Below are 51,214 nucleotides of genomic sequence, written 5' to 3'. Positions count from 1 at the left end.
TCACATGCCAGGCTGATGGATTTCCAAAACCCTCCTACTCATGGACGTTTAATGGAGGAGCAATTGGAGACTCACAAAACACTTTGCAACTTGCAAGTGCCCAAGTGTTAAATGCAGGGAACTATACATGTGTGGCAACAAATACGTTTGGTAGTGCTCAGGAAACAAGGCTGGTGAATGTGAGATGTAAGTTCAGTACCATGAAGAACTTTTGAAGTTTGAAACAGACTTTCATATGATGCAGGTTAAATTTATTTCAAACTAGTGTGGTACAGTGAAAAATTTTAAAATCATGTTGACCTGAAAGTCATTTGAGATGACAATTTATAAATTCACATTTTACACCCTGTTAACATCAGTATATATATTCTCCATACTGTTCTATATACATTTCTTAAGGTTTTGATAAGGAGAGTTTGTCAAACAATCAAGAGGTTCTTTAGTTGGTGATCATTTCCTTTCTTCTTGAGACCTTAATGTTTGACTCAGGAGTGATATAAGAGCTAGTCACTCTTTAGGGGTGAAAGGGTGAAGGTTACTCATTGCTTCTGTTGGTAATTCATTAACTAGATGATATCTTTCATAGGCATCACTCTAGCGGAAATATCTTTCATTTTGGTTGAAGCATACACATTCTAGAAAAAGTTAAAATGTATCAAGTTGGTCAGGTGATAAAGTGGCTTAACAGGTGTCTGATTACAACATGCAATTTAAGAATGATTCTGAGCTTCTCTTACTAATTGACAGATAAACCAACTGTTACAACCTTTACAACTGGGAATCCTGACAATAATGCTGTGCAAGGAACAAGTGTAACTCTTACTTGCACTGCAAATGGCTATCCTGCTCCAACTTACACCATCCAACGTACAACACCATCAGGTACAACAATACTGACTGGCACCTCAGGGGGAAGATACACAATTCCTAATGTACAGCTTACTGAGGAGGATAACTCATACAACTGTGTGCCAAGAAATGCACTTGGAGATGGGCCATCAAAATCATTGACAGTCAAAGTAATAGGTGAGAAATACATGTAGTTCTAGCAAAACACACAACCACCATGGATAAGTGAAGTAAAACCACAGTTTTTTAGAAGGAAAAAAACAGTTTTCAGAAATCAGAATAAATGCAAAATTCCTGATTTGTTCAAAAATAGTGGCACATCAGATTTCTGTGAACTGTTAAGTCAAAAAGTGCAAAACTGGTGTCAGTGAAAAACAGGAAAATGTAAAGGTTACTTGTGTATATCCAGGGTCTTCCTTGACAACACTCACTGTGTTATGAAGTGAAAGCAAAATGTTTACTAGGTCTGTAGAAAAAATGAAAGATAAATAGAAAGGTCAGGCCACAGAAATTTAGCCAGACTATTCTGGGTATAATGTGTAGCATTCTGTGATTATATCCATTGCCAAATGAACACCCCATGCACATTTCCCTGGCAATTGATCTTTGTTTCCAGTATAACTTATGAAGTGAGGCCTTGATTTAATCTTGTGCAAAATTAATTTTTTTTTTTGCAATTGATCTCCCATGTTAAAGCTGTTGTTCACCTAATTCCACAGCCAGAAATATATGTAGCTTTGTATTTAAAGTTCTTTTACTTTTTTTTTATTACAAATCTATGAAGTGAGGCCATGATTTTATCTTGTGCAAAATTAATTTAATTAACACATTTTGCCTGTCTTTATTTTACAGTGCCACCATCATTCCAGAGTAATTTGCCAAACAAACAAACAAAGACTGAAAATGAAACAGTGAACTACGCATGCACAGTTCAAGCCAAACCATATGCTCAAATTGTTTGGAAGCTGGGTGAAAAAAATCTGACTGGCACGCCATACAATATCACAACTGAAGTCGCACCAGTTCAAAATTCCAAACTTTTGAGAACTCTTTCTTATCTTACTATTGATAAAGTAACCTGGCAGCAGAATGGGACTTTCTCTTGTGTGGCTTTCAACAGTGCTGGTCAGAGGAGGCAAACCACAGATCTTGAAGTGCGCTGTAAGTATTTGATCAAATGAATAGGGAATTTTGTTAGGATAGCAACCATCCTTTTTTTTCTTGCAAGATCATGGAAAATGCTGAGTTTGGTCTTAATGCAATGCTATGTATGGCCTCAGAACCCAATTCCAACTTGGCAATCTCTGTTACAGTTGTTGCAGACAAAGGTGGACAGGACTTAGTCCTGTCTCTTCTATCTGTTTTCTTGTGGTTTTTTTTGTTTTTTGTTTTTTTTTTTTTGTTTTTTTCAGTTTGCGCCTTATTCGTATAATTGAGGGCAATTAGCACAGTAAAATCACTGTATGTGTACATTACATGGCAGTGTTAATATAAAACTCTTATAGACCGGTTGCAAAATTGTTGATTCTTCAAGGGTTGTTCGGATATGTTTTTTTAATGTGATTGACTTGTGATCATGTTGATGTTCAACTGAGACACTGATACTGTACTTCATTTTCTTAAATTATTTAACAATACCTTTTTTTAATTAACAGCTTTGCTATCACTCTGTGAATTATGCTTTTAGAAGTCAGAGTATTTCCCAATTCTTTTTAATACTGTTAGTACATGCTCACCCTTATAGAAGTAGGTGACATGTGCAATGGCCTTACAGTCAACTCTCTGGAATCTGCCTCAAAAGCTCCTGGCTTGAGCCTGACATGGGTCACTATGTTGTGTTCTTAGGCAGGACACTTTACTCTTGCAGATCCTCTTTCTACCCAAGAGTATAAATGAGTATCAGTGGGAAGCCCAATGAAATGCAGGGGGTGATCTTGAGTTGGAATAGCATCTCAATTAGGGGGAGGGACAATTTTGTGAGCTGCGTCATGTTACAGAACTGGGAGAAGCTCTAACTAAATGGGCCACATGACTCAATCACATTCCAGGGTCTAACTTGTAATGCTGGTATTGACAGAGTGCTAAATCCAAATTTTATGCCCCTGCTTTGTGTAGCTGTCTAATTTTCGTTTGAATTTGAAAGTGATTTGTGCTAGATCCACTTTGATTATTACTCATTGCCAATTTAATTTGGGTCACTGATGTGTGAAATTAAGTAACCTCGGCATTTTTCTTTGCGTATCAGACTATTTCATCAATTTACTTTTGAGATAGAGTTTCAATTATGTTTTTTAAATCTTCAGATCGACCAGTTGTTCAGTCTGATGCTGATCATCCGAAAAACCTCACACTGTCTGAGGGACAAGAAGCAACCTTCTCTTGTAAAACCATCGGCAATCCGCCCACCCTTTCACAAAAGTGGCAGTTCAATGGAGTTGACATACCTGGAGAAAGTTGCAGTGCCTGCGTAACAACAACTTTCACAAAGGCTTCAGTGACTCAGGCTGATGCAGGATGGTATTCCTGTACTGGAACCAACTCTCTAGGAGAAGGACCTCCTGCCAGAGCACAATTACTTATTAAGCGTAAGTTGTATTTATTTTTTTAGAGTGCTTTTCAATTGCGTGTTGCAAAACCTAAACCATAGTAATTTCAATGGCCAATCAGAAGTAAGGAAAATACCTTTCACCGTTTTAATCCCATGAGTGATCAAGACAGAATATCTCCTTACAATATCAATACAATATCAAGCAGACAAATGATGAGAATAGAGAAAAATATCAATCAGGGGAGTTTTAGTTGATCCAGTACCGAATTCTCTCAACTGAGATCATAAGAATTGCACAGCAGACAGTAAGGAGAATTACTAATGAGAACTTTTAATAAGAGTTCATGGGTTGAGTGCCAATAAGAACTAAAAATAACCAAACCGCCTAAAGCGCGGGAAAACGTGGGTGACCAATTCGTGATTGGTTTTGGTGTTGTATCTGATTGGTTTAGAGAGTGGCACGAGTTTTTCTGTACCAATCACAAAGCAAGTTAAAGCAAAAGCAAAGCAATCTCTGATTTGTTGCGCACTTCATGGAAAATTGTTTTAATAGCCCCATCACCAGTGGTAATTTTTATTTGTCACTTATCTTTCTTATTTTGTTGTTGTTTTACAAAAGATCCACCAACAATCACTTCCTATCAAAGTGCATTCACAGTCAATGAAACAAACAATGTTACAATGACATGTCGTGCAAAGGGAGTGCCACAGCCAACAATTACCTGGAAAAAGATAGGAGGTGATAACTTAGATTGCTCGGGTGAGCAATGCATCATACGCAACACAAGTGGCAAAAATGATGGAACCTACAGATGTGTGGCTAAAAATGAACTTGGCGAGGATTGGAAAGAAATCACTCTTAATGTTCAGAGTAAGTTCTCTTGCTCGTTAGATGTTTTGATGGTGTTTCCATGTAGAACTTGGGTATGTGATCTTTGGCAGCAGTTGATGTATCATTTAATCCGGTTAACAGTGTCTTGTGTTTGAAACTAGGGAAACCAATTTCAGTGAAATTATTAGCCGGCGAGCAGGCTTATAATTGGTTCTGCAGTAGGAGCCGGTTTTTCGCCTGCAAATAAGTTTGATGCTTTGGGCAACGCTAGCCGGTAACAGGCCTGTAAGTGGTTTGCCAGATGCCTTGCAGACCGCTGGCCTTCTTGCGTTGCTCAACGCTTCTAACTTACTTTCGGCAAAGAAGCGAGTGTGCAGGCTAAAATATTGTTTGTCCAAAAAACCCTCAAAGGTCGCATAGTTGCGAAAATTGATTGTAAATCACCAGAAAGCAGAAAAAATTGATCAGTCAGAAAAATGCTTTACACAGTTTAAATAAACTAGAGAATAACTTCTTTCTAACAGCACGTCCGATCATTGTCACATCCACCCCTACAAGCACCCAAATACCTGGTGATGAAGGCGAGCAAGTCGATTTAACTTGTATCGTCAGCGGCAAACCTCCACCGTCGTTGTCATGGAAACGTCAACTTAATGGACAAGATCTGAGCTCATTGAACGATGAAAAAGTGAAAAGCATCACAAAGGAGAGAGACACCAGTGTATTGAAGGTTGCAGTCAGTGCAATAGGGGAACATTTCTATTGCGTCGCTGTAAATCTTCTGGGAAGTGACAACCAGCAATACACCATAAGGAAAAGAGGTCAGTAGGACTCTAAGCTTAACTTTTTTTTCTAATAATCTGTGTGATCATCAGATTGTAGTCTCAAGAAGGAAAAGAAAATTGGCGACTATCAATCTTTGAGGTTTGCGTAACGTTTCATGGTGTGATACCAGGAAAACTAGGAAGAAATTGGCCGAAGTATACAAAATGTCTGTGTTTACAAATGTGAATCCCACCTTTAGATTATCAGCAGCAAGTATTTAAAAAAAAACATATCGTTAGTTAATTAAAAAAAAAAATTGTAAAAAATTGAAAAATTAATTTGAGGATCCTTAGAGGTCTTAGTCTGCAAGGGTCTTTGGCAGGTGTTAAACAATCGTCGGACATTGGTTAAGATCCTGAGAGGTTTTTCACTAGAGTGTGATGCAGCACTTTGAAGACAGGAAATCACCACCCCAGCCATCCATCGCCAGTGAAGGAGAATTTCAAGTGTAAACTAAGTGGGACTCTTGCTTACAAGCGGTCTAATGAATAGATTTTCACTACCCTAAAATATCTTTTAAAACTGAAACAGAGTCACTTTCTTGGCAGGGATTCCAGATAAACCAATTAATGTGGACGTGAAGTCGTTTCAAGACCAAAATTCGAAAACTGTAAGCGTTAATGTGAGCTGGACACCTGGATACAGTGGAGGATATGATCAAGAGTTCACAATCCATTATCGCGTCAAACAAAGCAACCGAGACTTTGTGGAACAGTTTGTTGGTCACCCAGATAACAACATGCACACTATACCAGGACTTTACCCGGAAACAGTGTATGAATTCACCGTTCAAGCTTCTAATAAACTTGGCCAAAGCCAACCGTCAGACCCTAAGGAGTATAAAACAGCAGGTAACAAAAAAAATATATGAAAAAAGTAAATCACAGAATGTTTGGCAATGTTATGAAATATTACGTGATGGCAATGACTGCTGTTCTTATCGTTTTTCGTTTGTTCGTTTTTAGAGTCCCAGATACCTCCGGACAGAGGAACTGGTATGTTTGGAAAATATTTTAGCATTAGCGATTGTAATCTGTGAAATTGTACGTCTAAAGGTTTAAAAATTTGGTCGTTTTATGGCTAACTGTTGACGCCATTGACACCTTCCTGCTACAGCTAGCAGGGAAACTTGGCTTGCATGCAGACTATTTACGCCTTCATAGCTCGTAGTAGAATTTTCCTTACCTTCCAGGGGGGGAGGGAGGATATAGCTACACGTCAGCTAAATTATCCTTCTTTTGTCCTTTCTTTCAGTCAAAGCTTTGAGAGCATCAGACGACGCCTCTGTCATACTGGTGGAATGGACGATAGCAGATGACCAAGTAACAATTGCGACTCTTGAGATTCAGCAGGGAGGAGAGGGCTCGTGGGAGCTTGTCAAGGGAGCCTCTCAGCTGAACAGATCTGTATCAGAGTTTAAAGTGAGCGATCTGAAAGCTGACAGTTCATACAGATTTAGAATGGATATGAGACGACCAGGGGAGTCTTCTCCGGCGTATGTGTATAGTGATATAGGTACGTGGTATAATTTGATTAACGTGCGAGCAGGTCCTCATTATGAGAGCTGCAGAACGCGCGTTTCTCCGCCCTCGGGAAGACTGGAAACGAGTCGGGGAGAGGTAACACCAGCTCTGACTCGGAGGCTTCTTTTGAATTAGAAGCCGGCTTAAAATATCAGTCATGCCAGCCCGTAAATCACAATGTTCCTATGGGTTCTGGAAAACCTGTCCTTAAATTTTATTGTGACATTTTCCAGGGCTAGAAGGTCTTGGAAAAAGACTACAGATCCTAGAAAGTCCTGGAAATCTGCTTAACTCAGGCAATAAAGTTTTTAGAATTCACGTTGTAGGGAATATGTAAAGACCGTAAGGGTAATTGATTCGGAAATCTTGGGAATGAAAGAGATAAAGGTGAAATTTGGAATAAAAAATAAATCTGAGTTCTGGAAAAGTCGTTGAAGTTTGTTTCTCAAAAAGGTACAAACCGTAAGTTACTCTTTGCGCGAGGATTGCATGCGATTTACTATACACGTTCTGTCCTCAAGGAAGATTTTTTATGCGTTTTTCAATGTTTTTTTAGTACCGACTGGCCCTCTTCCAGAACCAAGAAGTGATGGTGAACCGTTAAAGGACTGGATGATTGCTGTTATTGTTTTAGTTGCTGGTCTTCTTCTCCTGGCCATTGTCGTCCTTGCATTGTGTTGCTTTAAGCGTCGGAAGAAGGAACACGGGGGTAAGTATAAGACTGTGTGGACAGTGGTTATACAAGAAAAAAAATTGGATACAAGTGGGTATTTTGAATGGTAGGCGGGTAGTTTTGAGCGCCTGGAGGGCTTCCTCTTCCGAGGGAGATCTGGGCTCCCTTGGGAAATTTTGAAGGTTAAGACTGTTTCAGTGGTATTTTCCTGCATTATAAGGTTTATTCTAGTTTGTTACTTCGTATTTCGTAAATGTCAACCAATTTGACGAGAATTTACAATTACCTTAAGCTCGCGGTAGAATGACGCTTATTAAAAGGCCACTAGCGGGTAGCCAACGAGTAGATGTACCCGCTACCCAGCTGTTATTGCAACTCCTTAACAAGCTTTATGTACGAATTTTTATCCAAAAGCAACTACGCGGTCTGTTTGTAGCATCAGAAGGTTTATGGGACCACACTCTGTGAGGCTCCATTTACAAGTTATTTACTCTAATATTTTCGAGAACGTATATGAAACTCTCTATTGAAATGATAAAATGTAATTTGATTAATTTTTCCTTTCTCTCTTTCTGTTACAGCTAATAATGTTCCCATGTCTCAAACTACAAAGTAAGAGGGCTCTTCCAATATTTATGTATTTGAATATTTGATTGATAAATCTTAAAGTTTTTTTTCCGTCGGAGGAACGCTTGATCAGTTCTATTACACGCGTTTAATTTTGCGACCGCACACGTGGTACTATATGCACTTGAAAGGCGTGTTATTCCCACGCACGAAGTACACGCGCTTTACAGGTATATAGGTGCTGTAGTACACATGGAGGATGGAATAAGCCACTGATGAGGGTTCGAATCGCCGTCAGTTACTTTACGCAGGCTGACAAATGCTCTCCCTACATTGAACTGAGCTCGTGAACCAGATTCATATGAGGCGGGTGTTGTGTCTATTGTTAGGATCAGCTATCTCCATGAGCGTTCTGTGTCGAAAACGATATTGAATTTGCTCTTTTGCAAGCTTTGAACAAAAGGCTTTGTTTAATCATAAAGTTTTAAAGCAAAACACACACATACGTGCCTGATTACTTATACCGAAAAAGTTGACACAAGTTAGAACTGTTGCGGCAATGTTCTCACGCCAAGTGTGTCATCTTTACCTTACTCAGCTATGTTGTGGGTGGCCCCGATGTGACACGTGTCCTGGAAAACAGGCGTAGCTACGGTATGGAGTCGGTGGAAGATGATCCGTTCCTCGCAGCTGCGTCAATGCAGTCTGTGAACTCGACCGAGGCAAAAAAGAAAAAACCAGACTCCAGTCAGGGTGTAAACTTTGGATACCTGTCACAAGGTAAAGGCTTTTAATAGCTTGAGTGCTTTCGACTTTGTGTGCACAGATGTGCAGCTATTTTCTTTTTTCATTCGTACATAAGAAACATATTTACAGTAAACTGACGATCAGTCCTTTCTGTTCGGAAAAGTCGGTCGCCAAAAAAAAGGAAAGAAGTGAAAAGAACCTCCATGAAAGAAAAATTGATGGAAAGAAAATTGATGGTAACGCGCTGTACCTTGTGCGACGAACTTCGCTGACTATCCACAGCTAAGCTGCTCGGGAAAAGTACACGATTCATGCAACCAAACAACGAAAAAAAAGTTTTGAATAAAAGTTCTTTTCTTCTGTTAGATTCTGTTCGACAGCAGCCTGAAATGTTACTCAATCCAGGCTCCCGCATGGTGAGAAACGGCCGTTTGGCGCAAAGCACTGGTGAACTGGATGCGAACTCAGCATACTCGGCTAGGGGACCCCAGAGAGATTTCAGCACACTGCCTCCCTACCATGAACCACCTTCGTTTGAAGAGGCAATGCGGCAGTCAGGAAGGAAACCCAAAACCAGGAAGTCAACAGGGGACCTCACAGGGCCAGGGCAGGGAAGACATTCAGGCCGCCGACCAAGACAAGCTCGACCAGCTGATGAGCCCACAGACTCGAGTGATGGAGAACAACGGTTTACGCCTCAGAGGTCTGCACCCCCTCCCCCGAGAGTAAGGTTAGTGCTTGATTCAAGTCAATTTTTTTCAGTTATTCGTTGGAATCGCAAAACGTGTTGAGTAAATTTGTGTATGTGGTTTTTCTTGGCGGAGGTAAAAATTTGTCCTTTTTTTTTTTTTTGAAGCGTAGTTCTTCGTTAGGTTGACTTGAAAGTGCTCTGTATTTTTCGGAACCAAAAGGAATGAACAGGGATGAATTCAGGAATTTTTTGTAGGGCTGGTCTAAACTTTGATTCAACGAATACAGGAATTTCTTTTTTTTACACCAGAGCCTAAAAATGCCACACGAGACTAGAAAGTTTTTAAATACTTTAGGTTCGGTACGTAGTAATATACAGCCTTGTCATTGTCTAAAGTTTGATGTTAGAGAATTGCTCAGGGTTTAGCTTAGGATTAGGATCCGTGAAAGGGTCTGGGTCTTAGGTGAACCGATGTCGATTGGTAAGGTTCTTTATACATGGTTAAGAAGCCGCAGAAAATTTATTTTAGGTATATGCCCTCACCTTTCAGAATTACTCAATGAAATGTTACCCCTTTTGTTCGTAAAATATTTTGCATCATTTTAATTTTTGTTCTTTACTATTTGATTTGGTTTGGTCAACAGACATGTAGAATCCATTGAAGAGCCAGGTTACGCCGCAGTGGACCGGGACGGACGTGTTATGGGGCCGAGAGTGTTGCCAATGGGGGCTAACCCGAGTGGTCGTCCTGCAAATGGGCCCCTTGATCCTACGGTGCCATATGCTTTGCCACAGAAGAGACCCAAACCTAAGAGACCTCGCCGTGAACCAAATGAGCCAGCGATTGGTAGGAGGTTTTTTTTTAACACAATAACATGATTATCAAACTTATCAGCTTGCGGAATAACAATATCATTAAAAAAGCGACCTAATATCGTGGGTTTACAGAAATATTATTTCAAAAGTTTTGTGAAAAATAATCTGGTGATTAACACTTAAACGTTTTGCATGTGATGAATGTATAAATGACTCACCTTAATTCAGTTGGGCGGATAACTACTCTTTTGATTGAAAAACAAACTTATTGGGGGAAGCCTTTAACCATGTTTCATTAATGTACTACAATTCAATTAACACGAAACGACTCTGTGATTATCATTAATAGTAATTCGCTTAACTCTAAGGTTTAATTTTTTCCACTTGCACTTCTGGGACAAAAACATTTCTTTAAAATTGTAATAGCCGTAATAACAATTTGCTCGCACGTTTCACCACCTTAAAGTAGAGTGTAAGATGCTAAACTAACGCTGTTAAAGTAAATCGAAAATTTTTGTTGACGATTGGCACCTTCGTTGTAAAACTCAAGAAAAGCATATTACGTGATACAGCTCCTTCGGAATGTGACATCATCGGTCTATCTTCATGAAATACTCGGACAGTTTCCGAGTGTTATGAGCCAATTAGAGATTAGTGCCAGCTCTTCGATGATGGTACTTTTAATCAGCGTAATATAACGTTTTAACACTCACTTAAACCTTAAGTAAAACTATTTAAAAATGTAAAACTAAATTTGAAAACATGCTGTCGTTCAACAGAGAGGCTTCGCCCACCGCCACAGATGTATGGGCCTCCATACTGGAAAGACTCTTATAAAGGATGTTAGTACAAACTTAAAACAATAACTTAACTTCTTAGTTACTCGTATTTGATGAGATTCATAAATTCCTGAAATCTTCAAGAAAATGAAGGCAACTAAATTCTTAATTTTTTGTTTCAAGATTTCTGGAAACTACGGGTAGACACACACCCAAAAAAAATTAAACTGATCTTTTTAGTTTTCGAGATGAACTGTCATTCGTGATAAAGAAATTTTTGCTTATGACAGAAGTGTTTGTATTAATATTCAAACCTTGGTTTCTAGCTTTTACCCAGGTAGCGAAGAGCAGCATAGAAAAACTGCGACAAAATTCTCGAACATGAGTACTGAGTATTTCTCGTCAGACTGCATTCTTCGTTCAATTCTGAACAGATGGTCTTGCCCTTGCCTTCATGTGAGCCAGTTTCAAGCACGCGCTGAAAGTAATCTTGGAGTGTTTAGTTACAGTACTAGTCACAGCAGCGGAAACATTTCCCTCTCCTCCCTGACAAGAACTCAATATGGGGGGGGGGGGGGGGTGACAGGATGTTTTGAAAAAGTTCACCCTCCTCAATCAACAAGATCTAAGACTGCTTCAGATCACGATTTGGTTGCTCGCGTTTGTCTCTTTTTAAAGTGCTTTCACTTTAAGATGTTACAGGGTCTTGCGATGTTTTTCTTCGTTCTGATTGGCCACTACTATTGAAGGTAATCGAAATACGCTCTCAAGCTGATATAGTTTTCTTTTGTTCCAACCACACAGGGCCTCCCCCACAGTACACCCCTGAGGACAGATCATTCGAGGACCTCCCAGTGCATGATGGTGACGACTTAGATTTGGATGATCCGTCCAATCTTCCACCGAATGAGGGGCCCCCGGACCTACCACCCCCTATGGCTATGTTGCCTAGCAACCGACCGATTTCTAATAATTATCAAAACTATCCAGGTAAGGTTGTCGTCTCACAGCCGACTTTGAACGAGTGGGAATGGTACAGTGTATTATTTTATAGGTATTACAAAATTGTTATGAATGAAGGAGAATGATACTGTGTATTATCTTATAGGTATTACAAAATTGTTCTGAATGAGTGGGAATGATACTGTGTATTATTTTATAGGTATTACAAAATTGTTATGACATGGATGATATCTTCCAATACTGATTTGAATTAAATATGTAACTAACAGCAGCCAAGAAAACAAAAACAAAACAAAACAGTGCAGGAAAATTTAGATTGTAAAGTTAAAAATGGATTTAGAATGTAACATACTTCATAGCTTATAGATCTTGTGAAACTTTTCTCAAGTTTGTTTAATATTTTCCATATTTTAACCCTTTGACCCCTGAAAGTGACCAGCCTTGTAATAATAATAATGATAGTAATAATAATAATAATAATAATAATAATAATAATAACAATAATTATAATAACAATAATAATAATAATCGCCACAGCGGTTTTCAGAGGGGCCCCTGGACCCTGGACCCTTGTCTCCATTTGGAGATAAACGTTGCACGATGTAAAGCGTTTCAATCTTGAATTGACTCGTCATCGTTCACTCGGCCTGTTAATTTCTATTCTTGTTAGTCATTTGGTTGTTGTTGTTTTACTGCTTTGTTTCTTTCCTAATGGTGGTTTTTTTTTCAATGTAGATGATGGCCTTCCAGAGCCGCCTATGTTTTTACGCGACATTGTTTATCCACCAGACGGCCAGGATCCTCGCTATGACTCGGACGGACCTGCGCCTTACCATCCACCTTCTTCACCGGGACGACAGAGACAGGTACATACCGGGAGGGTCTGTGCAGGGTGATATTCTGCAGTTCTTAAAAAAACAACAACAACAACAATTAACGAAGTTATTTTAAAGATCCTCTAAAACGAGAGTATGAAATGATACCTCCACTACCCTTGAGTCTCAAGGGGTTTCTGCTTTGGTAAAACCGAACATCGATAGATGTGGCCAGCGTGTGCATTTCTTGGTTTTCACCTTATTCGGGTCATTTTCGAGCAGGTTATTACTTGAGTGTAGACTAAGCAAGTTGGAATTGGTCAGTTTTTCATTTGATTGGTTGAGACGGCGGCTCGACTTTTTTTGGACCAATCACAGAGCGAAGTAAGGCAAAACCAAAGCAGTGTAGGTTCACTTTCGATACTCAATCGAAAACTGCTCTATTCGTGTGGTTAAGCGTGTGTTGTTTTGTTGCTTTATTCTCTCAGGAACTCTGCTTTGCGTGACAAATAATGTAATGGGAATCTAAAGGAAAAAAAAAAGCAAAATCAGTTATGAGACTCTGCTTCATAGAAGGCAGAAAATTCACTCTTCTCACAAACATTTTACGAGAGTTTTCTAATACTTCCGTTACTTTTTCTTCTATGTTATAGCCGTACATCAATATTCATGGACAACTCGTTAGGCCTCCGTCGCAGGACTCAGACGGTTTCCGGAGACCCGAATCTTTACGATCGTCACGAAACACACTCACCCCGGAGCCCGAACTACCTCCAAATCAATGGCAACCGCGGGGATCTGAGCCCGAGGAAAAAGCACCTGAGATAAATTACGTCAGTTATTTGGTTTGATGAAAATGGGGTCGTCATTGAATACGCGCACACCCTCAAGGACTTCTGAGAGTGGATTACGAAGAAGCCAAATAGCGATATTCGCGTTGTATTTTTGACAAGAGAAGATTACCAATATGTAAAAATTTGCTACAGAATTTTCAATAAGGAAAGACTTTTCCGGTCGAGCGAGAAATGAAACGCGCGTTCGTCGGTGAGTTCACCAAAGGTTGGTGCTTCTTGCTGAGTTGTTCACTTTAGATAGAAAATGAATTACATTGAGGAAAAAAAAAGAATAAGCCCGGTAGTATATGTGCGACTGACAAGAAGTGAAACAAACGTTCTCGTGATTGAACCATGTCGAAAAAATAGGGCATAGAAGTTCCAAACCTTTTTTAACCTCGAAGGTTATGCCTACACGAAACGAAGTAACGTTAAGTTTGGTACAGTTTAATTCTGTTGGCCGAAAATAGTTAAAAACAGAAAGATAGCCTGCGATCAGGCCCCTATTATTAGTGCTGCAGGACACACGTTTCTCCTCCCGCGAGAAGATTTGTGACCACTCGGGGAGAGGTTTGCTGGAGGTCTGGTGATTATCAGCACCAGACCCCTGGCAGACTTTTTGCCGACTCGTGAAGCTCGAGACCTCATAATTTAACGCGGGCTCGTGCTAAAACGTCAATAATAAGGGGCCCACTTATAGGAGCCTGCTCGCAGACTAACATAAAGACGATGGTACTTCACGTACGTTGAGATAAATCCAGTGGTCGCCCATCTGAATCTCATCCATAGTCGAACAAGAGAGCCACGCAACTTATTTAAAACTGGAAATTCAGTCATCGTCATCCAGGTTTCATAAGTCTTCCTAGTTTGCTAGATATGTTAATGTAAATAAATTTTAAGAATTCCTTGGCTGTTTCCATTAACCAGTTAAGTCAGTGTTTCGCCTATCAAATATAGATTTTACTTAAAGCAGTTCATCTTTTATAGGTAGTTAACATTGTCACATTTGTTCGTTCATGTGCTCGCTGTTGAATTCAGCGTTACGCATAGTTTCAGTTCCAGTGTACTCCTGTCAATAGTAACGGAGTCTGGGAACTGGACCAGTCTAAGACTCGTGTATCTAGTGACAAAAATTATGGAGAAACTAGTTTCAGCTTTTGAATTATTTTGTAAAACATGCGAAACAAATAAAAGCTAAGTTTGGTTTAATGGGTTTGTGAATGGTTTTGTAGTAAAGCTAGCCCTCTAATTCAATAGTGTAGTATGAATTTGAAGTTCCAGAATAAACATAAAATATTTTTCGAGTAGTTTTCAATTGTGTCGAAAGTGATCCTCGGTTGCTTTGGTTTTGCTTTACCTCGCTCCGTAATTGGTCTAGAAAACTCACGTGACCTTCTTAACCCTTTAAACCCTGAGAGTGATTAGCATCTAATTTCTCCCTACAATATCACTCCTGAATCACACACAAAGGTCACGAGAATTTCCAAGAGAAAGAAGCTTTTGATCAGTAGACAAATTCTCCTTGTCAGCACTTCAGGAAATGTATAAAGAACAGTATGGAGAATATGCATAATGATATTAGGGTGTAAAGGGTCAACCGTTACATTCAGAACAATAACTAATCCCAACTTGGCCACCCTCGTTTTCCAGCTCTCCCAGCAGGTTACCTGTGTTACTTTGAGTTATCGTTGGTCAGTGAAAATATCCTTTGTTCTAATTGGTAGTTGTGATTACTTTGGGTTTTCGACACTATTGAAAGCTGCTCAGAGGCAAAACCAAAGTAAGCCCGGATTTTCACTAAATTGTTTTTCACCCGCGCGACTGACTTTGCTGAAAGGGAGCGACTGCGCGTAGAGTAGGGGAATGGTAATCTACTCTATTAGAAATAAGTAGCTATAAGAACAAAAAGATACGTGAACAGTTAAAGTACAGCAAAAGTGCCCTTGACAAACTTAAACGGGCATCAATCGTGTACTTAATTTGTATCAATTTTAAAGAAGGGCACGTCCACCCCGCGTGTATATTCAATAGGTCTCCTGGAATACGCCCACAAGCGAGGTTGAACGCAGCACCAGACTCGATATCATGCATACCGAACTTGGAAACATCGTCCGCGATGTTTCCATTAGGTTCTATGCGCCTTTTAAATTCATCTCCTTCAAGCGCAGTTAAAGAAACCCCTTTCAGTAGAGTGGAAATGCTCGCGAGACTTCGCCTTAGTGATACGACGAACAAACGGATATTCGAAACCGGTTGACTACGGCAAGAACTTAATGAGTTTTTGGGTTATGGCAACCGGACAAGTAGACCTCGCTGATCTAGCAAGATAGTGACTGAGTATAACCTTAATTCTTGGTATTGGTCATTCTTGCGCTTAGCAACATAAGTTGCCATATGATTACACCTGATAGCAACGTCGTTAAGAATTAAGCTGTTGATTTCGTCAACACGAAAAAATCTATAAAATCCATAAAATCCAACCAGAAAAATAAATAACAAAAGAATCCCCCGTAACGTCATCAGCAACTCCTTGCTTGCACTATATCGGCGGACTAAGGCTCTTAGGGCTGGACTGGACGAGCTTTCTTTCTTTTCGCTCCTTCGACAGATGACCTCATGAGTGGATGAGGACTAAGGGAGGCACGACTCCACCCCGGCCATTGTATGCCCCCTTGTAATACCATAAAGCACAGCTTCAATTGGTGGCACACCCATATTGTTCTCCGCACAAATTTCCGTAAGCGATAAACAAGGCGATGCGCAAGGACTTAGTGGGAATTACAGGCATACCAACCTTCGTCATCTTAGCCAGCCCGACGTGCCTTCGATCATAGCTGCAAATGCAGGAGAACTGGTACCAAACGACGGAGTGAGTGGTCCTGCAAATCGCACGCTTCATGTCAAATCCCTGAGAGAAGAATGTCTAAAAAAAAAAAAAAAAGGTCTCAAAACCGTCAAATTTGAACAGGCGATTGATAAAAGAACCGAATTACAATAAATAATAAATAAAGCAGATCAAACATTTAGGAAAGAACAACACTTAATCAAAAGAAAATGATGTCACAGAATGCAATGCAAGGAAAAAATTCCCGAAGCAACATTCAAGAAACATGTTAGCCAAGCCACGCCAGCTCGATCTTCTAAACCAAGCAAAAAACATGGGCCAAATCAGGCCAAAATCAAGGGGCCAAATCAGGCCAAAATCAAGGGGCCAAATCAGGCCAAAATCAAGGGGCCAGATAAGGCCAAAATCAAAGGGCCAAATCAGGCCAAAAACATGTGCCAAATCAGGCCAAAAGCACGGGCCGAATCAGGTCACAACACATTGGCCAAAACGGGCCAAAATCACGGGCCAAGTTAGGCCACCACACATGGGCTAAATCAGGCCAAAAACACGGGTCAAAAAAATTAAAATAAGCACCGTTAATCAAGAGACCTGCGGAATTTAGCTCTTTCTTTTGAATAATTGCAGCCACGATATCAGAACACTCATTCGGTCGGATTCCAAAACTTCCTTCAAGGTAAATAAAACTAGTTTGCCCTATGAAATAAAACCTGCGGCAGAAATTAAACGGCCTTTAACATCATTGCTTTGGTTCCGAATATTGAACTAACTATTGTTTTCCAAAAAACAAACAAGAAAAGTCGAAATCAAACGTGAACCGATGAATATCATCAGACACCGATGCCACAGCTGATTACTCCCGACGAAAGGTGCTTCTCGAAAAATCGGCAGACGTTGAGTCTCAGCAGAAGGCGCTTAAATGACCGAACTCTCCACCCTCTAACACGAACAAATGAAAATTAACTGTCTTTGCAAATGTGTGCGTTCACAGGGTCGAAGAACGAACACTCAATTACTCAACAGAGAGATACCGCTATTATTAAAATAACATCGCCAACTATTATGGCCAAGCGCCCGCGTAGCGTAAGCGGTCTCTTAGAAATGTAACTCTAAAAATGGCGTCAAATTTTGCAAAAATATGTATGGAGAGATTTTTAATATTTTAAAAGAGTCGGTTTAAAATTACAGATGGAAGATTTGCTGGAGCGGGATGCCCTTATAACGACTGCTGTCTGTGCACTGCTGTAAATAATAGGACTTAAGTTAAAAAAAAAAAAAAACATTTTTCCTTTGCTTTGTATCGAGATGAGCAATCCATTGAAGCCTTTATAGCTAGCAATGAAAAGCTGAAAAGCCTAAAATTAGAGACAGATACCAAGCAGTGTTCCTGTGCCTGGTACTTCACTTGCCAGAGCGGAAACCCATGGTTGACTTTGTTCTTAACCCTACCCTAAAATTTCAAGTCCACAGCGAAATGTTTGGTCCGTCCTTTTCCCTTGCAAGGAATGCAAAAAATCCTGAGCCTTACCAGAAAGAAAAACAAGCTTCTACCTGCGATATCGACTTACTTCCCGAGATCCGGCACTCGTTCGGAGCATAATTTTTCCAGAGAAACTTCGCAAGGTATGTCATGTTTGGTATCAAAATTTTCAACGCGAGTTCACCTTTCTAAAGCTGCTAGTCTTTCTGGGATAGGTGTTACGGCGCGCTTTTGGCCAGCAGTTAAACGTGTGAGCAAGTTTGCGCGGCAGATTTCGCGCTAATATATGAAAAGTAAGGATAAAATTTTTTGTTCGTATCGCGTGGGCTAGTATTTCTGAGGCCTCTGAGATTTCTGATTTAATCCACAAATCTGCTTTATCTCGGTTTAAAGAGTCTGTGAGTGTTTCCATCAATGATAGCCTAACATATGTAAAATATCAGTGTGTTAGTAAAATATAGACAGAATTCGTATTGTTATTTCTTTCTTCGAAGGTCTGTTAATACTCACATTACGAACCTTTCGCCGGTATATAATTCTTTCAACGTTGTACGTTGAAGGGTAAGTTTTCGGCCTCTTCCGAGTCGTATCGCACAACACCACAGATGATAATCCGTGGAGTTGTACCTAATCAATTTCCCAGACACTTCTCTTCCTACGCACGGCCACCATGTTGGATTCACTGGAAGCACCCCTGACGCCGCGGGGATTCGTCGTGACCGTAATTGCTGGCGATGCTTAACACTTAAGAGACATACCGATAAACTCACTAATGAACACAAAATGCCATTCAGAACATGCAGTAAACAAATATCTGCTCAACTGTGTGACGCAGATATTTTGATATTTAGCACTGACTTAAATATGACTGCAAGATACTAGAAAGCATGGAGAAAACTGGAATATGGCCTCTGTGATAAACGCCTTATATCCAAAGCAAAACCAAAGATGGTAAAGATGTGGTGAACGATTCAAATAGATCTCAACAAGGACTTAAACCCCGGAAGTTGCCAAAAGCCCTACACATTGAGCGATAGCCTGCCAACAAATTGGAAGAACTTGGAGGTATAGAAGCACTTTAATGATAACTGGATGGCCTTCGAGAAGAAATGGCTCGTTGCTGCCGACGACTTGTATCCTTAACCACTCTCCTCTCGGCTCACCTCTCTGCTCGGAAACATTTTCTCTTCGTCATCAGGATTTGATGCGAGCTCGTCAGATAGATACTTGTTGACTGTAGGTCAACCAAATTCGCTCTTGTCAGCGAACTTTATGGCGTTTACTCTTTTCGATACCGAGAGAGTACCTTCTTCCAGTACCTTCTTTTTCAAAGGAGCAACTTTTCACTTTTCGAAGCGTCATCCAACTTATCGAGGACATGAAATTCATGACCGAGTTGCCATTGGTTTTCCTTCCGAACACATGTGTAGTTCTCACGACGAACTTTCTTCACGGCTTGCTCTACTGAGGCACAATTACTTTCAGAAAAACTTTGAGCAAAACTGGTTAACCTAGATTCGACTATTTGCGTTAGGTTTTCAGTTAAATAACCAGTCGACGTTGAAAAGCATATCTGATTGCTTGATTAGTAGATTGATCCAAGACGGGTCATTATCTTAAGTGGTTCTTCCTTCCCCTCTTCCTCGTCATGTCCATGAGCACATAATGGGTCATCTTGACTTCAGCTTATCTCTTTCCCAGGATCGGATCCATGAGGTCCTTCTTCTTCAAGTCAGAGCAGTACCTCAGACCAGCTTTTGCTGCCATGATTCGCAGTTCAACCAACGTCAAAGCCTTCCTTTCGGCTTCGCGCAAGCTTCTCATTTTAGTAGGCGTAGGAAAACGGAGTAAATTTTGTAAGAGGACCACCAAACGACTAACCTAGAGACTGCGGTCTTGAGTTAAGGTTAGAGAGAAACCACTCTGTCTCTTGACGAGGTCGATCTTAACTCTTTCCAAGTGTTAAAAGGGAGACTAGTTTTTTCGAGTACTATTTCTCTATTTTCTCTCTGAAAGCTTCGACGGTGATCTTCTCTTCACCCCCAGTAGAGCGTTGTCTGAGTTCGGCATTCAATGAGTAGTACTGCTAGACATCACTTTAGATGAACTCGGCATCCGAGATTGATCCATCACTAATAGCCTTTGAGAAGCGACTGCTGATCATGGAGCGATACTTCGCCTCAGCTAGTGAGATGGTCTTCTCATGCTTCGAAATCTTCTTTGAGAGCTTCCTGTCACCAACAGCGAATTCACTTGAGACAAGGAGAGCAAGGCAGTCACACCAGTGAGTGGCATACCGATCAGCAAGCCGACACCATTCAAAGAAACCGCTAGAGCACTTGATGACAGGAGGGTGGATATGACTCCTCTCGTGACTGGTGTCGTGTTAGCAATGAACCTGGCTCTCTTTTACTTCTTGGCAGCCTGTTTGTAGCGATCAATTTCACTCTCAGGCTCCTTCTCGTAGTCACGAATCCTCTTCAACCTGAAGTTCCCTGCATCTCCAGGCAGATAAGGGTAAAATGGTGGAGCGCTCGGGATGACATCTTCTGGTGACATTTTATCACATGAAGGCATTAAATCGCTTCAACTTTAAACCTCAATGGGTGACCATTGAAATTGTTGATGCTGCCCGTCTCGTCAATGACGAATATCCGCATGGCTGAGGTGTAGTTCTTTGAAGCTATCCTTCTCATCATGGAATCAAGTGGGGAGTACTTCACCCGTTCAAAAGGTCTTCCGCTCACGTCAAAATATCCAAGAACCATTGAGGGATCACTGTTGAACAAGTTTTCATCCTCAGTCAAGAGATCGCAGTTGATGATGTAATCGTTGAATAAACTCAAGCGATTACTAAAGGTTGGGGCTTTCGGACGTTGTTTGGCAAGGCCGAGAGGAGAAGGAAGATCACACCCTGTGCGTTATCAAGTGGGCTTGAAATGCTCTTTTGAGGCCTTCTCCGATGGTTTTGGGTGTGTAATGACCCGAGATTTTTTTCAGTCCTTGCATTGCCTTGATCATCATAGATTGAAATCTCTCCGTCTTTTTTAAAATTGTACCAGGAGCTGTAGAACGAGCAGCTCAGCAGCCTGATGTACTAAAACTTGCCGAGAGGTTCCCTGAAGCGAACTGTGCATTCATTTGAATCTGTAATTACCGTAGACACAACCATTTTATATCTTCCCAGCAATAAAAATGTTTGCTTGGCTGAGATCAGATTATGCACGTAGAGAATTGTTGACAGAGCAAGAACAAAAACCTAAGCTGACTTCAGAGCACAATATCCCAATGCAGAACTGGGAAAGTTCGAGGTGCAAGTCAGTTTCGATGAGAAGAGACGGGCAACAGCTGCGGTTTATTTCAATCAGTCTTATGGAGTTCAGTTGAGCGTCTCAGGATCAGACAAAAGATGCCGCGGTGATGATATCAAGTGGGCATTGGCGGAGTTGGAGGGTTCCTGACACATCTCACTCTGAACCAGGGTGTGAAGAGGGAAGGGCCGGCAGTTCCATTTCATGGAGGTGACAAACCCATCGGGAGCTCCTTGAATGATGAGGTTAAGATCTTCGTCACTCCATCTCAGCACTCTAGAGCCAAGTTCAGAGAGATATTCACGGACATGAAGGGCACACTTACTTCAGGTGAAGAAGCGAAGAAATCGCTTGCAAGACGAAATATGAACTACTGGCCTCAACAGCTCAACTTCGTATTCTGGTGGACGAAGAGTGGGTGTGGAATACCTCGCGAGACACTCGATTAAGCTCCTGATCGGATCAGATTGTTTCTGATGTTCCACATCTACTGGAAGGATCCTCTTCGAGATGGGAGGAATCTAGAGTGAATCATCTCTCCCAGGTGGCTCAACGTTCAGTCAGACCAACAACAACTACGACAAACCATTGTTCAAAAGGATCTTTGCAGAGTTTGGACTTGATCCGAGCAGAGACTTTCGTTTCACGGTTCTGTGGTCATCATAGCAGAAGGCTTGACGCAAGCCGGGATGGCAATTGAATCAGTCGCTTGAGGCTTTCAATTACTGCATTCTCGGAGCCCAAGTGAATGCCAGATTATCCATCTTGGCCTCATCAGGGAGTGTGAAGGAAGTTCAGCGCGAGTTCCTCGTGTTGGTCAAGGATACTATCAGATAGACAGACATCTCAATGAGCCTTCAATGGTTTCAACTCGCCATCAGTGATGCCCGAGTCAGACTCGATCTCGAAATCTCACCAGGATAATGGCTCATGCCTTCAGACCTTCTTCTCAGCACCCAGACCACGGCTGGATATAATAGAGGCCTGGAGGAAGCAACTGCTGGCATGAAACTGAGAGTGAACAAATCAATGAACCTGGGGATGAAACCAATTGGAGTTAGGCACGTGGACGAGGGTCCCTTGAAGATCAATATATTGACTTCTCATTCCTCAAATCCAGTTCACAAGAGACTTCAGATTGGAAAGGAAGGCGAAAGGTAAACTTCCACTGAAGTTCAGGTGAATGTAACACCAGGTGAATCTAATTATGAAACGGTGAGAGTAGGGTTGATCTTAGTGCTCACAGTTTCTCATCCACGAAGACGGCAACTCCCATTATCAGAAGCCATGGATTCTCACCGAGGAAGCTGATCACCGATCTAGCAGTCTTGAAGACGAAGCGTGCTATTGATCCGAAAAGACCTGGGAGGATTCCGGCGATCTTGCCTCCAAGAGTCTTAGACCCGCATCCAACTTATTTGACAACAGACTTTAGGTTTCTTGTCAGTGAGTTGACATTCATTTCAATAGTGGTGCCGACTGCAAAGACGAAAGCCGATACCGTGAAGCCATACTTCTAGAGGATGTTTTTCAATCTCTCTCTAAGTGGAGAGCCAGCCTTAAGCTCTCCTCTCTCATTCTCGAGAACGCCAATTTTCTCTTGATTTTCTCTCACATGCTCACTCGCTCTTCCTCTTGTTGCTGAGTCTTGGTTCTCATCATCAGCGATCCTCTCATCTACTTGAATGGACTTGTGCAGTTCCTCGATCTCCTTGTCTTTCTGAGCGATCAACTCCTCACGCTCTGAGCCAAGAGAATTTCTTATTATGGAGCTTTGGATTCAACCTTTGCTTGTTCGTGCCCCTTACTTCGGTATAAAAGTCGTATGCCTTCTTGTCTTGGCCGAGCATCTTCACCTGCAACCTTCTTGTTTTGCTATGACGCATTAAGTTCTGTAGCCTTTGCCTCAGGAAAATTTCCGGTAAGCGAGTCCCATGACGCTATGACACTTTCAATGAAAGAAGTTCCAACCATCTTAGGACCTTCTTCTTCCTCCTCTCCGTTCGTGGTCGTCATTTCATGTTATACACCCTATGGTTCTGGAGTTGAACTATAATCAGGTTGAAAAAGCCTTGTTGTACCTCCATCATCTTCATCATTGGCGTCATCATTGTGTTCCACGAGAGGGTCTCTTTCTCCAGAGTTAGCCATGGTATCCACCTAGTAACATGGAAGCAGTCAGTGGTCAGATCAGTCCAGACTTCGAGACGAAGAGGTCCAAAGGACATCGCATAGTCCACAGAGTCACATTCAATCCGAACAGTGCATTTCCAGGTGATGTCTCGATGGTTCCAGTTCCAAAGCTTCACGAAGGAGTAGTCCTTGTGCCGGGGTCTTTTGCACCCAAATTCAACCTCATAGTGAGTGGGCATGCAAATAATAATCTCGTGAACAACATGGCAAGACCTCTGGTTGACAGATTGACTGTCAAGTCCCTGTAGGATACAGACCACTACGACCTGTTTAAGCTCTAAGAAGACCTCTTCTTGACTGAGAGTGAGAGAGCAAGCATGCTGAGAGAGGGGATCCAGACTGTGGATCTTTCGAAGATCAGATGCAATGCTGGAAACAAGAAGACTTTAGGAGTCACGAAAGAGAGCAAACTCAGCACGGAAAATACATGGTAGTAGCTAGTGCTGCTCTTATTACTGCAAAGAACGTCGAGTTTGATCAGGCTGTTGTCTAGAAGGAGCCGGATACCAGTCTCTGTAAGGGCGACAGGCCAGGGGGCTTGGTGACTGTTGAGTGAAAAAGCTAAGGATTTTTATGTCTCTTACAATGGACAACATGTAACTACCTGGACTGCTTGCAGAAGCGGTACGACTCGAACTCAGAGGCTTCTCGGGACTTAGAAAGCGGGAGCTTTTTGAGGTGATACAAGGGGCTTCTAACCAAGTAACAAACCTCCTTGACCAGCCAGTTCCAAACATTAACATCCAGTACTATGGCCGAGCAGGTACGTCAGGCCAAGGATTGAAAGAGGTGAAGGAGATGAGCGAAGGAGAGTGATCACAGCTATCGAAGAGATGCTTGGTCTGAGAAAGCCCTCTCTGACAGAATCAAAGACAGGAGACGAGTGGAAGGATTTCGTATGGAGTCACAGACAACTTCCTCGATTTGCAGCTCATGAGTCAGCTAGCGCGTTGAAGGTGTTTACAAGGCCACTTCGAATCGAGGGTGCTCAACCCCAACGAGTCACACCCTGAGAGAATTTCAGACTTGAGAGATAAGGCTGAGCAGCTGCGCTTCACAGGGATTGAATTCCTAATGAAGTTGAACGAGACCAGTTCGAGGAGCAGAACGAGGGGATTTTCATTAACGTCCTTGGCTATGAAAATGGTATGCTTTTCCCAAGTCATAGATTACAACGGACTAGTTCGCTTCTGCAAGAGGAGCCTGAATTCATTCAATACCCTTGATGCGAGATCTAAACACATCAAGATCTGCAAGGAACAGAAGCAGGGGGATGGCAAATAGACTTGCTTCAAAAGTGAGCTACAAGCACACCACTTTCTTCGACGAGAGCCTGAGAGCGGTTCACATGCGGAAGATTCACTTGAAATTCGACAAGCAAGTCTACCTCGGCATCACCATCCTCGACTTGAGCAAGATTATCATGTACGACTTCTATTACAACTACATCTAGAGGAAGTATGGTGACCGTGCGAGGCTCTGGTTCACAGACACTGACTCACTGATGTATGAGATCAGGACTGACGACTTCTTCTCCGACATCTCTGGTGATCTTGCTTCGAAGTTCGACACTTCAAACTATCCAAAAGACCACCAGATGCACTCTTCAAAGAACAAAAAGGTGATGGGATGATGAAAGACGAGATTGGAGGAAAGCAGACCACGGAGTTTGTCGGTTTGAGAGCGAGGCTGCACAGCTACAAGACTAATGAGTATGAGGAGAAGAAGTGCGAAGGGGTCGCAAAGAGTGTGATCTAGAAGAGCATCAGCTTTGAAGACTACATGAGGACTCTCCTGACAAGAGTTAGGCATTACAGAAGGATGAACTGCATCAATTCAATCAAGAATGAACTCTTCACTAAAACGATCCACACGATAGCCCTCTCAATGCTCTTATGGGCATTGTATACTGAGAGGCAAGCGGGATAGATGAGTTCTCTGGTTCATCTTTTCTGGTTCATCTCCTTTGAAAATTCTACAGTCTTCCAGTAATCCTTCTATTTCACCCATTGCTTGATCAGTTGTAACATCAATGTATTCATCTTGAGGAAACAGCCAAAAACGATTACAAAACTGTTTGATTTAATTTTCCCAGTGGGGCATGCGCTTTATCACGTCACGCAGACTTTATTTTGACCTGTCAACATTTCTAATTTTAATCAAAACATGTTAAGTTTTTACTCCTACTTTTCATGTATAATTATGTCGTGAATGATTTAGTTTTATTTATTTTTTAAAACTCATTTTGTTTTGATTTGTGATCCGATCCGTGATCCAGTCCGTGATGCAATCGGTCCAGAAACATGGCCGACAATTAAGTAAAATGGCCAACAAACAAGTAACATGGCTGCGCGTGTAGCGGACACTTGCGACTAAATACAGGAATGGCTCCGATCTATGATTGGATGATAAAAATAGTAAAAACCAAATAGGTTATATCTTAACTCCTTTCTCGTGAATCTCGTCTCGAAGCGGAACAATGAAATATCAATGTGAAAACGCCGATGTGTCAAACAAGAAATGGCTACTTACATAACGAAGAGAAGGCAGACTCTATCTTGTTCAGCGAGGTCGTTCAGCGATATTCCGGCGATGAAAAAGTCATCCGCTGCCAAGTTCCGCTGACAAAACTAATTTAGTCAGTTTAGGCGGACGGATCAGAGACTGGAGCCATTCCTGTATTTCACCGTTGACGGGAATACATCCAACTCATGCGTATATTAATTTCTTTTCGTTCTGGCTAAATGATTTATACACGTCATAACTAGATTGCATAACAACTACACTCCGAAATCATTTCCTCCATTTTTGCTAGAGGTGCTGCATTTGTATCTTGCATTTTGAATGCGAGCTTAAAATGTTCGCATATGTCTCTTAGCATCTTGACTTTGAGACTAGACAACCTTGCTTCTCTTGTCAACGAGCACACATCATAGATATCAAACATGACTGGATGTTTCAATCTATCTCATCCATTACTGTGTTCCTCGCCTCTCTCAAACACCCTTCGTCTACATCAGACGCGGATGCTTCTATCAAGTGGTCGTCTGCGTCGGTGGCATCATCCGATTCTTGTTGTAATTTAGATCGCTGTTTAAGGCACAATCTCGAGAAGAAACCCTGAATCTGTATGTTGGATAACCACTCTGTTCTATCGAACATTCTCTCTCCATCTATTGTGCAAGCAGTTCGCATATCCTTTGCTACTTTCTCTGGGTTTGGTTTCTGCCAGTGTCTCATCCGATATTAAATTTCTGTTTCAAGTACTGCCTGACGTTTTGCGAAAGTTAAACAAACCGGAAACTCCTCGTGAGTCTTCGAGCGAAGTTTCTGAAGAACGCGACTGAAAACAGGACTTCTTTTGGCGAATACCGCTTCAAGAATTTAGTGTTATTAATCCCAAGCAAACCAGTACCGAAAGAGACATATGAATTACAGCTAATACAATTACGCACTTTACAGTATAGATATAGCTAATTGTTGGAAAAATGCGGTCACAAGTAATGTAATAATTTATTTCCTCAAAAATCGCGGGGTCCTTTTCCACAAGAACTCCCTAGAGTTCTGAATAGAAACTTTCATAAAGACAGGTGTGCAGACAAAATTTCTCTTATTCTTGCCGACCAGAATTTGGATCCAAAAGGCGATGTTATCGCTGCTTTATTAAGAAGGGAGAAGCAATTGAGGATAATTACAAATGTACAATTGAATTATGTGACAGTGGTCACGGTGTATTTCAGTGTGTGCTTTTATCGCCGCTTACACTAAATAGAATGCTGTAGTTTGGTTATGAAATGTTCATACAGGTTTGAATAGCGTAAGCCATCAGAACTCAGATATGAAATAACAGAAGCCAAATTTTTAAAAAGAGGTTTGCGAGCGCTAATCAAATTATGATATTCGATACGTTGTTGTTGACGTCTTTCGTCACGAGATAATAAAATTTGTCAAATTTTGGCCTTTTAAAATGTTTAAGGTATTAATCGGTGTGGTCTTAAAGCTCTGTCCACTATATTTTCTACTATATTTTCTACTTCTAAGATTTATTGAGCTACTCACATAAAACGGTCGGAGTTTGCTCAATGAACTAATTTGCATAATCGGCTGTCACGCTTGCAATATCGCTAAAAGTTCGAAGTCACCTCGGCGAAGAAAATCAATAAGTGCAAGATTATTAGCAGAAATCAAGCGGAGTTTTTAATGGTCTGGTCTGGACTTGAGCAATATCAATCGAGAAAGAAAGAGTACTTTTAACCAATTTCAGAAAGCTGTCCAACGAGTGTTTTTAAATAAATTATGACGAGCCTCTGAATAAACGAATATCAAAATTGAAATGCATTTTATACACCTTATATATCACACACTTTAAGAGTACAAAATATTTTTTGCTGCATGTGGTGTGATACGAGGAACGGGCTATTCAACTTTTGAAATTTTCGATGTCGCAAGAGGTCAAAAAAGGGCCTTTTGCAGCTTTGACTTTTGAGAGCTCTAAAAATTTTATTTTGAGGTATTTCCAAAAACTAATGTGGTTTTATTTACTTGTTACCAAAGATAGTTTATTGGGTAAAGTTTGAGGGAAAACTTTTTTCCGATGCGAAATGCCCTGGACCTCTCTTACAAAGATCGCCTCTTAAACACGAAGGCGCGCTATAAATAGCTTGGCTCCTCCCCTTTGTTTCAGCTCAAATGCAAAACTCATCCAATATGGCGACCAACGGTCCCACCATGAGTGAAACGGTCTGCATAAAAGACACACTTTTAGTGTTTTTTTGTGTCAATAAACTAGAAGATATTGCGTCTTGTTGACTCTAATTCCCATAATTGAGCTCATTTTGATATTAATTGGCATTAAGTTATCGTTCGGCCGCTCAAAGCGCGATCTGCGGTCGACGAGACACTCGTACAGTTGTCTTTTCAAAATTCGCGCCGTGTAACTTCGGCTTATGTCCCAAGCCCCTAATAAACATTGGTTCTCCGAGCCTTCAGATTATTCTCATTGAAACTAGCGGTTTCATGAAACATTCTATGCGCAATGCTCAGACTATTATTATTTGTGACAATATTCTGTGACAAAACCTCTAAAGTATGGATGATTTCGCAAGTAAGTGCGATTTTGAGACAGAATTTCACAACTCTAGTTCAGTTTGGGGAAAAGTCTTGGCTGTCGCTGCTCGAAAGATATTTTTATTGGGAAATTTATTCGTTATGGCTGAGGGAAATAACCCATCTGTACCCAAAAAAAGCGTCCAACGGATCGAGGTCCTCAGTTCTCGTTCAACATAGAAGTTCCTCGAACTCAGGAGAGCAGACTTCTCGGCATCAAAGACCGCATAAAGATGGCCAGAGGCTCGTTGAATCTCACAAAAGCGACTACAAGCACACAGAATGCAGATTTAACGGAAGCTCTTCTGTTAGCTTTTGAGGAGAAAATTGAGAGGAAACGACTGACATCGAGCGATCTGAGCTTACCATCAACGGGAAGTCCGAACCCCTCTCTTCTCTCTACACCATCCACAACTGCACGGTTTTCAATTCCTTCAGCTTCTTCTACTCCATCTTCGCGTATTTCTTTGCCTTTCAGTGATCCTTTTTCTCCAATTTCTCTTCCACAAGCAGAACGTACGCCACAAAGAATGCAAATCACTGCATCTTCAGCAGAGAACGACTCCATATATCTCTGCAGCGAAGAATCTCTGTGAACTCTGTTTTCTTTTTTCTGTAATACGCTATCGACATCATGTTGTTATTGTGGAAAACCCCTCGATTGCAAATCACTTGTCTTCAATCGACAGAGTCATGTCGTGTCAGTGACAATTTCATGCGTTGGTGGAGATTCTTTCAAGTTGCTCTCCTCCCCCATCATGGGAGGATCTCCTCCAAAGTACTATGTAAATTTGAGGTGAGCACTCTTTCATTTTTTGCTCGAAATTTACTGAAATTTATTATCTCGGTATTTTAGAGTTTTTGTTTTTTGTAACTGGTCACTTATCTGTCTCTCTTTTTCATAGATTGATTCATGGAGTATTTTCCTGTGGCTTGACAGAGACACAATACACAAGTTTCTGTCAAGCAGCCAACATCGGGTCAGAGGGAGAAAAGACCTTCGACACAGGTTAGCAATGCACATTCTCAGATGCTCTGAAAATCATGTAGTCTTTCTCCTTGCAAGGAGAAGGCAGTCAACAGCAGTTTGCAGGTTGTTAAATCATGAATGTTCTATCAAGATAGCTCAAACTGACTGAACTGTTCCTTCTTTGGTTTCTGCCCTACCAGATGCATTCTAAAATACTTCTATTTTTAATCACTTCAACAGTCTTGAAAAAGCTTGGTTACTTGACAGTCGTGAAGAGGGTTTCCAATGAGTCGATGTTGGCTGCTCAAGAACAAGTGAAGAGTAACCCTGCATATGCTGTGAATGGAGAGGTACAAGTAGTCATTTTAACTTCATTTTGTCTTTGGCCACATACTTATACACCTGCCATACTCGGAGTATATTATGTAGACTGGCAGGTACAAAGATATAAAATCTTATATCAGATTGTAAACCTTGAAAATATCTGTGAGTAGAGAAATGTGACCATTTTTATGTTTTGATTTCTACCATTTTCCTGCAGTGTGTTATAACAGATGCAAGGCATGATTCCAGTCGATCAGCAGCACACACAACAGTGTCAGCCCTTTCTTTCTCATGAGATGCTTTCTACTCGATTTCTTTGTATGATATGTTGAACCTCTATTATGTTCAACACCATTCCTAAAATCATTTCATTTGCACTGATTATCTTTAGGACCAAAAAGGTGTTAGCAGTTGTCAACTGGAGTAAGGCCAATGAAACTTCAGCAGTAAGCCGTGAGGTCCCTATGACATAAGAGCTGTTGACTTATCTCTGTGAGACACAAGGTATGATAAGTTTGCATCCTCAATAATATCATATCACATATGTAAATACAAATATGGAGATCAGAAGTATATTTTATAATGCAACTAAAGTAATTCTTTTTTCAGGGTTCCATGTTGCAGAGGTGGCACATGACTTTGTATTACAGCTAAAAACATGGATCTTGTCAAAAGGAATGCTTAATTCCTTTGACTCTTGGCATGGTACTCAATATACACTTGTATTTTTTGGCTCATTTTGTCTTGATGATTATGACTATTTCTTGAAAATTAGCCTTTTATTGGTATTAAAATTTTTTGTTTATTTTCAGGTGCAAAGTCTGTGACTAAAGCAATGAAGAAAGTTGCCTCAGGACCACAGAGGGATGAGGGCTCAAAGTGGTTTTTTGAATTGTCCGACAAAGGTAAGATATCTCTCTTATGAGAGTCATCGGAAGCTATATTCTCTCTACAATGATCTGCAGATGTCAAATTCCTTCTTGATATGAGATGAATACAATGGAATATAATAATTGTGAATATTTTACAGTGAAAAGTACAAGGACTCATGTGTACTTCTGCATGAAGAACAGTCCACCCACTGAAGAAGAATTTCAGGGTACACTGTTGAATGTAGTTGACCATTACCAGGTAATTTGAATGACTGTTTATTGAGAGAACATAATATTTTGTTTTCATTTTTGTAAGTACCTTTTGTTGTGTTATTCTAGCAAGATATGACATGATCATTACCTCAAAGATTGCACATATTTCTTTAATAATAGTGAACAAGAGACATTATATTTACTATAATTATTACTACTGATTTATTAATCTATTTTTCCATAACTTGGTGTATTTATTACTCAGGGTAATCATGTCAGATGCCATGCGGAGTCACGGTGCAAGCAGAATGGCTATGTGATGAGCAAAAGACTGTTAACTAAACCTGAAGCAGTAGCTGCCTACAGGAAAGCCATTATGAGCACTTCAATTTATAGGCATGCATCAGACTACATGCAGGTAAATAATTGACACATGCTGTATGTTTATGTTTCTTTGCATGAAGAAGTTTATCTCTTCTTCCAAATTAATGATGTTGAGGTAAGGGCCATAAATGAGTTGAACAAAATAATTCATTTTCCAGTTAAAGAAAAATCACCCATAATTTGTTGCCTTCTTTAGTGCAGGGAAACATATTGGATTGAGTCTCTCCATTCAGTGATGCTCATTTATGCTGCAAAGCGGATTCATTATGGGGATGACTCATACAACATGCGCATGGAGTTAGCTATTCTTGATTGGGTAAGAAACTTATCTAAATAACTTTGGCACTTTTTGGATTCACTGCTTTCTCATGTTTATTGACTCATTTGTCTTACAGAATGAAAATGTGAATCGAGAAGCATCGTCTCTACAGATGTACCAACATGCCAGGAATCCAAATCGCTTGGCAGAGACCAGGGTGCTTACTTCAAAGACATTTCATTTCAGAGAAACTATCTGGTCTACCTTTTTTTAATTTAAACAAATGATGTCTCATCTGTTTTCCATTGCACCACAGTTTCTGTGATAATTACAACTAGGAGCCCAAATGTCCTGTAAAATATGTGAGGTCAATTAGGGAGGACCAATTCTACCAACTGCTGGTACTAAGTGATGAAAACATGAGTATGAGGTTTGACACTAGGTATTTTCCAAGCAGACTCATTATCTGTTACTTTTCTCTGCACTGTATATCTTTTCCTAACTTATAGGAAAGTCACTATAATTTGCTGTGTGGACATTATAAAATGGACCGTAAACAATTTGGTACTTGGGCTCTCTTTGACGTGGGCATTTGAATGAGAATTTTATTATTCCCTTCTATGCCCCATATAGGGAATACCAGGAGGGTTAGGAAACCTTGACCTCACATCTTTTATAACATATAGGGAATACCAGGAAGGTTAGGAAACCTTGACCTCACATCTTTTATAACACAATTGGGCATCCTTTCCCGCACAGCATTAACGTGGTCCCCCAGTTCGACTTGCTGATAAATAGGGTCTTTCCAGAGCCCACATTTGTTCAATGCTCTCCAGTACGTCTTGTAATCTTTTCTTCGTCGCACATGATTTTGAATATGTGCTTCGCGATAGCCAAGGTATTTGCGACTGTCGGTCGTTACACATGGCGTTTGCCGACAGTAAATACACATTTCGAACTCGTCCTCTCTTGCATCAGCTATTGTGGAGACAAAGTAAAACAACTGTTAGAGCGAAAGCGTAACTGAACAGTCATGAAGTCTGATATGATCGTACAACTGGTCTTCCCGCCTGCATTTTATTTTGGACAATTTTTATGTACATTTTTCATGTTTCATTGACAAGTTTGCCCAAGGTGTAGTATAAAATATTGCAATAAATAAAACCTGTAGTTCTAAAGAAATAACTCTTTTCAAAACATTCTTAGGCAGGACAAAACGTTTTGTAGGTGTCACGCAAGGCTGCATTTCGGAAAATGAAGGCATCAAAAGGAAGCAGTCTAAGACATGAACTGTCGCATCATACGAAAAAATCTGTGGTTTGCAAGTATATTCTAACTAGTATTTCCTAGTTTGTAAAAACTCTGCAATTAGTTACTTCTGAGAAATTATAGTGTTACGCGAGTGTTTCAATCTTGGTGATACATTATCACAGTGATTGTTAGTGTCGAACAGTAGTCCTAAGTTACCTTTCTAATGTATTGTTCCAAAGGTCAAGGATCATCCAGTATTGTTGTAATCATATTATACTAAGATTAAAAAAAAGAAAAAGAAAAAGAAATCGCACCATTTGTGGAGGAAGCCCGTACAGATGATTCGTTTGGCGACATCGACGCCTGGACATGTTGAAGTGAATCGGTGGTCGGCGACGGTTCACTCGCGCGCTCCAGAACTTCGCCTGCAACAGTCGCTCTGCTTCTATTTTTCTTCCGCTGGATTGACAGCACTTCCCCTTCGCATTGTTGAAGAAATACCTTGAACATTTCTTCATCTTTTCTTTTTATTCTTACAGTTATCTACATCCAGTATTGAAACAGACATGAAATTACGCCATGGCAATTTTGGGCGATGGCGAAGCGAATCATTTCGAATTTCAAATTTACCGCCAAAAACGAATACAAACCTCAACAAATTCTTCCATTTTGATGAAAACATAGAAATTTACCGAGAAATGCACCTCTGGTCAGTGCCTTGCATTGACTGCAGCTCAAGCCGTTTTGGAGTTCTGTATGCCACGACGGTTGATTGACAAATGATCCAGAGGTACCTAAGGCACCTCTCGTTTTATAGCGCGCCTTCGTGTTTAAATTTGTTTACCCGCTGACCACTCGTACTTCGGTCATTTCTTCCTGCCCCGCTCGTCGCCCGTGATGTAGTAACTATCGGAGCTAATCAGCAGATGACTTTGTCATCGCTGGAATGTCGCTGTATGACCTCGCTGAACAAGAAAGGCTGCCTTCCTTTCGCTACGTAAGTAACCATTTCTTGTTTGACACATCGGTGTTTTCACTCGCATTGATATTTCGTTGTTCCACTTCGAGACACGCGGTTAACAATACTCACGAGCAAGGAGTTAAGATATAACTTATTAACTTTTAATATTTTTGTCATCCAATCACAGATCGGAGCCATCCCTGTATTTAGTCGCTAGTGTAGCGGACAGTTTTTTCCAAGGTAAATTCATTCAACTACCATATACTTCTCAACTTGATTCTTGTATTACTCACAAAGGAAATAGTGTCTTCAGAGCCAAATATTGTCTCTGTGCTCTGCACTTCCTGACTGCGGTGACATGATCGTTTTTACGAACCATTGTACTTAATATCTATATGTATTTAGCAGACTTTGAAGTTGATTCGCTTATTCCTCACCATTTTGCAGAATTTAGCCGGGTTGCTACGAGATGTGTGTTAAAGTTAATATGCTTTCATCAGTACTTTGTTAATATTAGTAACATCGAACTATTTGTTTATAAACCCTTTAAACCCTGAGAATGACAGCATTTAATTTCTCCATAGAGTAATATGGCTTAATCATTCATTAAGATCACGAGAATAAAGGAAATGATCACCACCTATAGAAGCTTTGATTGTCAAACGAATTCTCCTTGTCAGTACGAGAGGAAATGTATGGAGAAAAGTATGGAGAATATGGATGTTGATGTTAGGGTGCGAAGGGTTAATGCACAGAGCAACTACAGTTTTGTGATAGCATGTGAAGTTAATTTGGATTCTTTGTCACTAACATTCACTAATTTTTGATGTTGATTCTCAGTGCACCTTCTATCAAAGCCTGAGTTTTTTCAGGCTTCATATTTATCTTTACTCAAATAGCAGCTAACCCACCAGGATCATAACTACACTTGAATTTTATCCAAAGGTTCAGATGAAATTATGAGATCAGATTCCTCTATGAGAACATAAAACCCACTCAAATTTATCTTGCTCCCAGTGGGTAGTGGTCCTAAACTAGCTTCTGGGAGATCTAGGTTTAAACCCTATCAATTCCTGAATTTTTCAGGCTTCTGCTTTGCAATTGCTTAATTGTAGCTTACTTGCAAATATCATTTCTTCCCACGAACGACTGTATTAACCTGTGTATAGGTTGCATCCCAATATTTTGATTTACTTTGGTGGAAAAAAAGACAAGTGAATTGTGATTAGAAATCATTAGCAACCATTAGCAACAAAATGCCGTAAAATTTATAAAGCTGGCTCAGCATGAAATAAATAGGAGGCTGCAATGGCCTTTACTTGGGCTTCCCTCTTTGATAGGATTATTGCTAAAAAGAGTAGCAAGTAATGGAGTAACAAGAAAACAAGTAACAGCAGTTAGTGGTTCTGTGAATTATTGGAAACTTTCAGAGCAGTCTCATTAAAAGAGAGCAAAAAGATCTCTGCATTTATGTTAGTTCTTTTAATCATTTCTCACCTTTAACACACAAATTTTCATCTTAAGACTTTTTTTAGCATAATTTGTCATACAAAGAATACTTTGAGTTTATATTAAAAAAAAACCAAGCCCATTGTGAATTGGCTCTATTATTTATGTTCTGATGTAAAACACAAGTGGTAGCAACACTTAAAGGTGATAGGTTGATTGATTTATTTCCATTATCTTATGGCAAAATTAGCTGTGGGATTGGTTGTATATTAAAGCTTTTTCTGACTCTTAAACAGACCTGAATAATCATGTGTTTTTCAAAATTTACTGCTACAAATCTTTAATTTCACTTAATAAAAATGAAAATTTTAAATACAAAACTGGGGCCTATCCAAGGGAAAATACAGTGTGTACAATAATATATTTTCTTCATTTCTATCACAGTGAAGTTCCTTCAGAAACAATTAAAACACAACATCATTCCAGTGGCTCCTTGTTTTGTCTTCAAAACAAAAATGTTTGATTATGCATTGCAAACCATCAATTGCAACATGTGTGGGTACACAACTTTTCTTTGTGGCCATGACTGCACTAGGCAATGGAGTTGGCCTTGTTACTTCTGTGTTTTGGACAAGGTTGACAAAGTTGTTTGTAGCATTCGATTTTAAAAAAATGTGCATTAAGAGAGGAATTGACCTAAAAGAATTAAAATTATGCAAAGGTCTATGACCATACTGTGCAACTGGCACACCTCTACCCCACCTAAGCAAGGTTCAAATTCCCCAATCCACAGGCTCCAATGGCGGTCAAATACCCATGGGTTGCCCAGGACTGGGGGAGGGGATGAAACTTTGAACCAGCTGGCACATCAGAGTTTTATTAAGTTTTCTCTAATAATGATAAGTATTTATTTATAGAAGACATGTCCTCATGGATTCTGCAACCCCATTGTGTTCTTCTAACAAAGAAAAAGACAATTTTGCCAGGCTCTGTCGCCTTCTTATTACAGTTGGACCATCTGTGCTAACAGAGATCTTTAACAAGGTTTGTTCACCAAAAGACCTTGACTCAATTCTCAACACAAATCGTAGCAAACTAGAAAGTCTTCGAAAGAAGAGGATCCTGAGTATAGGGCAGTGGTTACAACTGTATCCTCCTGTCAAATCATCATCATTTTCCTCAAGAGACTTTGAACCTTCTCTACAGCTACTTCTTCTGAGAAGTATCTTTGGTCTACATCTCCCTGCCAGTTGCCAGGACAACTTTCCTTCGGCGACAGATACTTCCCCACTTGCTGGCTTTACTCTCATCAAAGTCCTTAGGGACAAAATTTACCGTCATGATACCAGTGGATCAGTGGATGATCCAACCTTCAGTTCCTACTGGTCTGAGATTGAAAAAACCTTCCTGTGTTTTGGTGGGAGCCACCATCTTGAAACTATCAATAATCTTAAAGTTAAATTTTTGGATGAAGATCTTAGAGAAGGGTACCAAAAGCTATTCAGAAAGTGGATGAGGGATGATGCCTCCCCTGAAGACAAATTAGGAGAAGTTAGAATAGTGAAAAAGGCCAGGAAGGAAGAGGAAATGGAGGGTGCAATTGACATTTCTGAGCAAATTTCAGGAAGGGAAGGTCTGTGTAACATTTTAGTTGATACTGAGTCTTTAAGTTGCTTTAGTGGGTCAACAATGTTTGACAATTTCAGTCATGGCTCATTAGAGGCAAAATATGCTCCAGAGACCTTAAGAATTTTTTCCCTTGCTATTTAAAAAGTATTCATTTGAGAATCAAAACAGCAACCTGGTGTTTTGTAAAATTGTCTACAAATGTGCTAAAAACCAGCAATTGGAGATCCCACCATTTGGAATCTTGCTTCTTAATATGGCTGCTCATTCATACTTGAGTTTTAGCAAAGTCTTCCCCCCTTTTATTTTTAACCAATCTGTTTCCACTTTGAGGAGCTACACACAGAAAATGTATTCTCAACTAAAATCAAATTTTGAGGTTTAGTAAGCAACCTCCAGAGTCAAATTTTCAGCAAATCTGAAGAAACTTATCTGAATCGTTTTGTTACTCATTGGAATCCTAAACAATTGTTAGAGGTAAATTTTTTACATCATTTTATTAAGTGGAGGTTCCTGAAGCACATTTCTTTGTTAAAGTGAAGGAATTTTCTCAAATTTTTTCGTGTGAAGAAGTCACAGTTTAAAGTTGTTTGTCAGACCAGTGTTGTTGCTGAAAACAGTTTTCATACTGTACTTAAGAAAAACTCCTTCACAAATAATGTTACATTATGTACACTTGTGGTCAGTATGTAGTATTTTGTCATTTAAAATCACATTGTTCCTTTACAGAGCCAAAACTTTTTCAGCATGCACATGGTGGAGCAGCGGAGAATACCAAGAGCAGCCCACCAAAGCTTAGTATTAACATTCCAAAGATTTCTGAGCTTCCTGAAAAATGTTCTGAATGGGTAAATGTTGAGTTTCCTGTTGATATTGTGTTATTCACAGTGGAAGAAGTTGAGTTTTTATCCTGTTTTGCCATTTTGAAGAATCCTGTCAAGATATATTACATTGGTACTGGTGTGGTATACTTTAGTTCTATGGAGGATGAACAGGGATACAAAATTAAAATTGCTTTAATGCGTTGTTCCAATGATCATGATGGTCCTGGAGGAGCTTTGTCTGCTGCAAAAGATGCTATTTTGCATTTGCAGCCCAAGGCTTTAATTTCTGTGGGCACATGCAGTGGCTTAAAGAGCACAATGATCAAGCTGGGAGATGTAGTTTTGTCATCAAAGGTGATAACACCTGCATTGCAAATTCCACCAAGGAGATATGTTTCTCGTCTTATCAACCATATAGCAGATGGATGGAAACAGCCAGTCCGAGATGCAAATGGATATGAAGCGAAGGTCCACACTGGTACACTTCTTAGTATCCCAGAGGCAAACAAGGACATAATTAGACAATATCCTCAAGCAATTGCACTTAATAAGAATAGTGGAGGTGAGAATCATAATAGCCAGGGACTTTTCCCTTCCTTTTTGAACATATAGATTGTGGGAAGTAATTCAAAAAGACTGTTCTGGAATTGTTGTTGCTGGTCCAAGAAATGACGTACACTGTATCATATAGACTAGAGACTTTTCAGGAATATATTATGTGTTTCATTAGTGATTTCGTGTCAGGCTGTAAGACCTTTTTGTTGTTCAGGGGGACAGAAATGACATCTTCTGCACATAATTAGTTTAAGTGACAGAACAGAAACAAAGAAAAGGGAAGCCTTGTAAGCCTTATCAGGTACTTATGAATTGTCCAAAAAATTGTCATCTGAAATATGTAGAGAGTATTGTGTTAAATGGGTTGAAGCTTGAGGAATAGAGTTGCAGTCTCTGATAAGTCTATCAAGAGTTTGTCTAGTGAAAATGTAGTTTTACTTCACAGTCTCTATAGCACGTTTTTTAAATCATCAGATTCAGAAATTAGCCTTGGGTATGACTAACCTTTTCTGAAGTTTGTGTTTACATATGTAAAGGGTGCTAATCTTGAAATTTCAAAAAAATGATCTTAATTATAGAAACTGTAACCAAATGTAAACAAACATTTGTTTCTTTTCCAGGATTTTGTACTGCAGCTAATGATTCAGGTACAGAATGGCTGATAGTAATGGGCATTGAAGACTTTGTAAATGATATCCAGTCTTCCATTAACAATTGGAAAGAAGTTGCCTCTGTGATGGCAGCATCTGTGGTGGCTAAAATATTCAGTGATCCGAAAATATTCCAAGATTGGCCTCACTCTTATGCAGGTATTACATCTTTCTTTTCTTTGTACAGGGAATCCTCAAATCTTTTATTTTCCTGCGGCATATTCTTGTATGTACTGCAAATAAAAGTGGCCTTTTCCTATTTGTGACAGTCCGCAAATCTTAATCCTGAGGCCTCTCCTAATTTTGGGTTCCTATAAGTTTAAAAAGGCCTATTTCGGTGTTTGGCAGAAATTTGGGCTTATATAGAGGGGTGCAGTGATGAATACAAGTTTTTCTTCCATGATGCAGAAGAAACCTGTATTTCTTAGTTAGCTTAGTTTACATAACACAGCCACAAAGATAAAAAAAAAAATCAGGCTAATGAGATCTGGAAACATGATTTAAGGTGGTTTGCATTGACCTCGTGGTCAGGTACATTTTTGATGGCAACTCCGACCTCAAGTTAAGTTAAGCACTGAGCTTAAAAGCCTTTTCTCCATAGCCACCGCTCAGACCCATTTCCTATTTAAAGGGTTTTTCTGCGACCAGATAGATGGTGTAGCTATGGACTCTCCTCTCGCTCCTGTCCATGCTTTATCTCTTTATAGGACATCATGAAAAGTTATAGTTGGAAAATTGGCAGGGCTAAGAGGTGTTATTTTACTACTCATGAGAGAAGCCCTTCTCTTATGAGTAGCAAACCTAGTAAACCCAAGCGATGCACTGTAGAAGTGTGGTGAGGTGAGAAGTAAGGAGGCGTGAGAAGGGAGAATTCATAACGCCTTTTCTTCTGGGCCTGCTCTTTGCCTTTTCGCCGACTTTCCCAATGTTCCCGCCTGTTTTGCTTTTTCTAAGAGGAAGCCTGTGGGCATTTTGGGATGAAATGTTGGCAGGGAAACTGCGTGAAATGACTCAATCGTTTCAGAAGGTTTCTATTCAAGGTCTTTGGTACTAAACACTTGGAGCATGTTTGCTCTTCCCTGCTTTTTGGGTAAAGTCTGATTGGATGGAAAGCTAAAATAGAAGAGTGCTGACCTGTTTTGGCTCTCGTTATTACATAATGCAACTTCTCGGTGTGTCACCGTCTTTTATTTTCTGCCCATCCTCACTGAAAGTTTTTTAAACCTCTCGAGCGCTATTCCCCTAAGCCTTGCGTTCACTTTTAACTCGGTAACAATCTTCCGCACCCCAAGCGATCCCAAAGCATATAGGTTATTTCTCTGGTTGATTTTTATTTTCCTTAAATTTTAATTCGAAGCTTACGAGTTAACATCTCCTAAACTCGATATTTGAATATTTCAGAATCCACCCAGCGGACATTTGTCTTAACGCATCACTATATTACATTACTATATACCACACAACTGAAAAGCGCTTTTCGCCCTCACTGATAGGCTAGTTCGGAAGTGAATAGTAAGTCCTATTCACCACTGAGCAGCCAATGAGACAAAATCGTGTGTCAAAAGATTAATTTCCGACCATTCTTCGGTGTGTTGAAAGAATTAAACCTATTATTTGGTTTCTGTGTGGAATGTACCAAAAAAAATAATTATTCCCCTCAACTTCGGTTAAGAAATGTTAATCATAAAGTCCACGGTTAATCGAAGTGTGGAAAATACTCTACAGTGTACATGTGAAAACGAAAAAGAATCGCTTCACAGTTTTTAATGATGCATACGATAGATGCTATTATGAGCTTCTCCCATCATTCAGAGTAAAACCAAGAGTTCAAGGTCCGTATTCTCTTAAAAGCATGTGAGTTAATTCTTGTGTACTCAAAACAGCGAGTAGTAGGAATACATAGGGCTAAACAATATTTTGTCCTCGTGTTCACATTATTTATTAAGAATTTTCCTTTTTTTTCAGCCACAAGTCTCTGCTCTGCAGCCCCAAAAGCATTTGCCTCTAAACCCAGTTGCACATTGTTATGATTCATTTTATCATCCCTAAAGTACTCTTTTGATTGTGCATTATGTTTAAGTCAGCATAGTGATGTGTTAAAATAGTGTACTTTTCACCTTTTTTCAGAAATAAAATGCCCAAAGTATATGTTTACAAAAATTATGTTGTAATAAATTATGTGTATATTGTTCATCGTGGTGTAAGATAGGAAATTAACTATGTTCGTTTGTCTCGCGATAGAGTCACTTTTGATGTTGATCGCGACGTTTCGACTGCAATACTGCAAGTCTTCATCAGGCGATGAGGTCGATTGTTTACGTGCCGCTATTTGTAGCACGTTGGTACGCTGCTACTGGTGCATTTCGATCCTTGTTATTATTCCGGTAGTTAGATGGTGTTCCCTCATAGGTCCTCATAAATCGGCTTAAAATCTTAATCCTTTACCTCGTACTTCAAGGAGTGATAACTCCAAAACCTCCATAAGACCACATTCAAATTGCAATCAATTTTCATACGACTTTTTTCCGTGGTCAATCAAACAATTGAATAGACTTCCAGGAGACTCTGTGCGACCATCTTATCGAAACTGGGAAGTAGTTTTAAAAAATTTCACTTATCACATACATATTTATTGTTAGTGTTTATTTATTATTGAAGAAATGTAAAATGGTATCCGTGTTTACACTCGATAAGCTTATCTCGTGTTCTCCCAACCTCCACAACACGGAAACCATTTTACATTTCTTTTATAAAATAACTAATGAAAGAGGAACGAAAACCGTGCTTACATACGCTCATGTAAAATGGTTTTATTGCCAATCAGAGCGCGCGTACTATTTGAATTATTTTATAATTATTGCGGGCGACCAGCGGAGCCCGCAATCCTAATCTCAACATTGGTTACAAACGCATGCGCGGCAGTTATATAGCCTTGCAGTGACTCGAATTTAGCAAAAAAAGTCGTCCTTCCAAATATTTGTCCCTAGGGACACCAAGAACCAATGAAATGTAAGGACGTAATTTGAGCATAGGCGCTTTGACCACGCGAGACAAGCACGAAGCAGTAGTAATTTGAGCACAGGCACTCTGACCGCTAGAAACCAACACCAAGCAGAAGACAATTCTCACCAAAGCATAGCTGTTTCACGTTCCATAGTCAATGATCTTTAATGTAGTTGAAGGGCTCAAATAATATGCAAATTTCGCCTTCTTGAAGCTAAGAATGTCAAGAATCACGTGCAGTTCATGCAGAAGTGGCGGTCCATAAATTGGAATGCACACAACACAATTTTATCACGTGGACGACGTCTATTTCGTCGAAGAATCACGTGCAGCTCATGCAGAGCTGGCGCGCCGTCCAATCAAAATCGAGCGTGTGAACTTGTGATCGGAACGTTTCCTGTTCGTGTCTGTTGTTGTCGGGTATCGAAATCTTCCGGCCATTGCGAGAGATCTGTGTTCCTCCTTGGCGTTGTTGAACTGTAGAGCGAGAGCTGTGCGTCCATTGACCTTGGCGTTGATCCATTGAAGACTTGAACTGTAGAGCGATCGAGAGCTGTGCGTCCGTTGACCTTGGCGTTGATCCATTGAAGACTTGAACTGTAGAGCGATCGAGAGCTGTGCGTCCATTGACCTTGGCGTTGATCCATTGAAGACTTGAACTGTAGAGCGATCGAGAGCTGTTACAAACGCAAACAAATCATGCATAGCACTCGCACGCACTTCCTAACCTGTGGTTATTACTATTTATTATTTTTTTTGTTGTATTTATATTGATGTGATGCGTTGATACGCTTTATCAATCAATATAGTAGAAGTGGATGCCAAAGCATGTTGCGCGAACTGTTTGTACAGAGACACTCAAGTGCTTGGCACATCCATCCCCTCGACGATAACGTGCGTGACTAAAATTAAGTGTTATTAATTCTTTTCTTTTACTGAGTGGTATGAATAATAATAAAACATTAGGCATGAAAGATGGCTGCGTTTTCGCGTTATAAACCTGTTTAATTGCCTTTTGTTATGCTAAATTTGCCAAGTGTTTTAGTCGCGGCATAAAAAGTCTCACAGCATGTGAAAACTAACTTGACATACCTGGTCAAGTCTGCATTGATTTAATGAGACAATAATATACCATACGCTTGTAAACGTGAGAATTGACGAGAACATCACAGGAACGTCTTCAGGCTTCTCAAGATATAACGACGTTCAGCCCCAGCTCCAAACTTAGAGGGTCTTGATGGGGTTAACTGACAACTGACAAATCGCTGAAAATCTAACTGACAACTGACATTTGTGGTGGGCTTTTACTAACAGGTGACAGATGACCGGATCGCCCTAAATGTCCTCAAAACTGAATGTAAAATAAGGACAGTTGATTTATTCTGTCCAATAAAAGTACGTTTTTTTATTACAAACCAGCAAGAGTACCCAGAGTGTCATATTTCGTTAATAGTTACTGCATGGACCATCCACATCAAGGTCATATGTCACATATCGGTTATATGGTTTTTGCTACCCAACTCGATCGTCAAATTACGCGATGGCCGTCAATGCTGGTATTTTCAAAGCTGTTGCTGCCGCTGAATTGATTCGGAAACGGCATTTGAGTGTCACAGATGTCGCATTCCTATTAATAATGTAACACCGTACTGGCGCTGAAAAAGCACCTCATTTCGTTCCCTGGTCTGAAGGAGTTGTCCAGTAAAATATGGCCTTGGAGATTTTTGTGTGAAACTTTATTACATGGCTCCGAAGTCAGGAGGGAGGAGCGACAATTTTGCCTTAACTACGGACGAGTAATGGAATCTGGAGCTTCCGACCATACTGGCTGGAACAGGAAGCGAATTAAACAGTATGTATTGGAATGGTTTGGTATTTGGTATTGATAAAAATATATCAGTTAAAAGGCTACTTTGTAGTGTAGAACCAGACACCGATTTATAAGCATTAAGAAAGGTTGTCAGTAATTTTCGAGAATCTGGTGACAGAAGCAAAAATTCAACTTTTTTTTATTTGCTCCAAAAGACCCCTTTGGTGAATCGTTTTCAAAAATAATATTCAAAAGTTCCAGCGAGTTTTTATTTTGGAAAAAAATACGAAAGTTCGAAATCGGCCAAAACGTACCCAATTTGCATAATTTCTATCGGGCTCTCAGTGCATTTTCACAACGCTCGTACAAGACAACGGAAAATTATCTTGGATTCATTTTTTCATAAGTTGTTTTTCATCCCTTGGAGTAGCTTTGCAATTATATTTAATCTCCAACTGAACTTTCTTTCGTTTGTAACCACCCGCGTAAAGTACACTATATTTTCTATTCCGTTTGTACGCTGAATTTTTCTATATTTCAGACGACCATAACATCGAGGGTTTACAAATGTACATAAAATAAAAGAGTTATTTTCAACGAGAAACTCTTCGTGTTTATCATGTAAAAATATTATTTTTGGCCCGTGAAAAGCGAGCGCGTCAGACCAAAATATATAGCGTACATTTGCACGGTGTTAGGCCATTTTCTTGCTGTACTCCTACTGCAAATCGCACGCTGTTGGGACAAAACTCGACGTGTTTTGTCTCTACTTTAGTTTTGATTCATTTAAATATATCAATTTTAACTTTAAAATTAACCTACCTTTATTGTTAAGTGAACAAACCACCGTTTTAGGTAAAGTTTTTCAGTTGATTTTTCTCGAGTGCTAAATAAACAAATCGCTGTTTACAAAGATACCAGCTCTGTCGACGTGTTTTTAGCTGAAATTGGCATGTCGCATTTATTGTTCTTTAATGTACAATCTATCCCACTGGCATAACTTTAGAGCAAATTACATGTAACTATAAATGTTGTTGTAAATACGTGAGCGTGATTTAAATAAAATATTCGAAACGTAGTTGTCGGATGAAAATACTCGCTTAATTGTGCATGAACCTTGTGTGTACATTCGGTGTTTTGCGCGGTTGCTATATTTCTACCACTGTCACTGTAATTAAAATAGTATGTTTGTGTAGTTAACCTGTTGAGATACATTTTCAAATCAACTGTAGTTTGGAATTCTGTTGGTAAAAATTGTCGAAGAAATCCGAGTAAAATAGCATGTAGCACCGGGCAGTCGTGCTACATTCCATCTCACCGATTTCAACGAAACTTTGCCAGGTTAAAGGATATACCCCAAAACTAAAAAGACAAACTGGTTTCTGTTTTGGTTTTTTCCGGGGGGATATAGACCCCCCGGTTTTTCTTGATCCTTAATTAATGTCCACCTCAAGTATCAGTCAATTTGATTGACGACTTGTCAATCAACAGAGGCAAATAAACGACTGAGTTTTTAGACTTTTCGATTCATTCAAATATTTGACAACTTTGAAAAGTGAGATGCGAAGATCTTTATTATTTTTTTTAGCTTAATAGCAGCTGTACCCTCTCCTGCAGTCTTCGTCTAAATTTGCAAGGTCACTCCTTATCTCTTGCCTTGTTAGAGGCGGTTGCCTTACTAGTTTCCTCCCCTGTCCAGCTCATGTAAAGGAGATAATTCTTTGCTTTCTGAGAAAAGGTGGCTGGTTTTTGTTTTTTCCAAAGAGCCCATGCAAAGTCCATTTGGCTAGTTAGGGATGTTTCGTCAAAAGTTTACCTGAGGTCCGACCTTGAATGTAGCCACCCCCTTTAAAATGGCAAGCCGGTCTTCGTCCATTTTCTCTTGATCTTATCATAGGCGGATTTTTTTGCAAGCTTCACTGTGTTTGCCTTTGTTAGGGTGTTTTTGAATGGCAGCCAATGACTGAAACGTCTTGATACATACTTCCTCTTAGTAAGAATATCTCGCTTTCTTGTTCTGTCTGTGACAGATTGGATATAGTTCTCGCGATGACCCGCGTTCAGGGATCTGTGCACGTTGCTGATAACCGCCCATTTCTATGATAAGTTTGCTGAAGGTTTCTGATGTGATGAGCCTAGTGAGACCCTGAGGTGCTCCAAACTGTGCCAGTTGGTCTGCGCTATAAACTTGTCGCAGTTCTAAAGTCAGAGGGAGGATCGCCCACCTCTATTTATGTGAGCGTCTCTACAGTACCTGTGTATCCCTAGCAATCATGTGATATAAAGTTCATTTCAGTCAAAAATCATTAGTTAGGAAAACTGATGTTCAGATAAGCGCTCTTCTCGCCCTTCTTCCTTATTATTATAAGATAGCAGTTACAGTACGCGTTCTATTAGGTTTACAGTCACCTTGCCACCAGGAAGACTCGCCACCGGCTTTGATTTCTTCTGCCATCTTCAGATTCACCTCTCTCTCAACTTTACGTCTCCGATTTTTATGACGAGGATACTGGCATTTACAGACCTGAAGGTCTGAATCTCATACCAAGTTGTGCACGATATTTGAGGCATATCGTGAAATCGCGGCCTTCGTAATCTCCAAATAAGCCAATACGCGCTAGAATAAGCTTCTTCTCAGACGAAACGCATGTTTGGGATACATTGACGTCTTTCAAATGTGTTTTTTTTATGCTGTACACCCACGAGTTAAGAGGTGTGAGCTGTTGCCGTCCCTGGCCAGCACGAGTATTGAGAGCTTTTTAGACACTCGATTTCTTATACGGCATCACTATGAAGACGTAATACAACTGACACACCTACACTACATAGGATTAACAATGTCTGTTGCGCTGTTGCGAGAGGGAGGAAAATATTACCGGCAGTGTAAATTCTTTAAGAGTTTCAGAGACTTTTCAGAGATGTCTATCTTCGGCTGTCACAAAAAAATTGACCCTCTCTTAAATTTACCAGGAAAAATGAACTTACAAACTCCTTAAAAACAATTTTACTTTTTCCTCGGGCTGTTACAAAATAGGTCATAAATTGACCAGTGAATAAAATATTTTGAAATATCGTTCGGAATTTGCCTTTTTTTGCGTGCAAATCAAGGGTAGACAAAGTTCATAAAACATTTGACAAGAATTTCATGGGGTTCACCTCGATAATATTCGTCGGCCAGAGTCAAGACGCACCAAGCTAAATGACATCGTCCTCCAGTAAAATAATTTTCCAAATAATAAATGTGGCGAGCGTGGGGAAACGTACATTTTTTTTTTTCATTATTGTGATCAAAGCCCAATGATGTACCTAAATTGGTATTTACGGTATCAAACCATTGATTATGACAGGGTGAGCTTAATTTTTTCTGTCGAGGTCGACGTGACTTCACATTAGAAGCGTTTTTGAAACAAACTAGTGAGCATCACCGCACGAACCGAGAAAGTAAAAACTTGTATTTATCTCCCACGCATTTCGTCTGACAATAGTAGACTTCATCAAGGAGTTTTACAAGTAGGGTAAATAAGCTTGCTCATATACAAATAGTAAATAAGTTGTCTCTTTACTACTGAAGCCAGTGGATATAATTAACCAGGTGCGCCTACGGTGTTATACATGCGTGACATTTTTCGGACGTTACATGTACGAGTACGTTATCTGTTTGAGGGTCACAGATTTAGTGTAAATATTTGACCCTTCGACATCACGTAACGTCTCTAGTTTACAGAGGTCTTAGAAAGCTTCATTACTTGGATTTACGTTCTGCGCGTAGAAGGCTACAAGCGAATTTCTCGGGTGTAATTGCTTTTGATTTCTCAACTGATGTTGTCGCAAACACCGCTTTTGGGAGTCACGAAACAAAAAAAATTATCGGGACCTAATTTCATGTACTAATGGAAGTAAATGGCAAATAAAGACATTCTCTTGAGAAATAAAGTTATAAATAACAGGGGTTCTTTGAAACAAATAGTTATAGAAAAGGTTTCAGTTCTGGTCAATATTGACGCCGAGGGAATAAAAAAAAAATTACATTTGTGATAATGCAAGGAGGAGAATAAAAATACAAATAAAGAAAAAGGAGAAAACATAGAAACCCGTGTTGCAGCGCGCAGATATCTTTTGAGCCAGACCTACACACTTATGCCCGACACCACGCAAAGAAACTCGAAAGAGTGCTGTATATGAATGAACTTGCTCGCACGTGCACGCAGGAAAGGCCATGGCAATCAGCGAAAATAATGGCAAATGCAGATGATATTTGCAGTCACAAAACAGGCAAATAAGATGACAGAAGGATAAAGAACTTTCTGGAGGTGTCTTCTTAAAAAAAAAAAAAGAAAAGAAAAACAATTTTTACTTCTCATGAAAGTCACGCAGTCACGCTACAAATACTATTTCTACGTGGAATTTCTTGATGGTGGAAAGTGGAGAAACCATTTTCCAGTCTTATTTTCTGGAAACATGGCGCAGTTAATGAATTTTATGGGGCTATTGATATTTCCTATCAAATAAGGGGGGCAGAGTTTCCCGTCATCCGCGTTCTGGAAGAGCCGAATTGTTACACTCGGGAAATTTGTACGTCAACAAGCACGCGACATGTGAATTTAAAATCTCATGTTACAGTTTCCTTATTGTGAACTGTGCGATAATGATAATAAACAATCAAATTGTAGACTAATGAATGTTTTGGTTTTGTACAAGTGCCCTATTTCCTGATTTTGGCAAATCTTTAAAGTAATAAACGACAGAAGAAAGAAAAGCTACGATTTTCCCATCGATTTTTCGGCTAAAAACACGTCAACAGAGCTGGTATCTGTGTAAACAGCGATTTGTTTATTTAGCACTCGAGAAAAATCAACTGAAAAACTTTACCTAAAACGGTGGTTTGTTCACTTAGCAATGAAGATAGGCTAATTTTTGAGTTAAAATTGAAATATTTAAATGAATCAAAACTGAAGTAGAGACCAAACACGTCGAGTTTTGTCCCAATAGCGTGCGATTTGCAGTAGGAGTACAGCAAGAAAATGGCCTAACTCCGTGAAAATGTACGCTATATATTTTGGTCTGGCGCGCTCGCTATTCACGGGCCAAAAATAATATTTTTACATGATAAACACGAAGAGTTTCTCGTTGAAAATAACTCTTTTATTTTATTTACATTCGTAAACCCTCGATGTTATGGTCGTCTGAAAGATAGAAAAATTCAGCGTACAAACGGAATAGAAAATATAGTGTACGTTACGCGGGTGGTTACAAACGAAAGAAAGTTCAGTTGGAGATGAAATATAATTGCTAAGCTACTCCAAGGGATGAAAAACAACTTATGAAAAAATGATTCCAAGATAATTTTTCGTTGTCTTGTACGAGCGTTGTGAAAATGCACTGAAAGCCCAATAGAAATTATGCAAATTAGGTACGTCTTGGCCGAATTCGAACTTTCGTATTTTTTTCCAAAATAAAAACTCGCTGGAACTTTTGAATATTATTTTTGAAAACGATTCACCAAAAGGGTCTTTTGGAGCAAATAAAAAAAAGTTGAATTTTTGCTTCTTTCGCCGGATTCTCGAAAATTACTGACAACCTCTCTTAAAGCATAAAGAAAGCACACGTCTCTGCAAGATGCCGTAGACAAAGTATCGTATGTAAATGACTACATCATAAAGACCGTTTCTGAGGTGAAAGAACGGCACAGTTTATGGGAAACCATAGCAACCAACGGCCCAGAAGGAACTGTGTCTAATAAAATTCAAGTCTCACTTAAACTTCTCTAGGAAGGAATGCGCCGCCTGCGCAACAGCATAGCTTATATTAACAACGATTATCTCGAAGACATTTAATTGTGCACATTACTCACAACAGTTGTGGAGAATCTACACGCAGTTTTTAAGCATGAGATCTTCACCGCATTGCCGTATTCCCACGACTTTTGAATAATTACTAAGGAGTCGTTAAAGAGGGTAACAAAATGGGCGTCCAAGTATTTTACTCATGAAAAATCCTACTATCGTGTCTCCCACACCAGCTCGGAGTTTGCAAATCTCAGCTTTGTGCGATCGCTACCTTCAGAGGAGATCAACCCCGAGACTGAAAGTGCTATGAAATAATTTGTGGAGAGGTATCGTCCGTTCAGACACAGCACAGTTCAGGAGGAAACTACTAAGGGCAAGGCAAGGACTTTACCACCGGCCGTCTACACGAAGCAACAAGATTCCACCAAAGTGGACTTGTTGGCGGGACTAGGGAACAATTTTAACGCTGGAGATTAGCCAGTAGGGCTCAGCAGCGACAAAGGAGCCGTTGGAGTTCGCCGGGTTTGAGTTAGCGGGGTTCTACTGATAGGATCTATTCTCACCATGCAAATTAAACGAATTAATGAAATAGCCTCTTTTTTTGGCCTGAAAGTTTATTTCTTCCGCTGATATGTAAGCCGTAAATTTCATATTTGGATGATGGTGTTTTGGACACATGGTCGAGAAGAAATTCTCCAAATTCTTCTTGACAGCTACTTGCGCTGCCTGCGCCCGAGTGTTTTTGTAGAAACAGTTCGCGCAACATGCCCTGACATCCGTTCCGCGTTTTAGGATTTTGGGTCATTTTCCGCCGTTCCGTGTTTTAGGATTTGGGATCATTTTCCGCCATTCTGCCTTTCCGACGTTCCGGCTTTTAGGGTCACCCGGTCAAGTTGGTTGGCTGTCTATTCCCGACAGGGATGTGCGAGATTTTGGAAAGGACAACACAAAATTAAAGTCATCTCCAAATAAGTTACTCTAAACTTTTGGGGCTAATTTTAGAAACAACATCCTTCAAAAGCAACGTCTCCAACTTTTTTTCACTATTACTCGATCATGATCGATCTACAAAGGAACTGCTTCGCAGCGTTTGTAATTGTTAACTTGATCTGGACGTAGTAGTTTCTCCATAGCGATGCGCGCCTCTTTATGTTCATGACGCGGGGAAATATGTTACTGGAATTCTCCGATTATTTCGTCGAAATAGGCGTACAGCATAGAAATCCGTACCTCAATTTATCCTTCCTGCGTCTTTTCGGTGATCGCGACCTGGATAGGGAGAAAGAAAAAAGGATGAATAGTCAAAAAAAAAATTGTGCTATGTCATAAAGAAGTTTATTCGAAGTTTCTGATTCACTATTCATAATCTTCAACATCATATCACAAATTGATCTCAAAATCTGTTTGGTACTGACCTGCTGGTTGACCACCTGGAACGGCGCCGTCTCTCGGGTGACCAGGAACGTTTGCTGAGGGAAAAATGTTTACCATATCCAAAGCATAAAAAAGATAGATTCGAATAGACTTGAAATCGGCGCATGTTTGAAACAAGCCGAAATAGATATAAAATTGCCTTACCGTTGATAGCGACTTCTTTTTTTCTCTTTCCTGCTTTTACCCATTATTACCCTTGAGAAAACCGACCAGACACGACCTTGACAAAAAAAACCACCAAGTAACTTCCACGCGAATAAAACGTCAAACGATGCCATAACAGGACATTTGACAGAAAACCTGTGAAGCTGTGAAGTTGTCTTACAACTCGAAACACTTCCGGACGGAAGTTTCGTCGGGAGACTTTTTGCGTCTCTTATAGTTTTACTTTGCACAACGTTGATTTTGCTTGAAAAAAAGGCCTCTGAAGATATAACAGAAAAGACA

The 51,214-nt window shown here is 40.0% G+C and overlaps 4 protein-coding genes and 1 pseudogene across 5 annotated transcripts in view; 4 read left to right on the top strand and 1 right to left on the bottom strand.

Moving 5' to 3' along the window:
• The window catches only part of LOC131799833 (hemicentin-2-like), a 20,809-nt gene extending 6,139 nt beyond the window's left edge, over positions 1 to 14,670 (top strand). Inside the window, exons 5-22 of one of the 2 annotated variants that reach the window (XM_066169117.1) lie at positions 1 to 186; positions 748 to 1,026; positions 1,702 to 2,010; positions 3,153 to 3,434; positions 4,017 to 4,268; positions 4,754 to 5,050; positions 5,603 to 5,905; positions 6,020 to 6,049; positions 6,309 to 6,569; positions 7,134 to 7,286; positions 7,832 to 7,862; positions 8,416 to 8,597; positions 8,931 to 9,294; positions 9,900 to 10,102; positions 10,851 to 10,913; positions 11,655 to 11,840; positions 12,549 to 12,679; positions 13,282 to 14,670. The exon at positions 1 to 186 is cut by the window's left edge and continues 66 nt beyond it. In XM_066169117.1, coding sequence (XP_066025214.1) covers positions 1 to 186; positions 748 to 1,026; positions 1,702 to 2,010; positions 3,153 to 3,434; positions 4,017 to 4,268; positions 4,754 to 5,050; positions 5,603 to 5,905; positions 6,020 to 6,049; positions 6,309 to 6,569; positions 7,134 to 7,286; positions 7,832 to 7,862; positions 8,416 to 8,597; positions 8,931 to 9,294; positions 9,900 to 10,102; positions 10,851 to 10,913; positions 11,655 to 11,840; positions 12,549 to 12,679; positions 13,282 to 13,479 — 3,710 coding nt within the window. In that variant the 3' untranslated portion in view covers positions 13,480 to 14,670. The remainder of the gene's footprint in view (positions 187 to 747; positions 1,027 to 1,701; positions 2,011 to 3,152; positions 3,435 to 4,016; positions 4,269 to 4,753; positions 5,051 to 5,602; positions 5,906 to 6,019; positions 6,050 to 6,308; positions 6,570 to 7,133; positions 7,287 to 7,831; positions 7,863 to 8,415; positions 8,598 to 8,930; positions 9,295 to 9,899; positions 10,103 to 10,850; positions 10,914 to 11,654; positions 11,841 to 12,548; positions 12,680 to 13,281) is intronic. The other variant, XM_066169118.1, reaches the window with a different exon arrangement.
• A 13,704-nt stretch (positions 14,671 to 28,374) lies between these two features.
• Positions 28,375 to 30,164, top strand: LOC136282029 (uncharacterized; annotated as a pseudogene).
• A 244-nt stretch (positions 30,165 to 30,408) lies between these two features.
• Positions 30,409 to 31,990, top strand: LOC131782778 (uncharacterized). The gene is made up of 5 exons (XM_066169190.1): positions 30,409 to 30,595; positions 30,721 to 30,821; positions 31,041 to 31,193; positions 31,356 to 31,475; positions 31,555 to 31,990. The coding sequence occupies exons 1-5, from the start codon at positions 30,526 to 30,528 to the stop codon at positions 31,690 to 31,692; spliced, it is 582 nt and encodes a 193-aa protein (XP_066025287.1). The 5' UTR covers positions 30,409 to 30,525; the 3' UTR covers positions 31,693 to 31,990.
• A 101-nt stretch (positions 31,991 to 32,091) lies between these two features.
• On the bottom strand, positions 32,092 to 33,440 carry LOC136282030 (uncharacterized). Its single transcript, XM_066169191.1, has 3 exons — positions 33,320 to 33,440; positions 32,984 to 33,212; positions 32,092 to 32,396 (listed from the first exon to the last, which is right to left on the bottom strand). The coding sequence occupies exons 1-3, from the start codon at positions 33,335 to 33,337 to the stop codon at positions 32,092 to 32,094; spliced, it is 552 nt and encodes a 183-aa protein (XP_066025288.1). The 5' UTR covers positions 33,338 to 33,440.
• A 103-nt stretch (positions 33,441 to 33,543) lies between these two features.
• LOC131799812 (uncharacterized) lies at positions 33,544 to 40,868 on the top strand. The gene is made up of 6 exons (XM_059117507.2): positions 33,544 to 33,666; positions 33,818 to 33,870; positions 35,997 to 36,712; positions 37,435 to 38,091; positions 38,705 to 38,893; positions 40,700 to 40,868. Exons 3-6 carry the CDS (start codon positions 36,010 to 36,012, stop codon positions 40,762 to 40,764), a joined length of 1,614 nt encoding a protein of 537 aa, XP_058973490.2. The 5' UTR covers positions 33,544 to 33,666; positions 33,818 to 33,870; positions 35,997 to 36,009; the 3' UTR covers positions 40,765 to 40,868.
• The last annotated feature ends 10,346 nt before the right edge of the window (positions 40,869 to 51,214 follow it).

Source organism: Pocillopora verrucosa, chromosome 6 (assembly GCF_036669915.1).
Source record: "Pocillopora verrucosa isolate sample1 chromosome 6, ASM3666991v2, whole genome shotgun sequence".
NCBI classification, from domain to species: domain Eukaryota; kingdom Metazoa; phylum Cnidaria; class Anthozoa; order Scleractinia; family Pocilloporidae; genus Pocillopora; species Pocillopora verrucosa.
The sequence above is the reverse complement of the archived record's forward strand: the minus strand, read 5'-3'. Positions and strand labels throughout refer to the sequence as shown.

What these genes read in the sequence shown, in the direction of transcription:
- LOC131799812 (XM_059117507.2), top strand. Translation starts at nt 36,010, where the DNA reads ATGGATTCTGCAACCCCATTGTGTTCTTCTAACAAAGAAAAAGACAAT. An exon ending in ACTTAATAAGAATAGTGGAG is followed by an intron (nt 38,092 to 38,704) that starts GTGAGAATCATA and finishes TTTCTTTTCCAG; the next exon opens with GATTTTGTACTGCAGCTAAT. An exon ending in TTGGCCTCACTCTTATGCAG is followed by an intron (nt 38,894 to 40,699) that starts GTATTACATCTT and finishes CTTTTTTTTCAG; the next exon opens with CCACAAGTCTCTGCTCTGCA.
- LOC136282030 (XM_066169191.1), bottom strand. An exon ending in ACGGGCTTCCTCCACAAATG is followed by an intron (nt 32,397 to 32,983) that starts GTGCGATTTCTT and finishes TCTCCACAATAG; the next exon opens with CTGATGCAAGAGAGGACGAG.
- LOC131782778 (XM_066169190.1), top strand. Translation starts at nt 30,526, where the DNA reads ATGAAGAAAGTTGCCTCAGGACCACAGAGGGATGAGGGCTCAAAGTGG. An exon ending in ATGCATCAGACTACATGCAG is followed by an intron (nt 31,194 to 31,355) that starts GTAAATAATTGA and finishes TGCCTTCTTTAG; the next exon opens with TGCAGGGAAACATATTGGAT. An exon ending in AGTTAGCTATTCTTGATTGG is followed by an intron (nt 31,476 to 31,554) that starts GTAAGAAACTTA and finishes TTTGTCTTACAG; the next exon opens with AATGAAAATGTGAATCGAGA.